The sequence below is a fragment of the Tachyglossus aculeatus genome, chromosome 17 (genome assembly GCF_015852505.1).
Source record: "Tachyglossus aculeatus isolate mTacAcu1 chromosome 17, mTacAcu1.pri, whole genome shotgun sequence".
Classification (NCBI taxonomy): domain Eukaryota; kingdom Metazoa; phylum Chordata; class Mammalia; order Monotremata; family Tachyglossidae; genus Tachyglossus; species Tachyglossus aculeatus.
In genome coordinates this window covers 34,289,986-34,362,074 of record NC_052082.1, presented here as the reverse complement: position 1 = coordinate 34,362,074, position 72,089 = coordinate 34,289,986, and the positions used below count along the sequence as shown (strand labels likewise).

Here is a 72,089-nt window from a genome sequence, read left to right as displayed (position 1 = left end):
ACTAAGGTTCGCTTTGCCGACCAGATCCCTCCATCCCTGCCTCGCCGGGTCTTTTTGTTTTATAACGCTGCTTTAATAAAGTCACACAGTGATCGGAATTAACATAAATCATTATTAGTTATTAGGATTTGCTCTAAATTACTCCGTGAATATAACACCAAACCCCATCTGCCACTCCTGCTCTAGCAGCAATAGATTGCAGATAAAATAAATGTCCTTACCCCATTAGAACGTTCCTGTCTCTGTAGCCAAAAGCCAAACAAAAGCAATAAATACAGAGCTTTTTTTCTCTCCACTATTCAGCTGTGACTCTTTTCATCGGCTCTTCCTCTAGAAAAAGCTCGATAGCTGCCTGAAAATATTGCGTTTTATATCACCAAAGGGCGATTAATATTGCATTAACTGTATTTAACATTTTTAAGCGCGAGTAATCTGAAATGAGTAAGTTTTTGTAACTAAATGCAAGGGATGTCAGAGACCGTGCAAAGCATTTAAAATATGTGTATGAACAGATTATTTGTTTCAAATTTTGTATTTTTCTAGTGTTATGGCATAGTGTGCTGTGTTTGAAGTCGAAGAAGCCATGCTAATGGTCTGTTTAAAGTATTCTTGACACTGTCTGGAGACACCCAAGTCTCTGCCTTCATTAAATGTTTATTGTCAACACTTCAGTGAAAAGAAAAAAAAAGCCTGGTGTAAGTGAATTTCCATGGCTGGATACTGTCAACACTTTGCTTTATTCTGATCCATGTGTACGAAAGTTTGTATACATTATGCTGTACTGAAGACAGGCCGGAGATTTAGCGTCACAATTAGAGTTACAAAACAAACTTTTGTTTGTAATCCAGCTTACATAATGACCATAATGAAGGAAGAAGTTACAGATAAGAAAATGAATCAATCTCTCTCTCTCTCTCTTTCTCTCTTCCCTCTCTTTCTTTCTCTCTCTTCCCTCTTTTTCTTTTTTCTGGCCCTACTTGACTCTCTCAGTGGTCGGCTTCTCCGGCCTGAAGTCTGTCTGGATTTCCCATTATGAATGATTTGGATGAGAAGAGGGAATCGTAATTGCTTCTGAAATCAAAGGAGGGGTTCGCAGGAATCCGAGGATCCGAGGTGGCATCACAGGGGAGCAGGGGAACAGAGCCTGATCGTAAAGTCTGCAGTCAGAGGTGGGGTGGCAATGGATACTGAGAAAAGAGGTGAGAATCTTGGGTGAGGATAGGACCTGCTTTTATGCCCCCGTTACTCCTCCGGCCGCCCCCTCTACAGTTGAGGAACTTCACTACGAAACTCAAACTCACGGCACAAGTTCCACTGTGGCTTCCATCTGCGTCGTGATTCGATAACAAAACAGACGGACTTCTTGGGTTTGGGGCCTCGCATACTTCTGCAATCCCAAGTCAACTCAAAAAGTGGGAAATAAGAAGGAGCTTTATAGCCCAGGCTGATGGTAGTCGGCTGGGGCCGCCGAGAGTTCCTGGAGGTGGATCGTTCGGCACGGAGAAGCCAGGTAGAGCCAGAAAAAAAGATAGGGAAATAAGAGAGAGAAGGAGGGAAAGGGAGGGGGAGAGGGCGGGGGAGAGGGAGGGGGAGAGAGAAGGAGGGAGAGGGAAAGAGAGAGAGAGAGGGAAAGGGAGAGGGAGAGGGAGAGGGAGAGGGAGAGGGAGAGGGAGAGGGAGAGGGAGAGGGAGAGGGAGAGGGAGAGGGAGAGGGAGAGGGAGAGGGAGAGGGAGAGGGAGAGGGAGAGGGAGAGGGAGAGGGAGAGGGAGAGGGAGAGGGAGAGGGAGAGGGAGAGGGAGAGGGAGAGGGAGAGATTGATTCATTTTCTTATATATAACTTCTTCCTTCATTATGGTCATTATTTAAACTGGATTACAAACAAAAGTTTGCTTTGTAACTCTAATTATGACGCTAAATCTCCGGCCTGTCTTCAGTACAGCATAATGTATACAAAATTTTGAACACGTGGATCCGAATAAAGCAAAGTGCATGTCTCCTCCCAGAGCCGACTTCTGTGCACGCTGATGGAACTGTTGGCATCGCTCACAGAGGTGCCCGGGGAAGCCACGGCCTGGGCATCGCCCAAGCAGGGGGTCCCGGGCTCCATCCTCCTCGCCAGCCGGGAACAGGGGCCTGCGGAGCGGCTGCCGGGGGATCCCCGAATTGGGTCCTGTGGACAGAAATAGGGCCCTTGGCAGCGCCCAGGCCTAGGGGGGCCTTTGCCTTATTCCTGGGCGGAGCAAAAGACGGGAGACTTTTCTTTCTCTTTCCTTTTCTTTCTCTTTCTCTTCTCTTTCCCCTCCACTTAAACACGCCGCACTCAAACAGTCCCTCTAGGTTCTGGACACGGAGTGTGCAAGGCTCGAGGGCCAGGGAGAGGAGATGGATGAGCCTGGAATTGGGGAGGGGGAAGGGCAGTCTTCTAGACTGTGAGTTCGTTGTTGGGTAGGGATTGTCTCTCTTTGTTGCCGAATTATACTTTCCAAGCACTTAGTACAGTGCTATGGACACAGTAAGCGCTCAATAAATACGACCGGATGAAATGAACGAATGAGAGGGGAGAGCGGAGGGGAGAGCAAATCCTTTATTCGAGGTGAAGATTTGTTAGTTGGAGTCCCCAGTTTACCTGCGTCGGTTTCAGGTGTGTGTGTGCGCGTGTGGGTGTGGTTATAATAATAATTATGGTATTTGTTAAGCGCTTACTAAGTGCCAAGCACTGCTCCGAGCGCTGGAGTAGATATAAAATAATCAGGTTGACCCACGTGGGGCTCACAGTCTTCATCCCCATTTACCAGATGAGGTAACTGAGGCCCAGAGAAGTGAAGTGGCCTGTCCGAGATCACCCAGCAGACAAGCGACGGAGCCGGGATTAGAACCCACGTCCTCTGACTTTCAAGCCCGGGTTCTTTCCATGAAACCACGCTGCTTGGTTGTGTGTAAATGTGAGTGTGAACTTGCGCGCAATGAGCGTGAATGCTTGTGGGTGAAAGACTGGGGTGTGTGTGTGTGTGTGTGTGTGTGTGTGTGTGTGTGTGTGTGTTTTCGGGTTCAGGGCGGAATTCCCCTATGCGTTAAGGGAAAAAACAGCAGCCAAGTGAAGTTTCTATTGAACCACTCAAAACTCGGGGAGAGACTGGGTTACAGGCACTAAGGATGTTGGTTTGGAACTTTCTTCAACACGCCCTCTCTCGAGCTCTTCTAGGGATTGTCTGTTGCCTAATTGTACTTTCCAAGCGCGTAGTACAGTGCTCTGCACACAGCAAGCGCTCAATAAATACTAAGGAATGAATGAATGACTCGAAGGCCAGACCTAAAGGTGTCCATTTCCACGGGCTCTCAAAGAGAATGCTCCCCCACACCCCATCCTACTCTCCCCCTACCGCTGCCCCCCTCTTCCCCCAAATAATAATGGCATTTATTAAGCGCATACTGTGTGCAAAGCACTGTTCTAAGCGCTGGGAAGGTTACAAGGTGATCAGATTGTCCCACGGGGTGCTCACAGTCTTAACCCCCATTTTCCAGATGAGGTAACTGAGGCACAGAGAAGCTAAGTGACTTGCCCAAAATCACACAGCTGACAATTGGAGGAGCCGGGATTTGAACCCATGATCTCTGACTCCAAAGCCCGTGCTCTGTCCACTGAGCCACGCAAACGGGATCGTACCCCCTGTACTCCCTGCGTCAGACCGACTTGACACAAATTACCAAAGTTTTTAATTAACCTCTTGTTATAATTCATTTTACGGATTTTCCAGATCTCAAACCATGAATTATTAAAGGCGGCTCTGGAGTGGCAACAGTCCCCTTCTGTAGATCATCTGACGGACAGACTCACCGGGTCTTCGGGAACCGGCTCCTTTCACGCCGGAGGAGGGGAGAGGGCTGGGACGGTGGCCAGGGCCACAATCCGATCAAATATTAGCAGCGTAATGATAGAAACTAGGCGGGTCTCGCGGGTGGAAAGGGGCCCCTTGCGAATTGGAGCTCGGCGGCTGCTATTTTAAAAATCAATTAAGCCCCCCCAAACCCCCCTCCTTTTTTGTCGCAACCGAGACAGCTGACGACCACGGTCCGGTAAGGCCCAAAGACTGGACTTGGCACTATTCAGGGTCGAATGGCGTTAACGGAATTCTCGTTTCCAGAACCTGCTCCTGGAGACATAAAGCGGGTAAGCCTTCGGAAGGGTGGACCATAGAGACCACTTCAACCTCACGATCAAGTCCATAAACCAATCAGAGTGAAAGTAAAGATTGTTCAACAAATCTGCCGGTTCGCCAAGGCGAGGGGATGGGTGGGGAGGGAGGAGCTGAGAGCAATAAAACCTCTTCGGAAGGACGCTGCCTTTCTCCTGTCGGGAAGCCTAGAGCTTGCTGAAACAGGACCGAATTAGTCTTAATATCACAGGAGAGTAAAAATCAATACTGCCATGGCAGTGGGTGTCTATTATTCATTTTTGACGGTCTAATCTAAGGCGAAAGCAGTTTGGGGAACAAGTGTTAAACAGGAATTCCAGAAGTGAGTAAGCCTGAGGCCTTAGCAGAAGCTTTTCGTTTGGGCGTCTTCTCCTAGAAAGGGATTTAAAAACGCCCTTAGCAAAAACGGGGCGCCGAGGGAGAGGGGGAAAGTTGTATGTATGTGGAGTGTGTGTGTGTATGTGTGTGTTGTGTATGTGGAATGTGTGAATGTGTATGTGGAATGTGTGTGCTGTCTATGTGGAATGTGTGCGTGTGTTGTGTATGTGGAAAGTGTGTGTTATGTGTGTGTGTCATATATGTGGAATGCGTGTGTGTTGTGTGTGTGTGTGTGTGTGTGTGAGCGCACGCGCTCACTCGTGGGTGTGGAGGGCCAAGGTGGGAAGAAAGAAATGGAAATCAAGAGACACAAAATATGCGATCACTTCTCTTCTTTTCCCTGGGTCACTAATTTCTAAAACTAAGCCGCTTCTCTCCTCGGCAAAGACGACTTCCACTGTTACCAAGAGAGGGGCTCTAGGCTCCATCCTGGCAATGCACTGGATGAATTTCCTCTCAATCAATCAATCAATCGTATTTATTGAGCGCTTACTGTGTGCAAGCTCTGTACTAAGCGCTTGGGAAGTACAAGTTGGCAACATGTAGAGACAGTCCCTACCCAACAGTGGGCTCTCAGTACCGCAAATTCTAAGAGACAGGGCTGCCCTTGGGTGATGGGCACAATTTCCTGCGGTATTTTTTTTTTCCAACGGCCGGCCTTGGAAAAGTCGCCTCAGTGCCGGCCGTGGCATTCTGCCATGCCTTATTCAGGTTCCCTGTTTTGCACAGTTTCCTACTCCGTATAATAGGGAACTCTGCAAAGCGTGTATTTTCAACGTCTGTTTTTATTAAGATGGTGTTTTCTTTTCTTTGTACTCGGTAAGGATTGTACCTGATACAAAACAAATTTCTTCAGTTTTCCATGCATACGTTGGCCATTATCGTCTGCTACGAATGAATTTGCCTGCAACATTTCCGTCTGGGACCGATAAAAAAAACCCCACTTTTGTCATTCTTCTTTATTTGTTCATTCCTGGCTGTCCAAAAATGAAATCCGTTAACAGTCTTCTATAAAATAATATTTTCTTACAAATGCATTTTATTAAAAACTCTGATGACATTTCAAGTCAATAACAACAGAAATAAATCAATTTCCGATGGACGAGATCTATTTTAAAAATACCTTTAGTGCTTTTTCTTCACATCGACAATTGTTTTAAATCACAGCTTTTTCTGTATTATTCTTTTCTGAACATCAAGTGCCTCGGTTCACAGATTTGCCGGCGAAATGAAAAAGATTTAGCTAAAATAGGATGTCTTCAGGAGAAATAAAATCCCAGCTCTGAAGCAACTTTGTACATTTGGTATCTGATCTAGTTAGAGGACATCAGCAAATAGAAGAGGGTCTTAGATCATCTGAAGCAGTAGGTGGCATCCTATACGTTCTAAATGAGCCGCTGCGCTTTACCAGGACCCGATCCGTTGATGATTTTTCGAAAAAATACTTATTAACTTCAAAATAAAATATAAAGCATCTTGTTACATTATCAGAAGAAGTGCAATTAGGCCAGTCAGAACGACAAAGATAAACCTCCAACCGCCGAAGCTCGGCTTCTTAGCCCAGGTTTGTTGATTTGGGGGGGGGGGGGTGTTGTTTTGTTTTGTTATGTTTTCTTCCCCACTCCCTTAGGCGCATTTATCCCCTTCTGATACCCCGAAAAGAACTTCAAGAGTCCTAGGGATTGATTAGTCCGATTGACCTAGAGTTTCTGCAGTTAAAATAAACTTCAAGAAACACACGCAGCTAATATAGAGTCCATTTTATTCAGAGCACCGCTTTTCACAACAGAGCTCTCAAAAGCAATGAATTTTGATTCAGCAGAAAAATACATCTTTCTCACCTTTTTTTTCCTTTTTCCTCCGTTCTTTTTTTCCCCTTTTCCTTTTCCTCCCTTCCTCTTTTTGGTAGAATATCTCATTTGTTGAACGGCTCTACCTGGACTTTTCCAGCCGTGAGTCAGAAACAAAAACGCACCCGATCACAGGAAAACTCTTCCGTTTCCAGTTTTGTTTTATTCGTAAGTGTGCTGGCTGGGACACATCTCCCTGTTGTATTTTGGCATACAGAAATATTTCTGAGAGAAATCAAAGGTAACAGAGCAAAGACACAACCCTGGAGAACGCTCAGCAAACATCCATGGACAGTGGGATAAATCAGGGAGACATTTGAGAATCTACACGTGGCTGCAGTTTGTAACTTTTTTTTATGCATGAAAGAAAATATTTACAACAACCTTCCTTTTTTTCCCCTCTAAATACAAGAATGAGACGAGAATGTGGTGTTTTCGGTGAAAACAGGCAGTAAACTGTGAGATCACACCATCCTCGAAAGGTCTACCAGAAGCTACGTCTACCGAGTGCTCCGTTTCAAATGCATAGAATGTTTGCGCCGCCAACAGCGATACCTTAAAATAAATAAATAATAAGTGCTACTAGTGAGATCTCATCACGGCCCTTTCTGTGCCTCTCGGGGTCATGCGTGATTTCAGTCTTATGAAATGACGGGTTTTTTTTTGTGTGTGTGGTGGGGGGGTTTCTTGTTTGTCCTCTTTTCAGAAATGTCTTGTTCCTGAAGGGTGGCAAACAATAATAATAATAATAAATAATCAACAAAACTCGAGACCCAGTAAGTATCTCGGGCGCCAAGCTGGCCTCTTACCTAAAGACCTCTAATCGTCTCTGACTTCTTTTTTTGTTTCCCCTTCCTCGGTTCACCACGTACCTCGGTTATTTTGAGAAAAGGTCGGACGTGGTCCCCCCCCGCCCCCAACCCCTTCAGTTCAGGAGACTGATAGTGCAAACAATCATCATCATCATCATGGGGGTGAGGGGGGACCGTCTCCTCTACCCAGTTTTCATTACCGACAATTACAATGAAAAAGAAACTCGATTGTTTTTTTTCCCAACCACGCAGACACCGGCCGCCCCTTGGAAGATGGCCTGCCTGGGACGGGTTATTTCGTTAGCTCTCTCGGTGCCAACTGGAAATGGGCTAACTGGGAATGGAGACGGGAACTTTGAACACGACAACACGCTCTGAAACCTCGGGGACAAATAGGGAAGGACGCGGGGGAAGGGACAGAAGGCCCTGGGTGCCAACTGGTGAACGAACGAAGGGGTCAGCGCCTCTGCCCTGTCCTCCCTCTAACCGCGAACGGTTGCAGCGGGGATCTTCCACCAGCTAGAGAAAATCGATATTTCTTAGCAAACCCCACCCACGAAAGAAAACGAGGGGGCGAAGATGAGGTATAACTTTCGCTTCGAGAGAACTCCTGGGGCGAGGGTCTCTTTTCCTTGGCGGGAGGGCGTGAGAGGGCCGGCTCGAGGGGGAGATGTGTTGGGATAGAGTCGAATCCCGCGGAGGGCAAACTTCCATCCCGTCTCCTCCTGAAGCCCGCCCCCCTGCCTCCCCCCGACTCAGAGAAAAGATCCTTCGCAAAGTCTCATTGAAAAAAAAAAGGAAAAAGGAGGAATCGATCCACACCGAGGAAAATGGGGGAGGGGGGGCGCAGGGGAAGTCAAATCCACACTCAATTAGCTCGGCCACCGTGAATTCACCTTCCGGGCTCGTCTCCCTTTGGGAATCGGTGACAGGGATGCTTTGGGCGTGGGATGGGGGTGGGATTGGAGAGCAAGGGGGTGGAGGCGTAGTAGGAGGAGAGGAGCTGAAGGGGGGTGGGGAGGTGGAACTGCAGAGGGCGGATCCCCAGGGTGAAAGGTCCCCAAACCCGTTCGTGACTTTATGTGTTGGCGTTTCTCTTTATTCGACAGTGGGGTTTATTTTTTGTTTGTTTGTTTGTTTGTTTTCCCGGTGGGGCGGCTGGCTGGGTTGGGTTTGGGTTTTTTTTGTCCACGGCTCCTGGGTGCCCGGGATGTTTGGCCAAATGTCCAGGGCGAGTCCTTTTCGGCCCGTCTCCCCCAACTCCCCCCTCTCCGTCCCCACTTGCGGATGATCTGCGCACCCCCAGAATCCCGCCCGCTCCAACCCCGGTGGGGAAGAGGGGGGAGAAGACAAGGGGGTGGGGGGCGTCTAGAGAATGAGAAAAAACGAGGAACCCCAAGGGACGGAGGTGTCCCAACGGATGGAGGAGACCCAACGGATGGAGGGACCCCAACGGATGGAGGGACCCCAACGGATGGAGGGACCGCAATGGATGGAGGAGCCCCAACGGATGGAGGGACCCCAAAGGATGGAGGAGCCTCAAAGGATGGAGGAGTCCCAACGGATGGAGGGACCGCAATGGATGGAGGAGCCCCAAAGGATGGAGGAGTCCCAAGGGAAGGAGGAGCCCCAACATATGGAGGAGCCCCAACAGGTGGAGGAGCCCCAACGGATGGAGCAGCCTCAAAGGGCGGAGGAGTCCCAAGGGACGGAGGAACCCCAACGGATGGAGGAACCCCAACGGATGGAGGGACCCCAAAGGATGGAAGAGTCCCAAGGGACGGAGGAGCCCCAAGGGACGGAGGAGCCCCAACGGATGGAGGAACCCCAACGGATGGAGGGACCCCTAAGGATGGAGGAGCCCCAAGGGACGGAGGAGCCCCAACTGATGGAGGAACCTCAACGGATGGAGGGACCCCAAAGGATGGAGGAGCCCCAAGGGACGGAGGAGCCCCAACGTATGGAGGAACCCCAACGGATGGAGGGACTCCAAAGGATGGAGGAGCCCCAAGGGACGGAGGAGCCCCAACGGATGGAGGGACCCCAAAGGATGGAGGAGTCCCAAGGGACGGAGGAGCTCCAACGGATGGAGGAGCCCCGAGCACAGTCCAGGGGAGCGACGGACCCTCTCCCACCCCCCTCCCACGGGGATCCCCTCCCCCTCCCCCTGCCCCTCCCCCGCCCCCCGGCCGGATCCCCCTCCCCCCCCCGATCTCCCCGTCCCGGCCCCCCGGTGCCATCCCCCGCCCCCCCCCCCCCGGGGCTCAGTAGGTGGCGGAGAACTTCATCCGTTTCTGCTTCTGTCTCTGGTTGCAAAACCACACCCGCACCACGTTCTTTTTGAGGTCCAGTTTCTCGGCGATGGCGGCGATCTTCTCGGAGGAGGGCCGCGGCTGGACGGCGAAGTAGGCCTCGAGGGAGCGCTTCTCGGGCGCCGCGATGGAAGTCCGCTTGCGCTTCTTCTCGGCGCCGCTGAACAGGTCGGGCTTGGCCAGCTTGTCGCGCTGGGCGCCCTCGGCCTCCTCCAGCCAGGCCTGCAGGATGGGCTTGAGGGCGATCATGTTGTTGTGGCTGAGGGTGAGCGACTCGAAGCGGCAGATGGTGCTCTGGCTGAGCGAGCCCACGCCCGGGATCTTCAGGCTGGCCAGGGCCGAGCCCACGTCGGCCTGGGTGACCCCCAGCTTGATGCGCCGCTGCTTGAACCGCTCGGCGAAGGCCTCCAGCTCCCGGGGGTCCGTGTCGGCGTCGCCTAGCGACGACGAGCCCAGGCCGGCCGCCTGCCCGGCGACGGCCGCCGCCGCGGACACGGCCGCGGACACGGCCGCCGACACCACGGCCCCGTGGTGAGCCGCCGCCGCCACCAGCCCCGGGTGCGGGAGCCCCGACGGCAGGTTCATCGCCGCCGCCGCCGCCGCCGCCGCGTGGGCCAGCGGGCCCAGCCCGTGCCCGTGAGGATGCCCTGGACCGCCGCCGCCCCCGGGGCCGGCTCCTCCTCCTCCGCCGGGTCCCCCGCCGGGCCCCCCGCCGTCGTGCCCGCCGTCGTCGTGCCCCAGCGCCAGCGGAGGGGAGCCCAGGTGGTCCAGCAGGTCGGCCGGCTCCAGCGGCTGAGGAGGGGGAGGAGGAGGGGGAGGAGGGGGAGGAGGAGGGGGCGGCGGCTGGTGGTGGTGGTGGTGGTGGTGGTGGTGGTGGTGGTGCCCCAGGGGCACCGTGGGCGCCGACGAGCAGGGCACGCTGTTCATCGTGTGGTAGGTGGCGTCCGGCTTGAACGGGTGGCTCTTGCCCTGGGACACCGCCATGTCCACGGCCGCCAGCGCCTCGGCCCGCGCCAGCAGGGTCTCGTCCAGGCTGGCGAAGATGTTGCTCTGCAGCTGCAAGCCACACAAAACCGAACCGGCCGGGACCGGGGGCACACACGGTGGGGACACACACGCGGGGCGGTGGGGGGGACAGGCCCAACCGGGGGTGGGGGGGGGGGAGAAGGAAAAAAAACCCGTGGTGGTGGTGGTGGTGGTGGTGGTGGTGATGGGGACAGGCCCAACGGGGTTGGGGGGGAGGGAAGAAGGAAAAGAAAACCCCAAAGAAACCAACCCACCGACGAAGGAGACATCCCCCGGGTGGGAGCCGGACCCAGAGGACCGGACCCGAGCAGAGGGCGGGAAACGAGAGGGGCAGAGGGATCGGGGGCCGGCATCGCAGAAAAGCAGAGGCCGACAGAGGGAAGGAGAGGCGTGGGGGGGGGGGGGAAACGAAGTCAAACGCCCCAAAAGGAAGCAGAGGAAAAGGAGGCGGGAGGGCGGAGGGACCGGGCCGGGGTTCCGACGGAAAGGAAGAGGGGCCGGGGGGAGGACGGCACGGAAAACAACAGGTAAAGGGACACAGAGGAGATGGGGAGGGGGGCGGGAGGGAAGGAAACGGGGGAGGAGAAGAAGAAGAAGAAGAAGAGATGGACGTGAGCCCGTTGTTGGGGAGGGAGCGTCTCTAGCCGCTGCCGCCGGGTGCTTCCCGAGCGCTCAGTCCAGCGCTCTGCGCACAGGAAGCGCTCAGTACGTACGACCAGGCAAGTCTCAGCCGGGGCACTGTCCAACCCGGGGGCACCGACGGAAAAATCCCTGGCCGAGGCAGCCAGATCAGCACAGAGGGCGGCTGGAGTCGGGGAGGGGAGGGCGGAGCGGGGACCGGTGGTGAACGCCGCTTTCAGAAAAGATCACAGGCGCGCAGATGATTGCGCGGGGGGAGACATGAAAAAAACATTGAGCCGCTTGTCGAAATGTGCCTCGCAGCGGTTTTTTTTTTTTATTAATGCGCTCACACGCACACACACACGCACACACTCATCCGCACATGCACCATCCGGGACGGCGCGCGCGAGACACAAGAGACGCAAAAGAGAGAGCCGGAAAAGGGGGCGCCGCGGCGGGAGCGAGGAGGGGCCCTTACCGGCGGAGTCGGCAGGCAGGCTCTCCTGATGGCTTCCGAGCTGGAGTGCAGGGAGGGGTATTTGTGCTCAGGTAGGGTGGGATGCATGGCAAAATGAGGCTGCTTGCTGTTCATGGACATCATCTTGAAGGCTTTGCATGTAAATCCAAACGCGGCTCCTGGAGGAAGGAAGGTCCCGGCGGTGCTCTCTCTCCTCGGGGTGGGACGGCAAGCTGCTCCTGCAGGGCTGGCTGTGGCGGCGGCTGCTGCTGCTGCTGCTGGTTGGAGCTCCCTCTGACCCCACCGGGCGCCTGCCTCCCTCCAGCCTCTCCGTCCCACTTATCTGTCTGCTCTATCCTAGGGCTGGGAGGAGATGCGCTCTTCTTACACCTGAGCCCCACATCTCGTTGCTGGAGCCGGGGAATCTCTCGCGAGAGCTTGTGGCTCCACCGCTTTTGATAGACATCAGCTGTCACACACACACACACACCCCACACACACACACTCACTCACACTCCCTCCCTCTCCCTGTGCCTTGTTGCATCTCCTTGCGCGCTCGCTCGTCTAACGGGCGCCGAAGCGCGGCTGCTGCTCTTATAATGACCACCAGGCAGGGCAGTGCAGGTGTTACACCTGTAGCTGCAAGGCATGCGCACTACACACCTCACCTTTCCCTCCAAAGACCCCCCTCCACCCCCCCACGAAACTCCAACACGTCGGGGGGAGGCAAGAGAGATGCCACAATCAATGTAGGTATCGCCTCCCACCATCGGCACCGCAGATGCACGCTTATATTTCCGCGTATCATGAATATAGATACACACATCTGGGCCCTGGAGGAGATCTGCGGGGGCTACTATGTCGAGAGCCTGCCTTTCCGTGATAAAATATGCCCGCGCCTTTCCCCGTGTATAAATAACAGCGCCTAAGCGCGGACGAGCGAGGTCTCCTCCGTGCGAACTTGTTACTTTTAAGAATTATAAATAGGCTCCTGGAGAATAATCATAGTGACGGGCGTTTGTTTGAAGCAGTCAGGCGCTATTGATTTCCATATAATTTAATTTCCTCCGCATACTTTGGTTGAGAACATTATGGTGTCAGGCACCGCTAGTGACAGCCACTTAGGAGCCACAACGACCGTGTGCCTTCGGACTCGGGAGAAAAGCTCTTGAGAGGAAATTGGACGTTTTCCTCATCATCTGCTTCCTTTCCCCGTATACAGACCCACGTTTCCAGCGAGCTCGGTGTGATCCGAAGCGGACAGTAAAGCAAAAGGAAAGAACTTTAACAGGGTTCATTTTCGAGGCCCCTTCTCCCTCCACTTTCTTCTTCTTCTTTGCTTTTTGAAGAGGAAATTCCAAAAAGTTGGGGTCAGCCCTGGAAAAACGGAGCGCCAGGTGGCGGTGACCTTTCACCTCCACTCCAGATGTTGGCCCTGACCGTCTATTCTCCATATGCTTCACTTTGGTTTTGTTTTGTTTTTGGTGGGGGTTTTATCTTTTGCCTTTTCAAAGAAAGCCGGCAACGCTCACGCTACTGCTTGAGAACCGATTGGAAACGAGCAGGGCAGGCCCCGGCCTGGTCCTTTTTGTTTTCCTTCTGTTTTTACGAGAAGACCAAAGACGGCGGGGAAAAAAAAAGGCTTTCGAAGAGTCAGTCTAGCATTTATAGGTTGCGTGATAGGCGGATCAACTGCGTCCCCGGGGAACAGATCCGGAAACTAAAGTCCCTGGGGACGCAAACGCTTTCCCGGGTGATAATAACTCAGATAGTATCACATCTGCGTCCGCAAGGCTAAAGAAAGCACCAGATCAGGAGCCAGGATGTTTATGAGAGGTAGTGATCTGATAATGAATCTCCTGATGTCCCTTCTAAAATAAGAGTGAAATTGCATTCTCTCTCTCTCTCTCTCTCTCTCTCTGTCTCTCTCTCTCTCTCTCTTTCTCTGCCATGTGCCTTCCTATTCCCCTCCAAATACATGTGATCGGAGTGAGCTTTCTCGATCATCTTTGCACACCCACGCACCTGTTCTCGGCGACACGCATTCACTCACACGCGCAAATCTCAAGAAATGCCCACATTTGTCATCCTATGGCTCTGCTTCTCTGCTCTCTTTCCAGCCCGCGCGGGAAGCGAGAAGAATCTTCAATTACTCGTGCGAGAGGGAGCCCGGTCTCCATCCATTACGGTTCTCCCCCCCGGGATCGATGAATGCAACTTTATCTCGGCGGGGCATGCACTAGAGGGGAACATTTGTGGCTTGGAGTCAGCCTGTGGGAAACGAGGGCATGGAATTCACCAAAGCTTCCCTGACACGGTGACTCCGGAGCTGCCGGATTCACCCTATTCTGGCATCCCTTGAAATCTCACGTCTGGAGCAAGGTGACCCTTGAAGGGGGCGGGCGAAGGAGAAATTAGCAAAACGTTTGGCAAGCGGCAGATTAGGACCTCCGTTCCTCCGTCGACGGAAGCAAATCAGCGTGGCAGGCCAAGGGGGGTATCGAGCCTAGGAAAAGGTTTGGCGACCGATACCCTAGGAAAACGTTTGGCGACCGAAGGCAGAGCTCCCGAGCAACAGAAACTTCTGGGAGAGGAGGAGAATTAAGACCCAGAGAAGTATTTAGGTTTGGAGCTGGAGAAAAAAGAGTTCGGCCAGCCATCACGGGCCCTGCAAAAATACATCCCTTCACTCTTTGGGGGCCAACTCTGTGACACAAGTCAGGAGAAAGATGGGAGAAAGGGAGGCGAAGTTGTTGGGAGTGAAAAGGACACGACATGGCTTACCATTCGTGCCCTTTCCCTCCTCTCCCTTCCTCCCTTTGGTTTAGGCAACCGCACAAACGGAATGCTCCTACGAGTCTCGAGCAAGCTGGTCACCCCATCTGGCTCTGGCTCTGTCGAATGCTAAACAGGTTATCTGGAGAGGAGAGGGGGGGAAGGAAGAGGAAGACGGGTTCAGGAGCCTCCTTTCCCTTCTCGGCCCTCGGTCTGGGAGGTCATGAATTGCCCCCCTGGGCAGTTGAGGCAGGCCTTCGGCGTGACCAGACGGGCCCAGGGGCTAATTCCTGACGTCCCTTTCTCAGGAGCCTATCTGGAGGGGAAGGAAACGGACGAGGGGTGCGTGTGGTGGTGGTGGTGGTGGGGGGGCTGCAAAGGATATTAGGCCCGAGGATGGTTAAGGACCTGTTCTTTCCCCCGTGAAACAGCCACGGACCAGTGGTCTAGGGGCCACTGGCCACGGCTGTTATGCGCAAGGTCCTGGCTCGCCAGTAAATCCAGGTTCATAGCCCTGGCTCTATCAAGAAGGGGAACCGAAGTTCACCAGCTATGGGTTTCTGAGGAATTTCTGCCTCAAATAGGCGGTGAGTTTATCAGATGGATCAGAGACGCGCTCCATGAATTCATTTTTCTCCCGTCTCGGAGGGTCAAGCTTCACGTTTCCTCTCTCTCAGCTTCTCACCCGCTGAGAAAAAAATGATCGGTTTAGGGTGGGAAGGAGAGATGGAAAGTTTTGAGGCGTCATCTGTCCTGACTCTCCCATCTCATCCCCATCAGGCGCCTATCTATCCATTCTCTCTCCCTGTCTCTCTGTCTCACCCTCTCATACTTCTTCTCTAACTTACTACCCCCTTTCCGCTAATCTCTCTCTCTCCCTTTCCTTCCTCCATCTCTCCCTTTCTCCCTTCGTCTTGGCCCCATCCAGGAGAAGCGTTAGGATCTCTGATGTCAAAAATATCCTAGAATCCGCGAGTGGGAAAGGACCTCCAGAGGTCATCTGGTCCATTCTCCTGCCTCCCTCCAGGTAAAAGCTGAAACCGATGTCCGTCTTTGTCACCTAAAGCTCTCCAGGAAATGGAAACTTTAGAAAATCTTTCGGATCCCGCGGCCACGGGTCTTCAGAACCCATTTTCCTGGACAGCTCCCCAGTGCTGCGGATCGCGACGGGGCGTTCAGATCATTTTCTTTGGAGCAGAAACGGCAAGAAAAAAAATAAAATACAAAAAAAAAAACCCAACAAAAAACCCTGCCACTCCCCTGCTGTCCTGCACTGGCGGCAGAGTCGCCTCCCCCTCTCTTTTCCGAAAGTATTTCCTCCTTGGGTCTTTCCCATGCTTTTTAGTCAAAACCACCTCGCGAATTCCCGCACCCTGCCAGACGTCGGCCAGAAGGAAAAGAGGCAACCGGAAAATGAAGTTAAGAGGCTGGTTGTCTAGTGAAGTTATTTTTTTGGCTTTCCTAGAGCTTTGTGCCAGGTGTAACCGTAGCTAATAGTCCCTGCCTTCGTGTCGTTTAGAACAGGGTGGAGGTGCTTTTGTCTTAAATCAGCTTCTTAGATGATTAGACACTTTCCTGTTTTGTGGAAAAGAGGGCCGGGGAGAGATGTTGGGGTGGTGGTGGGGGACTGAGGAGATTGCTTTCCTGCCTCCTGTAGTGGATTATTCCGTGGCTTTTCTTCCCCAAACTTCACCCGGGCTGACTCTCCCCTCTGGCGCATTTTTTAACGCCATTTCAAAACTCGCCCGTCATCTCTTTCTGCCGGGCCACATTTCAGTACCTGGAGGAGTCAATCTGCCAAGCAGGAAATCCAACGCTCTGAGGGTCTTGTTCATTAGGGAAGCTCCTGGACTCTAACTCTCTTCTAATGTCTCCACGACTCCAGAAAGAGAAGGGCGAGGCAGGCTACAGTAAGACGCCCACTTTCCCACTAGTTTGGTTCTGTTTCAGATTTCAGCAGCCTAGTTCCCTATTGGACTTTACCTGCCTGTCACCAGCTCTAATCCCAAAGCATAAGGATTTATTTGTTGTTGTAACCCATTGCATTTGATTTCCCTTTTTAAGGTTCCCCAAAGACGAATATATTACAGATTAGAATATTAAATACTAACATCTCTTACCAGACTTTGCCACACGCAGGCAAAAAAAGGAGCGATTTGAGGATTCGCCAGGAACCTACAGGAATAAACCGCTCTTGTTTTCTTCTCCAGTTGCCATTTTATTCAAAAACAACTTTTACCCTACCCCAATCACTCTAAATATTAATAAAAGTTCTGCCACAAGAAATGTACAGCATATGCATTACCCGGTAAAGTTTACTAACAGCCAATATCATCTACATGGGGGTGGAAGGCGGGCGGGGGGGGGATGGCGGAGAGAAAGAGAGACAGAGAGAGACGGAGAGAGGCAGAGAGTATATTTTCATGTGTATCTTTAATACACACAAATATCTCTCGATATCTATTCTGCCTGCAGATAACAAAACCAACTTACCTCCTGAAAGCCCTATGGGTGAATGAGCAAAAACTATTTCCATGTCTTAATGAGGACTTTCCTGACATCAGCAAAGGCCTGCTCATTACCGATGAACACGCTGCTATAATTGCTTTTGCAGCCAAAGTGTAGGATGCTGTCATATTAAAAATTGAAATGCTTGATTGTGATTTAGGTCCCACGATTTTCCAGCCACTCTCCTCCTCCTCCCCCCTCAAACACACTTTTTCCAGCTCCCATCCCCCCCCCCCCCCCATCCCAGCCTCCACCTTTGAAGAAGGAGGAGCAAAGAGGCTGGAAGAGTGACTTCCAAAGCCCGAGGGAAAGGGAAAAGCCTTTTGCAATCCCGGAGATCTATCTATCTAATCTATCTATCTATCTATCTATCTATCTATCTATCTATCTATCTATCTATCTATCATCTAATCTATCTTTCTCTCTTCCTTCCTTCCTTTCTTCCTTTTTCTTTCTTTCTTTTTCTTTCTTTCTTTCTTTCTTTCTTTCTTTCTTTCTTTTCTTTTCCTTCTTTTCTTTCTTTTCTTTCTTTCTTTTTCTTTCTTTCTTTCTCCTCTTTCCCAAGTGTCCATGGGTCCCGGAGAGATTCCAACCGGCTGGGTCAGGGTGTAAACTCATTGCACCCAGCTCAACATCCAGGCCAAGCCTGGGGGTCGGGGTTCCTTTTGGGATTAACCCCCCGTCCCACTGTGCTCGGCCAAGCCCTCTCCCCAAGAAAGCAGCAAGCCAGAGGCGGGGCAGGAGATGCCCCCGAGAGAGCTTGGCGACCAGCGAGCCAAGTGGGCTATCTTCCTTCTCCAGCGAGCGCCTATCCGCCCTCCCCCACCCCCAACCTCCCGCACAAATCAAAGCGCGTTCCGAGGGGCTGGGAAATAGTCGTCTTGTCATGTAACACATTGCCCTGATTTATTATAAAATTTTAACGAAATCATGCATATTTTAACAGCCTTTAATCACTGCATGAAAATTTAATTCACGGACTGTAGCGCGTTTAAATAAATGAAGTGTTAATTCATTAGGATTAATTAATTTGTTAAAGGATTGTGTGCAAGGTTAAGGTGGAAGGAAAACTCGGTGAGTTTCGCGTCTTAATCACCAGGTTGGGTTAGCAGTTAAAAGCGTTAAAATAAAACACCGCAGAGGGGGGTTTCCGCGTCCTCCAGGAGGGGACTGGGGAGAGGATCGTTCCTGGGATGGGGCAAAAACTCAGCTGGGAGGAGAACGACAAAGTTTTCTTTCCCCGGTGGAGATGGAGATTGCAGGTCTGGGGTCCAGTGCAGGGAGAGGGGAGGTAGAGGCAAAGCCAGGGGGAGAGACAATTTGGGGGGTGTGGAGGGGGAAGGAAGAAGAAGGGGAGATGGGCAACGTGAAAAGAGGGGAAGGAGTAGGAGAAGGAGGCTGCAGAGGGGGAAAAAAGGGGGGGAGGGAGGAGGAAACGAGTCAGTGGCTTCAGGGATAGGCCAAGCTGCCCATTACGGAGAGTATCTCCACCCTCTCGAATAAGTGACCCTCTCAGTCTAGGGTGGATCCAACAGGGTTCATTACATCCTTTTGTTCATTCCCCCTCCCCGCCCCACAGCACTTATGTACCTATCTGTAATTTATTTATTGATATGCATGTCTGTCACCCGCTCTGGACTGCGAGGTCCTTGTGTGCAGGGAATGTGTCTGTTTAATGTTATACTGTCCTCTCCCAAGAGTCTAGTACAATATTCTGACTGTAAAGTTGGCTGACTGACCACCTGACATCCTCCACGAAACAACACTCGCCTACTGCTTGCGGGTGAAAGTGATCTCTAAGCCCGAGGACTTGGCCAGGCCCATCCAGAGCTCTGAGAAGCCCCAGGCTGCACCACGGTTTGGCGACAAGGCCTTCACCCTGGAGGACAGGGGAGATTTTCAGCCAAACCCCTCCCTGAACTTTACCCTTCCACCCCAAAGGATCCCTTTTGCTCCAGAACTGGCTTCTCGTCCTCCGGGTAAGTATCCATCCCAGCAGGGACTGCCAGACAGGACGGGCCATGACCGTGGGTGAGCAGGAGGAAAAGAGCTCTGTCCAGGCTGGGAAAGAGGCACTTTGGTTGCCAGGGCTGGGAGATGGGCAGGAGCTTTCTCTGTCTGCATTTTCCCCAACCTAAAGCTCGAGTCTCCTACCACGTGGCTAGGGCTTCCAGAGGGAACACTGAGGATGGGGAACAGGAAGCTTGTGAGCTGCCAGATGCAGTTGTGACATGTTCTGAGGAGGAGGAAGAAGCAGGAGAGAGAGGGAGTGTGTGTGTGGAGAGAGAGAGAGAAGGAAGAGGAGGGAGGAAGAAGGAAGAGAGAGGAGGGAGGAAGGAAGAGGAGGGAGGGAGGAAGAGGAGGGAGGGAGGAAGAGAAGGAGAGAGAGGAGGCAGAAAGAGGAGGAGGACGAGGGAAGGGAGAGGAGGAGAAGAAGGAGGGAAGGAGGGGAAGGACAGAGAAAGAGGAGGGAGGGAAGGAGAGAGGGAGGGAGGGAAAGAGAGAGAGGAGCAAGCACAAAAAGGAGAGCGATCCTGCAAGGTCCAGATAATTCAAGTCTCCTGGATCACAGCAGGATTCCGAGAATGAGGCATCAAGGCTTCCAGTGTCTTTGAGATCACGGACTAAATGGCACTCTATCTGCCAAGAATTATTAAACGATAGAGTTTCAGCATAACGGGAGAAGGATGAGTTGCAGAATTCACAGGAGAGATAGAGAGTCCAGCCCTTCAGGTGAGGGTCTGAGATCCCTTGGAGTCTGAATAGCAGAGGTATATATCCCTAGAGCTACCCCAACAATAAATTCATTCAGACCTAGGAGAGCCTGGGTGTTTCAAAAGCCTCGAAAGAAGAGTTAAATGTTTTCTGGTGCTATAGACATCAGCTACCAAAACAGTAGCTGCCAAATTACCTCAGTAGCTATTTAAGCGTCTTAGGGTAGTGACTACTTTTATCAACTGTAAAACTCTATTACATCTCTAGACTATAAGCTAGTTGTGGGCAGAGAATGTGTCTACCAACTCTCTTATGCTGTATTCTCCCAAGCACTTAGAACAGTGCTCTACAAACAGTAAGCACTCAATAAATACCATTGATGAATTGAAATCTTTGGAGTTTTTTTCCTTCACTGCAAAGGTAACCAGCTACTAAATGCTAATATACTTTAAACCTAAAGCCAAGTTATTTCCCAGTCACCTTTTCTCGTGTTCACTTCTGTGTTGCAGACTCCCTTAATCCCTCTAAAACATCCACTTTCTTTGAGGTATGCTCTCCCAGAATCATGCAAATGGCAGACAGTATACTGGTATGCTTGCTAAAAAACAGCTGAAGTTACAGTTTCAACCATTAAATTAGTTTTCATTAAGGGATGTGGCATTCAGAAATGTTTCTGGCCAAAAGTTAGACTGTGCCCCACCTGATTAACTTGCCTCTACCCCAGCACTTAGAACAGTGCTTGACAAATAGTAAGCGCTTAACAAATACCATAATAGTAGTGTGCAATTTGTGGAAGACCCAAGAATAAAAGCGCGGTGCTAAATCTGTGAAGTTTTGAAAGAATGAGGTGGTGTTGGCTTCAGTGAATCGCTGTGACTGGAAAAAGCTCTAGTGTCTTCTGTGACACACTTATGAGTGTGAATATGATTGGACAAGTTTGGTCTTTGAAAGGGAGAAATTCACATAACATGGGGTTTAATCAGAGTAGACCAAGACAACAAGTTCAAAGGACTTCCCTGGCCCCTAGTTGAAGTGCCCTCATTTCCTCTTCTCCCATTCATTCCCTTCTGTTCAACTCTTTCATTTGGATTTATACCCTTTATTCACCCCCTCGGCACTTATGTACATATCCATAATTCATTTATATTGATGCCTCTCTCCCCTTCTAGACTCTAAGCTCCCTGTGGGCAGGGAAAGTGTTTACCGACTCTGTTCCTTTGTACTCTACCAAGCGCTTAATACAGTGCTTTGCACAAAGTAAGCATTCAATAACTAGGATTGATCGATTCTTTTTAATCAAAAGGAGCTGCTGGCTGTGGTAAAAATTAGCACTAACAACTCCTCTGGTGACAACTTCCTTTATCTGATGGATAGTTGCTTTTTTTTCAAGCAGTCTGCAAAATTATCCATCATTTTATTGAACTCTTGTTGCCAAGTACCTGGTCCAAATCTCTGGTTCTAAAGAAGATTGTGTTTCTTTTCAAATTCAAATCAAATGCTTTGTTTTAGAGTTTCAGGAGGAAAGCAGCAGTGGCAGACATCTATATTGAAAACAAAAACACCCAGCGATTTCAAAATGTAATAATGGCATTTAATCAGCATCTATGAGCCAAGATTTGGGGTGGATAGCTAAGTTATCTGGATGGAATGACTTATTCATATTATGTTAATGTCTGTCTCTCCCTCTAGACCGTAAGCTTGTTGTGGGCTGGGAATATGTCTACCAAACACTTAGCTCAGGGCTCTGCACACAGTGAGTGCTCGACAGATACCACTGATGATGATAAAGATGATGATCAGATACAAAGTTTAGTCTCCCATGGAGCTCATGACAAAGAATTTTCATTTCTAAAGCTAAAGTTCAATGAAGCATTTAGTGTACCAAAATTACATGGCAGCTGCTGAAGGGGAAAGTAGGAAAGTTTGATGAAACCAAATCCCTAGTTATTACGACAAATATTTATTGATGTTAGAAAATGGCCTTCAGAAAAGTCTAGTACTTCGCTTATGCCTTACCTAATACATGTGGTTTAAAAATATTTTCTTTTAAAAGTCTTCTATGTCTGAAAAGGCATTGTAAACCTGACCTGCTTAAGAAAAATGCTCAAATAAAATCAATGTTGCTTTAAAAATAGATCTTGGGAAATATCCTGTCTATCCACTTTATCCATTATACAATCGTTTAAACATTTGCCTATTTCAGAAGCCTACAAAAAAGCCAAATCCTAGTCTGGAGATCTCTCCTTGATTTAAGGAAGCCATCGGTAAAAATGAGAAGTAGGATATTAAATCATGCTCGGAGTAGATTGTTCGCCTGCATTGTGAATTACGCTGTTTTAATTAAACTAATATTTGTAAGAGAGCGCGTTTCAGAGGATGAAAGTGGTTTCAAAAGACATAAAAACCTGAGATGATGGAGAGAGGTGAGAGGAAGTTGTCCAGCCGATTTAACGGCTCTCAGGCCCCCATTTCTGGCTAGGCATTGAGAGAACCCTCCACTTTTGGCTCTTGAGGAGGAGAAGCGGCGTGGTCTAATAGATAGAACATCGGCCTGGGGGTCAGAAGGACCTGAGTTCTAATCTTGGCTCCGCTACCTGTCTGCTTTGTGATCTTGGGCTAGTCACTTCACTTCTCTGTGCCTCAGTACCCTCAAATGAAAAATGGGGATTAAGGCTGTGAGCCCCAAGTTGGTCATGGCCTGTGCCCAACCTGATTAGCTTGCATCTACGGGAGTGCCTGGCACATGGCAAGTGCTTAGCAAATACCATAAAAAAAAATCGTAGTGTACAGTGGTAGTCCAGCTCGTGTGAAATTGGGGCTTCCAATCAGGCCCTGATCCTGGGGTTGACGAATTAAGTTGGTAAATCAGGATCAGTATAAAGCCTTCTCAACCTTTAGAACATGGGCCCGGGAGTTAGAAGGACCTGGGTTCTAACCTCAGTTCTACCGCTTGTCTGCTGTGTCACCTTGGGCAAATCACTTAACTTCTCAGTGCCTCAGTTCCGTCATCTGTAAAATGGGGTTTAAGACTGTGAGCCCCCTGTGGGATAGGGACTGTGTCCAACCTGATTGGCTTGTATCTAGCCCAGCGCTTAGTACAGTGCCTGGCATATAGTAAGCACTTATCAGATACCATAAAAAAATAGAATTGCTGCAAAGGTTGTGGTAGCAGTGATGGCTATAGGGTCTGAGGCTGCAGGCTTCAGTCACATTATTCTGTTCCCACTGTATTAGAAAATCCCGGCTCTGCCAATCGCTTGCTGTATGACCTTAACTTCTCAATAGCTCACTTCTCCTGTTCTCCTTCCTATTTAGATGGGAAGCTCGATGCGGGCTGTGCCCAACCTGATTAGTTTGTATCTACCGCAGTGCCTGGCACATAGTCAGTGCTTAACAACTACCACTAAAAAAAAAAATTAGGGACTGTGTCCAATCTAATTCCCTTGTAACTACCCCAGTGCTTAGAACAGTGTTTGAGAGATAGTAGCGCTTAACAAATACCATTAAAAATAAAAGTGAGCTCCTTGGGGACCAGTGATGCTAATTCTCATTTTGCATTTTTTCCCCAGTGTCCTGCACACAGTGGGCTCTTAATAGATAACAATAATGATGGCATTTATTAAGCGCTTACTATGTGAAAAGCACTGTTCTAAGCGCTGGGGAGGTTACAAGGTGATCAGGTTGTCCCACAGGGGACTCACAGTCTTAATCCACATTTTACAGATGAGGTAACTGAGGCCCAGAGAAGTGAAGTGACTTGCCCAAAGTCACACAGCTGACAACTGGCGGAGCCAGGATTTGAACCCATGACCCCTGACTCCAAAGCCCGTGTTCTTTCCACTGAGCCATGCTGCTTCTCATAAGCAGATGCTGCTGCTTCTACTAATACTATCAATCAATCAATCGTATTTATTGAGCACTTACTGTGTGCAGAGCACTGTACTAAGTGCTTGGGAAGTACAAGTTGGCAACATATAGAGACAGTCCCTACCCAACAGTGGGCTCAATACTATTATTAGTATCACTACTACTGCTACTACTCAGCATTTACACAGTAAAATCTTATTTTTGGCCAAGAATCAAAAGTTACTTCATTTATACACTAACAGAATTAGATTAATAACCTCAAAATTTACTCTGGGACAATTTCAGAACATTCCAATAAGTTTCCACAACTGAAAAGATAATTATACTTCTCCTCCTGGGCCTAGTACTCATTTGTTTTGAGACTCAACATAACAGTCATCGATAAGAGCTGTGGGAAAGGGGGTCTTAAAATGAATTTTTTAAAATTTTATGCCAACATCTTGTTTTGAGGAATCAAAAAAACCCTATCGTACTGCTAGGACTGCAAGATTTTCCAAAGCAGGAGAGAAATTGAAACACATTTCTTTGGTCTTTCCGATCCATTTGAAAATTCTAAAAATCCAAGCTTCGCCGGTATCACTGTGCCGATTTAATCTTTGTGACAGCATCAAGGACTACCGTACTTATGACATCCTTTATTCAATTCACATAGAAAAAACATGCTGAATTAATGTAAAACAGTACAGTATTAATGTAAAATGTTCAGTGCACATTAGGTAAACAAGTCATTAGCATACAAACCCATTTTTAAAGGCCTGCACAGGCCCACTGAACATGTTAGGAATAACAACGCTTTTCGGAGCTTAAATTAAAAATTGTGCTTAGCTCTTCCCCAACCCTCCCTCAAAAAAAGAAAGCATCTGCCCTAAATAAGAGACATTCTATCATCTAACTGAAACTTAACTTCTGTTAATCACAGAACACAGCATGATCTAAAATGTCACCATGCACATGAACTATGGCCTCGGGAAAGAACAGTGTCATGCAGAATTCTGGGAACTAGACTTAAGTGTGGAGAATGTATGGGGCCCTCTGCCCCAGATGGATGAAACTATCATTTATTCCTCTTAACAGATGCTGAATTCTAGGCTCTGCACGACCAGAAGGGGTAGTGGGCCTGACACAAAATACCTTTATTCAAACCAAACACGAGGCGGTTTCTTCCCCGTATCTGGGCTGTGCCCACTCTGGCTAAAAGGAAAAGACAACGTAAAGAAAACTACACAGCAACACAGACTTCAGTTCGGTGCTACTTCACCAGTTTGGGATCCCGCCAAGGGCATGGAGGGAGTAATCCATTCTCCTCAAGTCTGAAAACCACCAGGAAAACGAAGTGCTATATAGCCAGTGGAGACCCGGCCATTTTAAAGACGCTCTCTGATGACAAAAGACCAGGAATTGACAGTGTCCAAGTCAAACTATCGCTGCTCCCAAATGCCAGCAGCCCCTCAAACGTTCCAAACGAAGAACTGAAGCATTTAGTTACTCATCTTCCCAGACACACAGAATTAAAAAAAAATTCCTTGTAAAACCCCACAACTCACAGAGGTCCGGTTTACAGGCGGGTAAGAAAGGTGTGGGAGAAAAGACTCAGCTGAATCCTTTTCCCTTCTTAATCGGTCAATGGGAACCAAATCTAAGGAAAAAAAACCAAACACCGCTTGGAAACCGCCATTTTCATCTTATGGGACGAGGGCAAACCCCCTCAGTTAAAGGGAACAGAGTCAGTTTTTAGTAGCTTTTGATGGGCTGGCACTGGAAAGGCTGTTCTGGATTTTTCTTTTGGCTGACTGATTCACACTCTTACTCCTCTTCTCAGGGATAAAGGAAGCAGCCCAAGGAGACTGAAGGGGATTATGAAGATTATGCAACTCCGAGGACACCTTTAAAAAGGATGACCCCAACTTCTGATCTTCAAATAACCGTGGCGAGTTGCTGAGCAAAAAGCCCTGGGAGAACTCCCGCTGAAACAAACAGTTCTGGGGCTTGAATTCACTCGTTCCCGAATTGGGAGTCCCAAACAGGGGGAAGTTCTCATTCACCTCCTGGTCGGTTGGAGACAGGATGAAAAAAGAGGCCGGTTTCCACTCATTCTTACTTCCTGACTGATCACTCAACAGGGAACATCGGACGACGCCCGGTTTGGTTCTCTCTTCCAGCTTCTTGTCCACTTCCTCCAGGAATTCACTACACGGAGCCGCTTTGGACGGCGTATCCAAGTCCACGGACTTAAAGCTGTTGTTGTAGGGGCTCTTGCTGTTGTCAGACTCGGACATCATGGAGTCCAGCTCGGAGATCTTATCCAGGTAAGCGGCATCCATCGACGCTTCACTGGATGTTCTCGTGCGATTCATCTCAAAAGAACGGATGGAATGTAACCTTTTCGAGAGGCAAGAGCTTGTCTTCTCGTTGGCTTTCATAGCTAGTTCCCCCGAGGGATTCGCTCCTGGATCCGGCTCTGAACTTTCAAAACCTAAGCTTGGGGAGTAGTCGGTCGGGCAACAATCCCAAAACACCGCCTTTTCCGGATTGAAGCACTCTGACTTCCTCCTGTTTTCCCCGCTGCTTGACCCCAGTTCGGGGGGATCTTTGACACAGTCACCGGGGGCTCCACAGAAATCATCGAACACCAGCTTCCTCAGATGGTTTGCGTGTTTCCTGATGCCCTTGGCTTTCACCAGGGAACCTTCCTGGTTGTCTGGGGTGTTCAGCTGAAGGCAGCTGAGGGACAGAGAGGGAGTAGAAGGAGCCGGAAGATCATAGAGTTCTTCATCTTTGTAGGATGCCCCATCATCGGACTTGTTGCTCCACCGTCTTTCCAAGCAAGCCCCGATACTGGGGTCGGCGATACCTGCTGGTTGAACTTCACGGCCCGGGAAGAGTTCTTTGCCTTTATCGCAGCTCGGCTCGGCCTCGTTTGAGCTCTCCGGGCTCGTCATGCTGGTGCAAACTCCGCTGCCCTCCGACTGGCTGCTCCCCGCTGCTTGGGCTGGGGGTGGGGGACTCTGGCTAGAAGGCACAGGTAGCTCCCCCAGGGTCTCTCCCGGGCTTTCCAGGGCCGCGGCGGCTTCCTTACCGCCCTCGTCGCCGGCGCCGCCCTCAGGAGGTGCGCTTTGGCCAATGGAGCTGGAGCTTTCCATCTCCTCACTGTGGTTTTTCAGATGGGAGATTTGAGATTCTAGTTCCTCGATATACTTATCGCTGCGCTCCAGAGCTTTCTTGAGGCGACTCGTTTCGCGTTCATACTGTTCCACTTTAGACTGAAGGGCGGCGACCGTAAACCTGCCAAACCTGCAACAAATGTAAGGACGGTTAATTCTCCCAAACGGGGTCTCTCATTCACTTTTTTTTGTTCTCTTGGTGATTAAAAGCATGAATAATTCTACTCTTTCAGTTCTGCATGGGCAGTTCTAGAGTCTGGAACACAAGCACCCAGCAAAATGATCAGAATATAGCCAACAGATGATCACTCTCCCTACCTTCAAAGCCTCACTGAAGGCACATCTTCTCCAAGGGGCCTTCCCTGATTAGGCCTTCAATTCCTCTTCTTCCACTCCCTCCTGTCTTGCCCTTGCAGTTGGATTTGCAATCTTTAGTCACCCCTCCCTCAGCCCCACAGCACTTATGTACGTATCTGTAATTGATTTACATTCATGTCTGTCTCCCCCTCTAGACTGTAAGCTCATTGTGGGCAGGGAACATGTCTATCAACTCTGTTATAGCGTACTCTCCCAAGTATTTAGTACAATGGTCTGTACACAGTAAACACTCAAGAAATATGACCGATTGATTGATAGGACTTTTCCCTTATAATCATTTTGCCTCTTTTCAGTAATGGTGGTGAACTGATAACCATATAGTTTGCCAATCAAAATCAGGTCGCTGATTTCTCAATACGCAGAAATTTTCTGAAGATCACCCATGCAAGCTCTAACGATTCATCTCACTCACGCATCCTCTAAAACAATGGCAGAGATTTATGATAACATTTGAACAGTGGTCCACATGTTGAAATATTTACATTCAATCATTTTCCTTCTGCACAGCAGTGTTTTACAAGGCATTTCTTCCGCAATGTCACCTTGTCAGATATAAAATGCCGAACTGAAATTCAGAAATCTCTACCGGTTAGTCCTTGGAAGAGTGGTTTTAAATACTTACCCCTTTCAATAACAGCCATCTTCGATCTACAGCTTTTACCTGGTGTCGATAAGGACCGTGCTGTAACACATCTCAGAGCTGCTTATTTTGGGCATTTTACTACGGTGAGAGATGTCAATCTTTTTTTCCTCCCAACTTTTGAAATGTGGCTTCTGGGTTTATGGTTCAGAGACATTACCCATAAACACATTTTCACACTATTCCTGGGAATGCGCTGAGAGTTCCTAGCTAAGTGAGCTATTCCCCTCCCTGCTCCGACTTTGATCACTCTTCTACCCTTCCCTCAGGGCAGGTAACGGAGTCAACTGTCTGCTCTAATTCCAACTGTCCATGGACAAGGAGGAATAAACAAACCCCAAATCTTCTTGGCAGGTGATCGTTCTTGGGCTCAAACAGACCAGATTCTTGAATTCTTACAAAATCGTTGCTCCTTTTTGCTCTTTATCAGTCACTCATATTCACTGAGCGCTTACTGTGTGCAGAGCAATGTACTAAGAACTTGGGAGAGTACAATATAACAATAAACAGACACATGCACTGCCCACAATGAGCTTACAGTCTAGAAGGGGAGACAGACATTAGTATGAGTAAGTACATTACAGACACGTATATAAGTGCTGTGGGGCTGGAAGGGGGGATGAATAAAGGGAGCTAGTCAGGGAGATGCAGAGGGGAGTGGGCAAGTTGAAAGGAAGGCTTAGTTAGGGAAGGCTTCTTGGAAGAGATAATTCTTTGAAGAATACATATGACCTCACTTAATCAATCAACCAACCAAAGGTAGCAGTGTCATTAGACCTTCGGAGAGGACGACAGAGTGAGTAATCATGATTATTGCCCTTAAGAAGCTTTCAATCTAGCAGCAGAAGGCACTTGCAATCCAGTCGATAGTTGACTCTCTCTGCAGGAGTGATGCTTGCCCTCCTTAGGAGGGATTCAAAGCCACCGTTTTGGGGGGTCAGGCTCCCGGGCGTCTTTGATACTAAGTCCACCTCCCCCCCTTCATATTAATTCAAGTGGTGTCAGATCACAAGAGATGAATTCCTCTCTCCAGATATCTCTGGTCTCGCTGAGCTGATTGACTATGTTCTTCTGCACACGGTAAGCATTGATTGATTGATTCTTTTTCAATAATAATTATGGTATTTGTTAAGCATTTACTATGTGCCAGCCCTGTACTAAGTGCTGGAAAAAAAATGAAACTTCCCTGACCAGGAATCGAACCCGGGCCGTGGTGGTGAGAGTGCTGAATCTTAACAACTTTTGTACTTCCTCCCGCTTCTGCGGTACTTGAAAACCTGAAATACTGTCACTCCCAAAGATATAAACTGTAAGCCCATTGTAGGCAGGAAACATGACTGTTTATTGCTATATTGCACTCTCCCAAGAGTTTAGTACAGTGCTCTGCAAACTGTAAGCGCTCAATAAATACAACCAAATGAATGAATCTGCATCTTCTTCCTCTGATGAAGCCTGTTTTAGCAATCAATCCATCAATCAATTATTGAGTTCTTACTATGTGCAGTTCACTATACTAATGAGCTTACAGTCTGGAGAAGGAGAAGAAGACAGGCATTATTATGAATAAGTTACAGATATGTACTGTGGGGCTGAAGGAGGGGGTGAATATCAAGGGCTTAAAGGATTCAGTTCCGAATGCCCAGATGAATCAGAAGGGAGAGGGAATTGGGGAAAGGAAAGCTTAGTTGGCGAAGGACTCTTGGAGGAGATGTGACCTTAATCAGGCTTTGAAGGTGAGGAGAGTGGTGAGCTAGTGTATATGAAGGGGTGGGGAACCCCGGGCTTCTCTCCAGATCTCAGACCAGTCGCTGTGTACAGACATTTTTCTGTACACAGTAAGCCAAAAAGGGCATGGGAAAGGGGGTTGGAGGTGAGATAGAGGCTGCAAACTGGTGTTGAAGGAGCAAAGCTTGTGGGCTGGGCTGTAGTAGGAGATAAGTGAGGTAAGGTAGGAGGGGGCAAGGTGATTGAGTGCTTTAAAGCCAATGGCAAGAAGTTAGCAGTGAACAAAATTACTCCATCCCTTCCACTGGGAAAGGTACCGAGGCCTTGTACAGTGCTCTGCACACAGTAAGTGCTCAGTAAATAACACCGATTGATTGATTGATTGTATAGGGCTCTTCCAGGAGCAATTAATAAGGATCTATGAATCAATCAATCAATCAATCAATTGTATTTATTGAGTGCTTACTCTGTGCAGAGCACTGTATTAAGTGCTTGGGAAGTACAAGTTGGCAACATATAGAGACAGTCCCTACCCAACAGTGGGCTCACAGTCTAGAAGGGGGAGACAGAACAAAACCAAGCATATTAACAAAATAAAATAGAATAGATATGTACAAGTAAAATAAATAAATAAATAGAGTAATAAATATGTACAAACATATATACATATATACAGGTGCTGTGGGGAAGGAAAGGAGGTAAGACGGTGGGGATGGAGAGGGGGGCGAGGGGGAGAGGAAGGAGGGGGCTCAGTCTGGGAAGGCCTGCTGGAGGAGGTGAGCTCTCAGTAGGGCCTTGAAGGGAAGACACACATCTAGGTTACTTTCCCATGAAAGGAAGTGAACTACACAAAAGTCTTTTCAGTAAGTGACAAGAGAGTAGTGTTGGACTTCGGGTCAAAAAGAGATAAAATTTGTTAGATGGCATGTTTAAATGAACTCAGTATGTGTTACAGTTTATTTTTTCCCATTTTAAAACTAGTTAATTTTGAAAAGCCAGGTCTGAATCATTGAGCAAAATAAGCTCCTTTTGAACATGGAACAAATGGAAAAAAATTCCCCAACAGATATTTGAACTCAGACTTCACAGTTACAAAACACACACACACACACACACACACACACAAACACACACCTGAGCAAGTTTGAAACGGAGGAACTACGTAATATGTTTATTTAATGCAACAACATTAGTGACAATTTCAAATTTGCTCACCAAGAGAAAGCTATGTATTCTCCAGTGAAGTTATTATAGCAAGTGTCCTCAGGTGAAAAATAAAACTGCTCAAAACCAAGTGGTACTAATACAGAATATGTCAACTGCAGTAGAGGGATGCATTTGGGACCAGCAGAGTTAGGAAATATCACACCAACTACAAGTAAGTGTGTTATTCTCAATGGAAAATCTTAACAGTTCTCACCTGCTTCTCAGTCAGTCAGCAGAGATGCTTAGGCAATTTTAGGGTCTGCAGAAACTTGACTGTTTCAAATAATGTCCAAAAGGCTTTTTAACAAATAATTATCGTGAGAAGCAGCGTGGCTCAGTGGAAAGAGCACGGGCTTGGGAGTCCAAGGTCATGAGTTCTAATCCCAGCTCCGCCACTTGTTAGCTGTGTGACTTTGGGCAAGTCACTTAACTTCTCTGTGCCTCAGTTACCTCATCTGTAAAATGGGGATTAAGACTGTGAGCCTCACATGGGACAACCTGATCACCTTGTATCCCCCCCAGCGCTTAGAACAGTGCTTCACACAAAGTAAGTGTTTAACAAATATCATCACCATTATTGTAATTTATTGCCTTATTGTTATTCTGCATGTTACGTGCTTATTGTGTGGTCTAAGCACTGGGATGGATATAAATTAATCAGATTGGACACAGTCCATGTCCCACATGGGGCTCAGAGTCTAAATTGGAGAAGGAACAGATATTGAATCCCCACTTTACAGATGAGGAAACTGAAGCACAGAGAAGTTAGGAGACTTGTCCCAGGTCACACAGCAAGCAAGTGGCATAGCTGGATTAGAACCCAGATCCTCTCACTACCAGATCCGTGTTCCCTCCAGGAGGCCGTGCTTGCCAGGAGAGGCTGTATTCCTAATTTGATTGATTTCATTTTGGCCGGAGCAAATATTGATTCAAACAACAGAATTTAAGTATCTACAAAATCAAATTCAGGGACCCTGATGGGCTTTGACGGTATAAGCAACAACCCTTTTTGCCAATTCGGCTAAATTACTTGCAAAGGCATCACTTTCAGGTTCACTGAGATCAAAGAAGCAGTGTGGCCGAGTGGAAAGAGCCCGGGCCTGGCAGTCAGAGGACCTGGGTTCTAATCCCGACTCGCCTATTTGTCTGCTGTATCATCTTGGGCACGTCACTTAACCTCTCTGTGCCCCAGTTACCTCATCTGGAAAATGGGGATTAAGCCTGTGAGCCCCATTTGGACATGGATTGTGTCCAACCTGATTATCTTGAAACTACCCCAACACATGGAACATGGTAAGTGCTTAACAAATTCCTTTTTTTAAAAAAGGAAATTATTTCAAAAGGAACTAAAATCCTAATGAGCAGGCATGTACCATTTCTGAGATATTAAAAGCTAATTTCTGTCAGGGAGGTTGGTTTTATTAGTAATCCTCCACTTGCCTGCTGTATGACCAAGCAGTGTGAACTTGTGGTAAGAGTGGGGGTCTGGGGTCAGAGGACCTGGATTCTAACCCTGCCTTTGCCACTTGCCTACTGCGTAGCGTTGGACAAGTGATTTCACTTCTACGTGCCTGTGTTTCCTCATCTGTAAAACAGAGATTGAATACTTGTTCTCTCTCCTACTTAGACTGTGAACCCCAAGTGGGTAAGCAGCGTGGCTCAGTGGAAACAGCATGGGCTCTGGAGTCAGAGGTCAGGGGTTCAAATCCCGGCTCCGCCAATTATCAGCTGTGTGACTCTGGGAAAGTCACTTAACTTCTCTGGGCCTCAGTTACCTCATCTGTAAAATGGGGATTGACTGTGAGCCCCTCGTGGGACAACCTGATCACCTTGTAACCTCCCCAGTACTGAACAAATGCCATCATTATTATTATTAAGGACTGTGTTTAACCCGATTATCTTGTACCTACCACTGCACCTTACTACACTGCTTCTTTTTATGATATTTGTTAAGTGCTACGTGCCAAGCACTGGATTAAGCACTGGGGTAGCTAAACGCTAATCACATTGGACATAGTCCATGTCCCACATGGGGCTCACAGTCCTAATCCCCAATTTACAGAGGAGGTAACTGAGGTACAGAGATATTAACTTGCCCAAGGTCACACAGCAGATAAAAGGCTAAGCTGGGATTAGAACCCAAGTCCTTCTGACTCTCAGGCCCACGCTCTATCCACTAGGCCACACGGCTTCTCACTGCTTAGTACAGTGTTCTGCACATAGAAAGTGATTCACACATACATAATTATTGCTAAACACAGGTTTGTGCAAAATTTAATAAATCTAGTTGCTTCTGCCTTTCAACCCATTCTTGTACCTTTTAAAAAGAGAATTCTTCCCATACCCAAAATGTGAGTGAAGAGAGACACAGAGTAAGACAGTAAATGTTTAGACACATCACTGAATGTAAGATCCTTTTCCTATAAGGGACCACTGTTATAAGAAGTAAAACACTCAGGAATGTTTTCACCTTGTTTTTCTATTCCCCTCTTTGAATTTCATCATCATCATTATCATCATCATGAAGGTATTTATAGAGCCCCTATTGAGTACAAAGCCCTTTTCTAGATGATTGGAGGCCATACATCACTTAGCACTCAACCCTGAAGACACAGTCCTTGTCTTTAAGACATGGTCCCTGTCCTTGAAGAACTTACAATTTAATGAGGCAAGGAAACCCTTTACAAGAGGAACACAAGCCCAAATGTCAGAGGGAGACAGAGGCCTGGACAGATCTGCAAAGTTTGCAAATGACAGAAGGTCTCCCTTAGGCACTTAGTGAAATGTCTCTACTAGGTCACATGCTCTGATCTGGTCCCAAAATGCTTTAATGAAGATTCCTTAACAGGCAAAAAGAGCTGCCTTTATTTTAAAATATCGCCAGGGATGAAAGTAGGAATCCTTTCTTACTGAAATGCCCAAACCCTGAGCTTTTTATATTGTGATCATCCCAAGGAAGAGGGACCTGCATCTAATTCCCACCTGTGTATTCCGAGTGCTTAGTACAGTGCTCTGCACACAATAAGGGCTTAAAAAATACTATTCATCCTACTACTGTGGCTCATAGGCTCATATTAGGGGACTGCTGGGTGCAAAGCACTGATTGTACTGGACACCTCTGGGAAACAATACATATCATCCGGCACTGCGGTGTAGTAGAGAGATCATGGGCCTGGGAGTGGAGGGAATATGTACCAGCTTTGGGGGGAGGCGGGAGAAAGGAGAAAGAGAGAGGGAGGGGGAGAGGAAAAGGGGGGCTTAGTCCGGGAAAGGGGAGCTTAACGTGCAGATCTAGGAGGCGGGAGGCAGTGGCAGAGGAAGCTCAAATGTTTCCAAATCATTCACCCCTTAATGCAGATCTGGGAGGCAACATGGCCTAGTGGATGGAGCACAGGCCTGGGAGCCAGAAGGAACTGGGTTCTAATCCTGGCTCTGCCACTTGTCTGCTGTGTCACCTTGGGCAAGAATCACTTCTGTGTGCCTCAGTTCCCTCATTTGGAAAATGGGGATTAAGACCGCCAGCCCCATGTGGGACAGAGGACTGTATCCAACTGACTAGCTTGCATCTATTACAGCATCTAAAACAGTAAGTGACACATAGTAAGCACTTAACAAATACCATCATTATTATCTGGTGCTTGTTTTACCGAAGCCACGGTTTAGCTTGTCCTGACTTACTTTCCCCTGTGATCTTTCCCTCTCCCCCTCCCTCCAAATTTCTCCCTTCTCCCCCCCCCCCCGCCCCCCTGCAAAGCTAGTGCATATTCCCTCCACCTACTTTATCCGCTATCTTCTCTTCGCCTGGGACTGACAAGATATTTCTCACTGCATGGGACGTAAATAATCCCCTCACAGAAAGAAATGCCCCTCGAACCCACCACAATAATAATAATAATGATGGCATTTGTTAAGCGCTTACTATGTGCCAAGCACTGTTCTAAGCGCTGGGGGGATACAAGGTAATCAGGTTGTCCCACATGGGGCTCACAGTCTTAATCCCCATTTTACAGATGAGGGAACTGAGGCACAGAGAAGTTAAGTGACTTGCCCAAAGTCACACAGCTGACAAGTGGCGGAGCTGGGATTAGAACCCGTGACCTCTGACTCCCAAGGCCGTGCTCTTTCCTCTGAGCCACGCTGCTTCACATATGCCTGACCCTTGGAGCCTGGTGGATAGTACTGGCAATGTTCCATAGTTCCAGGGCAACCGCTGATCGGATAAGGGGCCGGAATAGGATTCCCTCAGTCCCAAATTAACCTGGGCTCCTCTCTGGAACTCAAGAGTTTGGTGACATGGCACTTTCTGCATCCCCATAAAACTACGCTGTGAAGCAGTGTGGTCTAGTGGAAAGAGCTCAGGCCTGCATGTCAGAGGACCTGGGTTCTAATCCCAGCTCTGCCATTTGACTGTTGTGTGATCTTCTCAGTGCCTCAGTTTCTTATCTGAAAAATGGGGAGTCGACAGGGACCTGTTCTCTGTCCCCCTTAGACTGTGAACCCCATGTGAAATGGGGACTGCACCCAGCCTAATTATCTTGTCTATCCCCACACTTGGTGTTGTTCTCAGCCCAAAGCAAGCACTTAACAAGTACCTGTCAGTCAACTGTATTTATTGAGCACTTCTTGTATGCACTGCACTGTACTAAGCACTTGGAATAGTACAATATCACAGACATATTCCCTGTCCATAACAAGCTTTCAGCTTTGATGGGGAGACAGACATTAATATAAAATATAAATTACAAATAGGTACCTAAGTGCTGCGGGGCTGGAAGGGGGATGAATGAAAGGCAACAAGTCAGGGTGACACAGAAGGGAGTGGGAGAATGGGAAAGGAGGGCTTAGTGAGGGAAGATTTCTTGGAGGCGACGTGCTTTCGATAAGGCTTTGAAGTGGGGGGAGAGCAATTGTCTGTTGGATATGAGGGAGAGAGGGTGTACCAGACCAGAGGCAGGACGTGGGTGAGAGGTTGGGGGCCATATAGATGAGATGGAGGTACAGTGAGAATGTTATTCATTCATTCGCATTTATTGAGCACTTACTGTGTGCAGACCACTGTACTAAGTGCTTGGGAAGTACAAGTTGGCAACATATAGAGACGGTCCCTACCCAACAGTGGGCTCACAGTCTAGAAGGGGGAGACAGAGAACAAAAGCATTAGCACCACAGTTCTTATTACTGCTCTGCTCCAAAACCACATGACATCTTTGGAAACTTGCACCCTGGAAGAATAAAAGGATCATGTAGAATTTTTTGTTAAGCAATTGCTGGCAGTATAATCAATTTCCCCTCTCCCTCTCAGTGAATCCCTGCAAAAAAGACTTTGCCCTCTGCATCCCTTTCATCTTCTGCCTCTATGCCACTCTTCCGGCAGGTCCTCTACACTCCCCGATGTTGTAATGCTGTTATTTTATGCTCCACAGACTGCAATCTACTTTAGAGAGCAGCGGGTGTGAGCATTTTCGGGGCTTGCCACGCAGTGGATATCCTGGTGGATATCCAGGAGATGCTGCAGCAAGATGACCATCTGAAGTGGATGTGAGGCTGGGAAGGGAAGAGAGGAGACAAAGGGCAAAGAGGTGCAGATGCGGATCTGAAGGGAAAGCGGCTGGGTGAGGAGAGCAGGAAGGAAGAGGGTGTTCACACACTGAGGATCTGTGAATGTTCTGAGATTTATTCTCCTTCTCCTCCTCCCCATTTCTCCCAACAAAAGAGGAGGATGAGGACCAAAGCAGTGAAGCGGGGAAGGTCAGCCACGGAAGGAGTGATGGAGATTTCTACTCAGGGATTGACTGCACAAAATTTTTGACCTGTCCCATTTATATTAATGTCTGTCTCCCCCTTTAGACTGTAAATTCAGGCAGGGAACAGGTCTACGAACTTTGTTGCACTCTTCCAAGCACTTAGTTCAGTGCTCTGCACATTGTAAGCGCTGAATGACTGATTGATATTACCCATTTATAAAAATAACTATAATGATCTGGTACCTCAAGATTCAGCAGAATTTAGTTCCTTAAGAATGCAGCTGTATCATGGGGTAGGTTTTACCCCATAGTTTTACATGGTATAAACATTGGGACCCATTACACAACCTCTCAAAAGATATGAAATTTCTGAATGTGCTTCTTTATTACTTTAACAAAAATTAACAGTACTCTGCTTCAATACTGCTGTGAGCCCCTTTTAGACTGTGAGCCCACTGTTGGGTAGGGACTGTCTCTATATGTTGCCAACTCGTACTTCCCAAGCGCTTAGTACAGTGCTCTGCACACAGTAAGTGCTCAATAAATACGATTGATGATGATGGTGATGATGCTACATTAGGTAGCAGTAGACTAATTTTTGTTAAAGTAATTTAGAGAACAAAATCACAATATTAACTAAATTAGGAACTGAAGTATGATTATGAATCTCTGCCAAGCACATACATCAAATGTCTGAACCTGCGGTTCCACTCATACTGAGCAGGATTACTGTGCTGCAAAAGTGGAACCTTGTTCTGCTGTGATGGGGGCGTTTTCAACTTTAGTGAAAAATTCTGTCCAATTTAGGTTGAACAGTAGCCATCTTATTGTCATAAAATATCTTCGAGGTGCTCAGGGCCGCGCTCTGCATGGATTAAGTGATCAAAAAATGCCACTGATTGACTGATGCACAGCAGCAGCAGGATGGAATATAGGTGAGTGTCAGTGTCCTCTCACCCCTTCTGACACTGCACAGGCGTGGCAGCCATTTCAGTAGGGTCTAGTTCTGAAAACGTCCCAAGTGGCGGCAACCTTGGTAGGGTCAGGATGCAAGGGATTACCATCTGAGGGGCAGGGGCAGGCCTCAACAGCCCCTGCACTAATTCTGCCCTGCCTGTAGAAGACTCAAGATCCCAGCAACATGTACACGCTTCTACCTCTTCAAGGCAAATTCCCCACCCCTCTCCCTTCCCCTGGTGACAGTCAGGGAGTAGGCGTGTGCTTGTAGAGTGGGTCAAAGAATGCTCACCAAATCTTGACATTTCGCTTTCTTCAGCCCAACTTCTTCGAAGAGACAGCCTCGGCCTGTGGTCTCAGGGAGGCAAAGGCCTCTTGAACTCCAGACCTCCAACTTTAGGAGCTCAGACTAAATTCGACCTCTTTCACCATTCCCTCTCAAAATTCTATTTGGAGTTTCTGAAGCTCTTCCGTAAGGAAGTTTCTGAAGCTCTTCCATTAGGAAGAAAAACCACCCTAGAGAGGTAGCAATAATCTGATTGCGTATGACAGAAACTCTCATCAGATGACCCACACCTGGATATTTTTAGTCATGGTCAGCTACTTCTCTGCACCACTTCTCTCCCGAGTCCTGCTCGGATTTTCTGTTGCAATGTAAACAAGATCATAAATCAAACACAAGGCACCTGATAACTCAATGCACTGCACACCGATGGGGAACTTCTATGGGATGAAACTCTGTTTCCAAAGAAAATGCTACTTTAGCACAGAGATAGGAGAAAATACACTGGTATTGAGCTCGTTCTGTGGGCAAAGCATTGGACAGAGACTAGAACAGAGTTGGCAGACACATTCCCTGCCCACAACATTCTAATGATACACTTGTTTCAAATGTATGGATGTTGGAGTCAACTGAGAAAACTAGATTTATTCCACAAAAGGCTGCCATTCGGTAATTTGGCAAGCTGTAGACAGAGATATTTGAAGAACGGCAAAAGCAAAAATTCAACTGGCTGATAATAACCTGAACTATCTGCTGGGCAACTTTCAAGACATGAAAGCTATAGAATAGCTTTGGTTCCAGTTAGTGCCTGGTGGGAAGAGGCTAATGGATAGTGATATTGTGACAGGACGAGGGAAGCTTCCCCAAGACTGAGTTGGACAAAAATTCAAACCAGCCCACATTTAGCCATATAAAAAGTACACCTCCTCCAAGAGGTCTTCGCCACCCGAAACCCTTATTCTCTCTTTTCCTGCTCCCTCTTGTGTGGCCTTTGCACTAGGATGTGGCATCCTTCAGTCACCCCTCCCTCGGCCCCAAAGCATTTATGTATGTATCCATAATTTATTAATTTATATTAATGTCTGTCTCACCCTCTAGACTGTAAGCTCCTTGTGAGCAAAGAACATGTCAACCAACTCTGTTTTACTGTATTCTCCTAAGCACTCAGTACAGTAGCCCGCCTGCAGTAAGATCTCAATAAATACAACTGATTGATTTAGTCAAGGAAGGTTCTTACGTAGAAACAGTTGAAGGCTTAGCTTTACTGGATGTAGCATTATCTCGGCTAGAATATGTTTCCCTTATCTCACCATCTCCTGTCTTAGATTTCCTGATGTTGGGAAGGGAATTGAAACTTGAGGGTTAAAGATTAAAGTCTGGAGCTTTGACTTGATGTTTTATCTTGGAAAAGGCATTCAGTCTCTGCGTCTCTTTGGTAACTAGGATGGGACATCCCAGTCAGCAGGCCAGCAGGTGAAAACCTCCAGGACCTACTGGGGAATTACCTGACACAACCAGGTGAGAGGGGCCCCTACTCTACTTCTGGAAAAAGTGGGATAAATGCTGTCGGCCCTACACACCACCAGGCAAATATCCAAATACCCCTTAAGAAGTCCAACCCTCCTTTTAATGTTTCTCAGAAGAATTATGAAGACCAGAGGAGAGTAGGGTCCTTACTTACTTAATCAGTCATATTTATTGAGCACTAAAGTGTGCAGAGTACTGTACTAAGTGCTTGGGAGAGTACAACATAATATAACTTCACTCAACTTCTCTGTGCCTCAGTTACCTCATCTGTAAAATGGGGACTAAGACTGTGAGCCACCCCGTGGGACAACCTGATCACCTTGTAACCTCCCCAGAGCTTAGAACAGTGCTTTGCACATAGTAAGCACTTAATAAATGCCATTATTATTATAACAGACGCAATTCCTGCCCACACAAGCTTACAGTCTAGAGGACAGACATTAATATAAATAAATGGATTACAGATCTGAGCATAAGTGCTGTGGGGCTGAGGTTGTGGGGGGCGGGCGGTGAATAAAGGGAGCAAATCTGGGAGACACAGAAGGGAGTGGGAGAAAAGGAAATGAGGGTTTAATCAGGGAAGGCCTCTTGGAAGAGATGTGCCTTCGATAAGGCTTTGAAGGTGGGGAGAGAAACTTTCTGTCGGATATAAAGAGAGATGGCGTTTCAGTGAGTAGGCCAGCATTAATGCTTAAGCATTCTGCGTTCTTGTTTTCTTCTTATCAATGAGTATAGAGCACAAAGAGCAGGGGAAACAGAACACAGCTCTAAGATGACCAGCAATTAAGGGAGGAGAAATAAAAGAGGAGGCAGGAAGGCTGATATACATTTGCCACACTTCATGCCACCTTGTAGAGTTGGTCGGTTGGTCAATCAATCAGTAGTATTTACTGAGCGCTTTCCATGAGCAGAGCACTATACTAAGCACTGGAAGAGTAAGATATAATGTTCTCAGCCTCCAGTGAGCTTACTTACAATCTAAAGGGGGATTTTCACATACTAAGAAACTCTTCAAATTTACTTTCTTAAAGTCCTTTTTCTTTGCAAGACCTGATTATCTTGTCTCTTCCACAGCACACAGTACAATGCCTGGCACATAATAAGCTCTAACCAAATATCATGGGGAAAAAAAAACAAGACCTTCCTCTTACTGATTATTTCCTGAACTACAAAACTGTCTGTGCTATCCAGATTTATGGGGACAAATCTGGAACGTATTCATCATCAATGGCATTTACTCAGCACTTACTGTATGCACAGCACTGTACTAAGTGCTTGAGACAGTACAATACAACAGAGTTGGTAGACACCTATGAAAGTGCTTTTCCAGCAGATCAACGGAATTTACTGAGCACTTACTGAGTGAGGAGAACTGAAATAATAATAATGGTAGTAATGATCAATCAATCAATTGTATTTATTGAGCGCTTACTGTGTGCAGAGCACTGTACTAAGCACTTGGGAAGTACAAGTTGGCAATATATAGAGACAGTCCCTACCCAACAGTGGGCTCACAGTCTAGAGTATTTGTTAAGTGCTTGCCAGACATTATTCTAAGTTCTGGGGAAGATTCATTCATTCATTCATTCATTCAATCGTATTTATTGAGCGCTTACTGTGTGCAGAGCACTGTACTAAGCGCTTGGGAAGTACAAGTTGGCAACATATAGAGACGGTCCCTACCCACGAGACAATCAGGTTGGACACAGTCCCTGTCCCACATAGGGCTCATAGTCTTAATCCTCATTTTACAGGTGAATGGACTGAGGCACAGAGAAGTTAAGTGATTTGCCCAAAGTCACACAGCAGACTAGTGGCAGAGCTGGGGTTAGAACCCATGACATTCTGACTCCGAGGTCCATGTTCTACTAGGCCATGCAGGAGAATATACTAGAATATAGTTGGTACACACAATCCCTGCCCACACCCAGCTTATAGTCTAGAAGGGGAGACAGACATTAATAGGAATAAATAATTTATAGATATGCATAGAAGTGCTGGGGGCTGAGGGTGGGGCAAATGCCAAATGCCCAAGATGACACAGAAGGGAGAGGGATTTGGCAAAAGGAGGGCTTAATTGGGGAAGGTCACTTGAAGGAGATGTCACCTTAATAAGGCTTTGAAGTTATAGTAAAAAGTATAGTAATAAGAGAAGCAGCGTGGCTCAGTGGAAAGAGCACGGGCTTTGGAGTCAGAGGTCACGGGTTCGAATCCCGGCTCCACCACAAGTCTGCTGTGTGACCTTGGGCAAGTCACTTAACTTCTCTGAGCCTCAGTGACCTCATCTGTAAAAACGGGTATTAAGACTGTGAGCCCCACGTGGGACAACTTGATCACATTGTATCCCCCCCAGCGCTTAGAACAGTGCTTTGCACATAGCAAGCGCTTAACAAATGCCATCATTATTATTATTATTATTACTATTGAAGTTTGGGAGAAAAGTGATCTGGGAAAAATGGAGAGAAGGAAGTTCCAGGTCAGAGGAAGGACACGGGAAAAGGGTCGGCGGTGGGATAGATGATATTGAGGCACAGTGAGTAAGTTTGGGCTAGAGGAGCAAAGTGTGAGGGCTGAGCTGCAGCGGGAGATTACTGAGGTAAGGTAGGAGGGGGTAAGCTGATTGAGTGCTTTCAAGTCGACGGTAAGAAGTTTCTGTTTGATATGGAGGTGGATGGGAAACCACTGGAGGTTCATGAGGAGTGGGAGGACATGGACTGAACAGTTTTTAGAAAAATGATCTGGGCAGTAGAGCGAAGTATGGACCAGAGTGGTGCGAGACAGGAGGCAGATGTGTAGTCAAGGCGGGATAGGATAAGTGTTTGGGTCAGCTTAGTAGCAGTTTGGATATAACTTCCAATCCAACTTCCTCAAGGAATTTACGCCTTATGTGGGATGTTCACATAATCTCCCCAACCTTTTGAGCCCTTTTGGGGAGATGACTAAAGAAGGTCTTATTGTTTGGAAGAGAACTTCCTGATCTGGGGTCTTTAACAGACTCCTATCTTGTTGTCAACGTCATTCTTTTTACCTGTCACTTTATCTTGGACGCTTTTCTTCTCAAAGCATCACTGATTGGCCTGTGGCACTGAATATGCATACTGATACAAGCTACACATTTACTAATTTATTTTTAAAATGGTATTTGTTAAGCACAGGCATTCCAGGCACTGTACTAAGTGCTGGGGTAGATACAAGATAATCAGGTTAGACACAGTCCATGTCCTTCATATTAATCCTCATTTTGCAGATAAGAAAACTGAGGCACAGAGAACTTAAGAGACTTGCCCACGGTCCTACAGTCAGTCATTCAATCATATTTATTGAGCACTTACTGTGTGCAGAGCACTGTACTAAGAGCTTGGGAGAGTACAATATAACAGGCACATTCCCTGCCCACAGTGAGCTTACAGTCTAGAGCAGTCAAGTGGCAGAACCCAGATGAAAAACCCAAGTCCTCTTACTTAAGGCTCATACTCTTTCCATGAGGCCACACTGCTTCTCTACACATACTACTATCATGCCTGTTTTTCACGAAGATACATACTCAGGCAAACATAGGTGCAACTAATTGATCGTTTCAGGTAACAACTGTTTAATTCATTGAACTCTCTACTGAATTAACTAACGTGAATGTTCACATTAGATAGTAGACACTATTCAGAGACATATTACGCTAGACCAGTAGGTCTGTTCAACAAGAAAAACGTCTACGAAGCAGGTCCCAACACTTGTGGCAATGCTAATTAAGCATCTAAATTAGTTTTAAAATATTCTATACAGAAAGAAATTTGCTTGTAAAAATATTAACTTACTTTTGGGGAGATCTATTATCAACTTCAGCCTTAAGTCGCAAATTCTCCCTCACCAGGCTGCCATTTTCCAATTTCAGTTTCTTATTTGCCTAAAACAATGAGGGAAAAATAATTATGTGAGGTAAAAGTAAATAGATCGGTAATATTTATAAACACGAATCATTTGTGCTTTCTTGAAGGGGTAGTTTCAGAAAACTATAAACTGGGATATATTCTTCACATACGTGGGCCATCATTATAAAAAGTACCATTGGGAATGGCTTACAAAACTGTGAATAAAGAATAAACATTTTTTATTCATATTCCCCAAATCCATCGCAAGTCTCCTACCTAGGGAAATAAACAGAGAAATGTTAGTTAGCAGAGAAAGTCATTAAGGGAGTGTTCTAATGGCAAACCCATGTTTTTTCCACACGACTAAGTCTTTTAAGCAATGGAACATTACCATATGCAGGTTTCAGCAAAGGATGGTAAGATGGCTTATTTTCTGAATCAGTTGTCTGATGACAGTAAATATGTTTGGTTGAACTTTATGTACTGTTTCCTTCACAAATTCAGTCCCAATACACCATCCTGACTCTTACTACATAACTTTTATTTTCTTCTGAATTAGGTCAAATGGTATTCTCAGCTGAATTTGGCCTGAGCCTACGGAAGCGAATTATCACATAACTGAGGTTTAAAATTATTCTTATCAGAATTACCCAGGCTTTTTAGGTATTTTTTTTTGGTTTTGACCTGATATATACTGAAATATGTTTTTAAGGCCTGAATTATTCCTTCATTCATTCAATCGTATTTACTGAGCGCTTACTGTGTGCAGAGCGCTGTACTCAGCGCTTGGAAAGTACAATTCAGTAACAAATAGAGACAATCCCTACCCAACAACGGGCTCACAGTCTAGAATGATCTCAATAGCACCATGGCCTAGTGGAAAGAGGGAAGGCCTGGGGGTCAGAAGACCTGGGTTCTAATCCCAGCTCCGCCATTTGCTGCTGTGTGACTCGGGCAATTCACTTCACTTCTCTGTGCCTCAGTCCCCTCATCCGCAAAATGGGGATTTGATACTTGTTCTCCCTCCCAATTTGACTATAAGTCCCATGTGGGACCTGATTATCTTGTATCTACTCCAGCGCTTGGTACAGTGCTTGGCATATAATCAGTGCTTAACAAATACCGCATGAAGAGTTACCCTTAGATTTAAAGATAGAATTTTGCACATGGTCAAGCTAGTCCAACCTGATCTGGAGTACAGGCTCCTGGTACTGAACACAGCTGTGGGGCTCTAGGAACATGCCAAACCATTTCCTGCTGTGCGACCTAGGGCAAGTCACTTAACCTCTCTGGGCCTTAGATCTGTAAAATGGGCCTTAAGACTGTGAGCCCCATGTAGGGCAGGGATTGTTTCCAACTTGATTCACTTGTACTTATCCCAGTGCTTAGTACAGTGCCTGGCACATAGTAAACATTAAACAAATACCACAACCCCCCACCCCCAAAGAACAAAAAAAACCCACAGTGGAAGGTAACAATGCAGCTCAAGTCAAGACGATCATGAGACAAAGAGCCAGAAACAGGAAACAAACTACCTGATCATCCTCCTACTTACCCTCTGAGCCCCATGTGGGACAGGGACTGTGACCCATCTGCTTATCTTGTAACTACCCCAGTGCCTGACACATTGTAAATGCTTAATAAATACCATAATTATTATCATTATATTAGCACAAGGGGCAGTCTGTGTATGAAGCATGTAGGGCCAGCATGGGAAAAAACACATCACACCCAGTGGTCAACTTCACCATCAATGAAATCATCTTCCAACATGAAAGTCAATTTTCTATATAGCTACGATAATCAGGATTTATGGCATATCTAACAGGTCTGTGTATCCCATACTGGAGTTCTAAGAAAAGCAAAATGGATTGATAAACCACACTTTAGTCTTGAGAAGTTGGCCTATTGCGTGTAAATACATCCAGCTGATTTCTTGGGTAAAATGTGAAATTTTACAATATGCCATTCTGACTTCATGACAATCTAGAATCATCCTGTACTCTCATCGGTAAAGGGGAGAATGACAATGCTTTTTGCCATGACGATCTTTCAGCGTACTTGCTACTGCTTCTTTCCCATTTATTTCTCCTCACCCGAAACCAAACATACAATCGTGGCTTTACTCGGAACATGATGTGCACCTAAATGGGCTAAGATTCTTGCTTTAGAGCAAGGACATTGAAAAAGTGATAGTTTTGCCTGTACAAAAGCTCATTTGAGGTCCTATTAGCCTATGGCTGTTTCAACCAATGGCATGAGCTGCATGGGTGTTGATTGAGTGAGATGCTATCAACCTGGAAAGGGAAAAAAGGAAAATGCTAAGATTATGGGCTTGTGACATGGAGTGGGGTGGGGGCGGTTTAGTAGACAGTGAAGGAAAAATAATGGGGAGGAGAGAGTTTGGGTGTGAAGATGAGGAATTCTGTTTTGGACATATTAAATTTGAGGTGCTGGCTGGACATCCAAATAGAGAGGTCCTGAAGGCAGGAAGAAATGTGAGACTGCAGAGAGGGAGAGAGATCAGGGCTGGAGAGGTCAATGCGGGAATCATTTGCTTAGAGGTGATTCCCAGGCCCATGCTCTTTCCACTAGACCACACTGCTTCCCTGGAGAGGGATTAATCTCCCAGCACTTAAGACCTTACCTATCCTGGGCAATTCTTTATATAAATTTGTATTCCATTTATTAAAGTGAACAGTCAATACTTATTCTGGCTACACTAGTTATAAACATTATAAAGCTTCTTGTGGCTAGGTTTTGAGTCTGTACTTCCCAAGTTCCTAGTATACTGCATTGCACCAAGTGACTGTTCCATAAATACTACTACTGCTAATAAACTGAAAGCAATCTATCCAGTATGCAAAGGATCCTTATGGCCATTAAAAAAACCAAAAACAAAACCTCTCCTTGGAGTAAGAATAGGCTAAAAGGTCGAACATACGCTAGTCAAGATCCTGGTATAGTGCTCTGCACACAGTTAGTGCTCAACGAATACCATTGATAATGACTGACAAGGTAAATCCTTGGGTAAACAATGGTTAGGAAAGTGTTGTTCTGAGTGGGCAAATCACAGGGCGATTTAACTACTGTAATTTTTTTTTTCATTTTAATCTCTCCCACTGAGGTATGAAAAAACACTGCTCAGCAATCAAGACCACACCTCAGGGGCACCAAGCTTTGAGTTCTGCCATTGATTTCCCACTTGACCTTGAATTTACTTAGACTTAAGCTTTCTTATCTGAAAATTGGAACAAGAGTACTTCCCATCAAGGCTGTCTTAAGTAAGAACCATTAAGCAATGGCAACGCAATAATAACAGTATCTCCCCCCGCCCTACCCCGTCCTGGACTTATTTCCAAATAGATATTAGTCTCTCATTACAAATGTTTCTAGCAGTTCATTCATTCAGTCATATATATTGAGCACTTACGGTGTGCAGAGCACTGTACTAGGTGCTTGGGAAAGTACACTATAACAATAAACGGATACATTCCCTGCCCACAACGACCTTACGTTCTAGGGGGAAGGGAGACGTTGATATAAATAAATTATAGATATGTACATAAGTGCTGTTTGCTGTCCCCACAACTCTGTGAAATAGACTAGTAAGGTACACTCAACTCTCCTAAAATATGGAGATTATGTTCCTGCAAAAAATGGTGTTATGGAAAACTGAGACTGCAATAATTTACCATTCAATCATATTTATTGAGCGCTTACTGTGTGCAGAGCACTGTACTAAGCATTTGGGAGAGTATAATAACAATAAACAGATAAGCTCCTTGCCCATAATGAGCTTATAGTCTAAAGACGAGCTTACCTTTCAACACACACACACGAGCACAAAGATTTCATCCAGCATGGTGAACCTCTGTATCCAAACAGGCTCAAGTTGCCAGATGGACACTTGCTAATTTCTTAACAACATTCCAACCAAGACCTATATTCAAAACAGAGTCAGCCCTACCTGACACGTATCTCCCCATGTTACAGAGCCGGGAACTAAAGTAGACAGTGAATTCTTTATGGAACCACATAATGCTAATGGTTGATTGGAAATTAGAACTCATGAACTCCCCATTTCACTGCTGCTCCACAATTTTCCATCCCCTCAAGGACAACTGTTTGGCTAATCAAATTCCTTTCTTGCACTTAAATGTTTTATGGGACGTTTCTCAGCCTATCAAATAGCCTGATCATGATTCAGGATGATTTGATTATGCTATCATTAAAGGTGCCTATACTAATAAGGAATTAGGTAGACAGTCAATCAATTGATGGTATTAATTGAGCACTTACAGTGAGCAGGGCACTGTACTAAGCCCTTGGCACAGTACAATACAATACAGTTACAAAACACTATCCCTGCCCTGAAGAAGCTTACAATACATGCTTAGCTTACCTCCTTCAGCTTTTCCACATCATCTTTCACTTTTTCGTATATGTCATTAGCAGTTCTGAGTTCTTTTTTCCATTCCGCCACCGTTTCTGGGTTAACTTTACTCTTTTCCTCTGAAATCTGGTCCCTTTCTTCATTCTGGTTGCCTGGGGTCAAGGGAAAATTACTGAGAACAGTTTTCAGATGTGACTCCAAACTGAGGTTTTGACCTCTGAGCTCTTCGACTTCTTTCTGCAGACACTCAATTTCATCCTGAAAGAGGATTGAACGTCCATTATGCAGAAGTACATTAAAACAGTGATGGGTACAGTGATTTATCTTTGGACTCTAATCTCAAACAAGAGGCTTTTGGGCATCGGAATTGTTCCATTACTTAGAAGCCCCAAAGTGGGCTGAACTCTTCAGTGTGCGGCCACAGACTAGCATTTGGGGTAGCTCTGGCCATACACTTATCCAATTACAGATTAAGATTTCTAAAGGGAATTTCTAAACTTTGATTTCACTTAAGGTGGCATTTAAGACCTGAGGGTTACATGATCTGCAACAGTTTTGTGCCTTCCACTACCTTCCCACAGTCCTTATTTTCACATACAAAGCAATATAAACTAATTTTTCTAAGGAGCTAAAAAATTTTCCATATGTGAATTTTGGCCGTGGCAATGAAGGACTAGAGAATTCAGGGGGGGATAAGCTGTCACTGAAGATTAATTTATGCATTCTTTGGCCATGATATCTTTGATTTTAAGATGTAATTAACATTAAATTGAAGGAGTACATTATTCACTTTGTCTCAACTGAGGATTGAGGACATCAGTAACAAAAGGAGAAGCAGCGTGGCTCAGTGGAAAGAGCAAGGGCTGGGGAGCCAGAGGTCGTGGGTTCTAAAACCGGCTCCGCCGCTTGTCAGCTGTGTGACCTTGGGCAAGTCACTTAACTTCTCTGGGCCTCGGTTCCCTCATCTGTAAAATGGGGATGAAGACTGTGAGCCCCATGTGGGACAACCTGATTACCTTGCATCTGCCCCAATGCTTGGTGCTTGGCACATAGTAAGCGCTTAACAAATACCAACATTATTATTATTAAAAACTGTATCAAGTGTGCACCAGTACTATCACAAAACTTCATATAAAGGGAAAAGCCTTCATGAAATACTCGCTGTGCCCTGCTCCCTCAAAGGGTTAACTGGATAACCAGCATTTGAAATCTGAAGGATAGGCATATGATGGAATGAATGAACAAATCTAACCAGGTATAGAACAGAAGATTTTTCCACCAAATCACAATTCATCTCAAGAGACTAGGGTTCTAATCCCAGCCCCGCCACTTGCTCCCTGTAGAATACTGGGGCAAGTTACTTAAGTTTTCTGTGCCTCACTTTCCTTATCTGTAAAATGGGAATTAAATACCTGATCTCCTTCTGCAACAGATGGTGAGATGGGGATTGAGTTGAACTAGTATTGTATCTACCCCAGAGTTTAGAACACAGCGTGGCACATACAAAGCACTTAACAAAGACCATAATTATTATTATTACTGTTATTATTATTCTTAATTAGAGGTACTGAAGAGTGTTATAGCACAGTGGAGCTAATTTATACAGTTTAGAATATGCAGAGTAAACCAAAAATAATTCAGTGACCAGAAACTACATTTAAAAATGACTATCTTGAAAAAAATCAATCTATCGTGTTTATTGAGTATGTACTATGTGCAGAGCACTGTACTAAGTGCTTAAGAAGAGTCCAACACAATAGAGTTAGTAGTGACCACAAGGCAAAGTGTAGATGGGGAGACAGACATTGATATAAATAAATTACGGATACATACTTCAGTGCTGTGGGGCTGAGGGTGGGGGGATTATCAAGCACTTCACGGATACAAATCCAAGGCCAAGGATGGGGCAGAAGCGAGAAGGAGTAGGGGAAATGAGGGCTTATTCGGGGAAGGCCTCTTGGAGGTGATGCAATTTTAATAAAGCTGTGAGGGTGGGGGACAGTGGTGAGAAAAACTATAAATTGTGATTTTTCTAGATCTACTCGGAAAAGCATATCTATGGAATCATCTGAAACAGTCTCATTTTCAATCAGACTTCTACTACTTACTTGTCACATTTTATTAATGAATCACTAGCCTATGCACATTAACTGCACTGCAGTAAGCCTTAGTGATATTGGCGATATAGTAATAATAATAATAATGATGATAGTAATAGTGGTATTTATTCAGTGCTTAATCAGGTCCCACATGGGGCTCGCAGTTTAAGTAGGAGGGAAAACAGGTATTGAATCCCCATTTTACAGATGAGGGAACTAAGGCAGAGAAGTTAAGTAACTTGCCCAAGGTCACACAGCAGCAGGTCTGGGATAATAATAATAATGGCATTTATTAAGTGCTTACTATGTGCAAAGCACTGTTCTAAGCACTGTGGAGGTTACAAGGAAATCAGGTTGTCCCACGGGGGGCTCACAGTCTTAGTCCCCATTTTACAGATGAGGGAACTGAGGCACAGAGAAGTTAAGTGACTTGCCCAAAGTCACACAGCTGACAATTGGGGAGCCGGGATTCGAACCTATGGCCCCTGACTCCAAAGCCCGTGCTCTTTCCACTGAGCCACGCTGCTTCTCTGGGATCACAACCCAGGTGGTTCTGACTCCCAAGCCTGTGCTTTTTCCACTAGGCCACTCTGCTTCCCTGATCCCTTAATCATCAGTGGAGACCACAGACATTCCATAGGTAAGAAACATATTACCGCACAAGAATATGTTCTGGAGGAGATGCATCCTGTGACAATAGTAATAATTCTGGTATTTGTTATGAGCTTACGTGCAAAGCACTGTTCTAAGTGCTGGGGAGGATACAAGGTGATCAGGTTGTCCCATGTGGGGCTCACAATCTTCATCCCCATTTTACAGATGAGGTAACTGAGGCACAGAGAAGTTAAGTGACTTGCCCAAAGTCACACAGCTGACAAGCGGCGGAGCCGGGATTTGAGCCAAAGGGGATTTGATGGCTGGAAATGGATCACCCTCCTCAACTTAGAACTGGCAAGGTAGACTTTTGGAGGGAGTATGGGCCCGAGAGTCAAGGGACCTGGGTTCTAAACCCGGCCTTGACACTGACTGCTGTATGACCTTGGACCAACCACTTCACTTCTCTGGGCCTCAGTTTCCTCATCTGTAAAATGAGGATTCAATTCCTGCTCTCCTTCTTTCCAACTGTGAGCCTCATTTGGGACAGCTGCTTTGTCTAACCTACCTTGTATCTCCAGAGCTTAGAACAGTGCTTTGCACACAGTAAGCGCTTAATGAATGCCATCATCATTATTATTATTACCAAAGTGCTTGGCTTAACACAAACCACAGTTATTATTATTATTATCTCACTGGCAAAGAACAAATGGCTAGGTGAGTAAGGGATTTCAGAAGCAGCAGCGTGGCTCAGTGGAAAGAGCATGGGCTTGGGAGTCCGAGGTCATGGGTTCTAATCCCGGCTCTGCCACATGTCTGCTGTGTGACCTTGGGTAAGTCACTTCTCTGAGCTTCAGTTACCTCATCTGTAAAATGGGGATTAAGACTGTGAGCCCCACGTGGGACAACCTGATCACCTTGTATCCCCCCCAGTGCTTAGAACAGTGCTTCGCACATAGTAAGCACTTAAATGCCATCATTACGATTATTGTTATTTCATTTGCGAGGGAGATAGGAGGTGATGGAAAGGGTAGCAATCTCATTGACTATGTAGAGAGAGGAGGGGGTGGAAAACACTTGCATCCACTCTCCTCACTCTCTGACCTCCGTCTTCAACCCCTCTCTTTCTGATGGTTCCTTTCCCTCTGCCTTCACTAATAATAAATAATTGCGGCATCTGTTAGGCATACCAACTGCTGGGGTAGATAATCAGATACAAGATAATCAGGCCCCACACGGGGGTCACAATCTCAGTAGGATGGAGAACAGCTAGCCCCATTTTTCAGATGAGGAAACAGAGACTCGGAAAATTTAAGTGGCTTGCCCAAGGTCACACAGCAGGGAAGTGGTGGAGCCAGGATGAGAACCCAGGTCCTCTGAACCCCAGGCCCACGGTCTTTCCACTAGGCCATGCTGCTTCTCGCAGATTAGATTAGTTAGGTAGATTATTATTAACAAATACCGCAATTGTTATTACTTCCTTTTATCAGTAATTTATTTTAGGCATCATCATCAGCAATGGTATTTATTGTATGCTTACTGTGTGCAGAGCTTGGAAAGGTACAACACAGTTGGCAGATACATTCCCTGCCTACAACAGAGGGGAAGATGGGCATCAATATAAGTGATTTATAAAATGTACTTTATAGATATGTACATAATTGTCACGGGGCTGAGGTGATCATCAAATGCCCAAAGGTCAAAGATCCAGAGTGTCTAGCCCCACAAGATTGTAAGTTCCTCAAGGGCGGGGATCATGTCTTCTTAACTGTGTCGTAGTCTCCAGAGGAATCTACACAGAGGGAGTGTAGATAAATAGAAATGAATGATTGCCTGGCAAGAGTGATGGAGGGGAGAGGAAAGGATCCCATTGGTTTGAGACAAGGAGGGGAAAGAATGTGACCGGCAACATACAAAGGGCCGGTCTTGTTCGGTCTCTCTCACTGGCTGGGGCAGATCCCTCACACCCGTCTTTTCACCTTACGACGAATGAGTTGAAAGGGGCAAAGGGAAATAATCAGAAAGGCCCCACTTGAAGAAAATTGGCTTTAATTTGCACTTCAAGTGAGAAGCTATTTTTTAAAAAAATCAAGGAGTCATCTAGAGCAATCAGGGAGGAAAGAAGTCATTCATCGTGTGAGACGGGCGTTACCACATTAGGCCTACTCTACCGTAAGTTGTCAGCTCTATGGTGTCCTAAACAGAACTTGTGCGAACAATTTATTCACCCGGAGAGTTCACTGAGCATCGATTTTGCATAGAGAACTATACTGTAGCTGGGGAAGAGTACAGTAGAAGAAGACTTGATTCTGGCCCTCGAGCTGCTTACACTTTAACAGGGGAGAAAGATGCACAATTATTTGCAGCTAGAAGGAAAAATTGGTAAATGGCTGATTATGCCTCAGCCCATCACACCAGGCTCAGCATCCATTGGTTCAGCTAAGAAAATAAGACCACCACTCCGGAAGTTTGCTTTTGTTTGGATCAACTTGTACTTCCAAAGTGCTTAGTACACTGCTCTGCACACAGTAAACACTCAATAAATATGATTGAATGAATGAATGATCATATGTTTGTTCCACTACTGGATGAGCTAGTTATCCATCTCAATATGGGACCAGTCTGGCCATCAACCTCGATGTTTTTATTCATCACCAAGGAGCACTTCGGTTGAGTCCTGCTCGTGGTCTCGTTTACCTCATATTCTTTGTGGAGCAGTTCAAGTCTAGTTTTCCGAAGGTGTTTCCTGACTGTGTGGTTAAGCATGGGTTCGCTTTCACTTGTTCCTCCTGCAACAGAGACAAAGAAGATGTCAAGGTATGCCACATAAGAAGTTGGGCTCCCATGTCCCCCGTGATTGCTTTGAATGACCATGCTGCCAAAAGCCATTAGATCTGGCTCTCATGCCAATCAATCAATCAATTGCATTTACTGAGAGCTTACTGAGTGCAGAGCACTGTAGTAAGCGCTTGGGAGAGTACAATATAACAATAAACAGACACGGTCCCTGCCCACAACGAGCATACATTTGAGAGGACGATCTTAACAGTCTCGAGGACTTTCTCCACAATCTTGGGATCATCCACCCAAATTTCGGAATCCTTATCCTGAAGTCTTGGCCATCCTGGGTGTTTGCGGGGTGGGGAGGGGAGGAGTGTACCTGCTGAGTCCTTCCTGTCCTCACTCCCATCCATTATGAAACTCTCAATTACCTCTGGCAAGTGGGGGCAAAGGAAAGCCCAAAGCAGCCCTTGGGTAGAGGCAAGGGGGTCGAGGTGGGGAAGACATGGCAAGTTCAGATGCCCAACCCTAGTCAGGACTGAGTCCACTTTGGTAGCCACAGGGACTGCTGGAACAGGCAAGAGACGAGTACATCTTCGCTGTCACTCAAGGCCAAGGCTGGATAGATAGATGATCTATAGATAGATAGAGCTCTAGGGACAACTACCCTCTTCCCAATTCTTTTTACCTCAATAGAAACAGCTGGCATGTATTCACAAAGAAAACAAAGAACCAGTTAGTCTTGGTTTCCTCTTTTCTATGTTTCCCTAACTCCTGGAACGCTCTCATCCTTCCCCATCACGCCCCTCCTCTCGTTACTATATTCGGGTGGAGGCATAAGAAAGGCAAATGACAGAAATCAGCAGTGAAAATACCCAGCAAAACACCTTCACATGCGTCCTTTATTTAGAACTTAACCGAGCCTTCATTAAAAATAGAGTGTATGACCCATTGTGGGCTTTTATTAAATATAATACTACTAATCAAAGTCACCGCTTAACCTTACTTGGCTATTTGCAAGCCAGCTGATGAGCTCTCTTTTCCATTCAGGTTGTTATCCAACCAATAGCAATGGATTGAAAGTCAGAGCATTGACTGACAGATCAACTTTGATTTTTACTATAAATATAACTGTGCATGGACAAGGAATGTGCCTGTTTATTGTTGTAGTGTACTCTCCCCAGCACTTAGTACAGTGAGTCTAGCATTCATTGAGTAAATGAATAAATATAACAGAGTTGGCACATACGTGCTCTGCGAATGAGTTTACAAAGACAGGATCCCTGTCCTCAAGGAGTTTACAGTCTAAGTGGGGACTCTCAAAGATCTCCCAATCAATCAATCACTGGTGTTTACTGAGTGCTTACGGTGTGCACAGCACTGAACTAAGTGCTCAGGAGAGTACAATATAACAGAGTTGTAGACACGCTATCTGTCCACAGCGAGCTTACAATCTAAAGGGGGAGACAGACATTAATATAATATATAGATATGTACACAAGTGTTGTAACCCCTTTGGATAGAATCTAAAACCTAGGAGGGGAGACAGGCATTAAGAGAAATAACAAAGAGATATGTATATAAGCGTTGTGGCCCCTTTGGATAGAATCTAAGCCCTAGCTATGATAGCACCATAGTCTCACTAGAATGGTACTGTTTCTCCAGTAGGATGGTCCTCAAAGAACTTTCTGTCATGCCGGTGATGAAGAGAAAAACACACCCTTACCGATAATCTCTTTGCAGGGATTTTCAGGGGTGATGGCCACGCGGCAAGCTGGACATTGGTTGTTGTTCTTCAACCACACATCAATGCACACGGAGCAGAACACGTGGTTGTTGATGCAGATGACAGGCTGACGAACCTGGTGAAAATCAGAAACGCTCCTTTACTTTCTTCGTGAACACTTCCTACGACCTTCATTAAGCGCTAACTCTGTGTCAAACGTTGCACCAGGGACGATTCAAGAGAGCCGGCTCTCAAGACACGGGCCCTGCCCACACGGGGCTCACGGTCTATAAAGTTGAAAGAGCAGGTAGGAAAACACTGAGGAACAGAAAAGTTAAGAGATTTGCCCAAGATCACACAATAGACTGGAAGAAGAGCTGGGATTAAAACGGGTTTTCTGACTTCTGGATCTCCAGATTCTCTCTCCTAGTACCCAATAGAGTTCTTGAATCATTATTTGGGTATGATATGATAATAATGAGTCTACTCATTTTTCATATGTAGATTGTATATCCCCCTCTCAGGGTCACACATGGAGAGTTTTCAGTAATCTACCAGTCTTGGCTATGGAGGGAGAGTCAAGCAGAGGCCTACCCATTCCATTAATAGCTTGGCCAGTGGCTAGCGAGTGGAAGGCAATCTGCTACAAGTCAAAACTCACCCACGCTGGGCAGCAGCAGCATGGGAGAGAGTCAAGAGTGGAGAATTGAGTTAATTGCGCGGAAGGCGGCAACGGTAAACCGCTTCCATATTTTTTACCAAAGAAACTCTATATATACGCTACCAGAACGATTGCAGATGGAGAGCGGGACGTTCTGGGAGAGATGTGTCCGAGGTGTCGCTATGGGTTGGAAACGACTCGGCGGCATAAGACAAGACACAAGGACACAAGGGTCTTTATGAAAACACTAGTTTAGCCTAGCTTTACGGCTTACAAATGAAAAGAAAAGAGGACACATTTAGCATTTTAAATAGCAGTAAAGGTATCTGTTGGGAAGCAGCGTGGCTTAGTGGAAAGAGCACGGGCTTGGGAGTCAGAGGTCGTGAGTTCTGATCCCGGCTCCACCACTTGTCTATTGTGTGACCTTGGGCAAGTCACTTAACTTCTCTGTGCCTCAGTTCCCTCATCTGTAAAACGGGGAATAAGAATGTGAGCCCCACGTGGGACAACCTCATTGCCTTGTATCCACCCAGGGCTTAGAACAGTGCTTGGCACATAGTAAGCATTTAAATACCATCATAATTATTATTATTATTATTATTATCTGTGGAGCATTCCTAGGGCGCAATGTGAACTGTACGCAGCACTTCAGAAAGTACAGCAGTAGAATGAGCCACATTCCTGGCCCACAAAGATCATATAGGAATTTAAACCCTCATCACACAACCTGCAGTTTACTGTGTTCTGAGAGACAATGGAGTCCAGTGAAAAACACAGCATGGGCAGGGAACATGTCTGCTAATTCTGCTGCGTTGTACTCCCCAAAGCGCTTAATACAATGCTCTGCACATAGCAAGCACTCAATAAATAGCCCTGATACTTACACTGTGCGGGTCTTGGAGCAATTCACATACCCAGTCATTCATTAGCTATTCATCCACTCATCATATTTACTATTATGCGCAGAGCACTGTACTAAACACTTGAGAGAATACGATATGTCAACACCCACACTGCCTGCCCACAAGCAGCATACAGTCTATAGGGGTAGGCAGACGTTAATATGAAGAAATAAATGTATATCCATCTCATGCCTCTCTCACTCCTCAGTGAGTGAGGAACATAGCATCATAGCACACAGAACATAGCATCAGTGAGATGCTTCGGGGAGGGACTTGCAGAAAATAAAATGCAAATTCATTATTAGGCTCAATCATGCATATGGAAAGGCTGGGCCTAATTAACAGAGCTGACCTTCTTTTGTTCACTTTTTTGGGTAGTCTTTCAAGACAGCCTCTATTTGAGGGAGACTGAATTTGTGTAACATTGACAGACACATGGAAACAGACACATGTCTGGAAGCTCAGGACTGGATGGGAGAGTCTTTGATTTCCCAAGTGTGGAACAAGGTTGCTATGCCCTACAACCCAGCCCTCACATTTCGCTCCTCCAATGCTAATCTTCTCACTGTTCCTCGATCTCGTCTATCTCGCCGTCGACCTCTCGCCCACGTCCCACCTCTGGCTTGGTACGCCCTCCCTCCTCAAATCTGACAGACAATCATTCTCCCCCCCTTCAAAGCCTTATTGAAGGCACATCTGCTCCAAGAGGCCATCCCTAAACCCTCTTTTCCTCTTCTTCCACTCCCAACTGTGCCTCTCTGACTTGCTCCCTTTATTCATCCCCGCTCCCAGCCCCACAGCACTTACATACATCTGTGATTTTATTTATTTATATTAATATCTGTCTCCCCCTCTAGACTGTAAGCTCGTTGTGTGTCTATTATACTGTTATATTGTACTCTCCCCAGCACTAGTACAGTGCTCTGCACATAATAAGCACTTAATAAATATGCCCAACTATGTTGGCACTCTACATCATCATCATCAATCGTATTTATTGAGCGCTTACTGTGTGCAGAGCACTGTACTAAGCGCTTGGGAAGTACAAGTTGGCAACATATAGAGACAGTCCCTACCCAACAGTGGGCTCACAGTCTAAAAGGGGGAGACAGAGAACAAAACCAAACATACTAACAAAATAAAATAAATAGAATAGATATGTACAAGTAAAATAAATAAATAAATAAATAGAGTAACAAATATGTACAAACATATATACATATATACAGGTGCAGTGGCGAAGGGAACGAGGTGAGATGGGGGGATGGAGAGTGGCTTTTTCGTCATTTTTTTTTTAAGTGGCTTTTGTTAAGGGCTTGCTACGTGCCAGGCACTGTACTAAGCACTGGGGTAGATACAAGTGAGTCAGGTTGGACACAGTCCCTGTCCCACATGGGGCTCCCCATTTTTAATCCCCATTTTACAGATGAAGTAACCGAGGCCCAGGGAAGTGGAGTGATTCACCCAAGCTCACACAGCAGACAAGTGGCGGAGGTGGGATTAGAACCCAGGCCCGTGACTTTCTCCGCTAGGCCATGCTACTTTTCCAGGCCACAGCTCTCAGCTGGGATGGGTCGATATGGCCACGGTGGCTAATATCAGGGATTTTATAATCATCACCATTCATTTTGAATGCAAAAATGAAAACGGGGTGGGATTTTAGGGGAGAGGAGGCTTCAAGGAGCTAACAGGGTTGAAAGCCTCCATGTGGGGACTTTGCAAGCCCTGGTGGGAAACTCTCAGGACTTGTCAAGCTGTGAGCTCGTTGTGGGCAGGGAATATGCCCTACCAATTCAATCAATTAATTACTTGTATTTATCCAACACTTACTATGTGCAGAGCAATGTACTACGCACTTGGGAGAGTACAAATTCATAGACACGTTCCCTTCCAGTAACGAGCTTTTAATCTTTATCTTGCATTATTCAATCGTATTTGTTGAGCGCTTACTGTGTGCAGAGCACTGTACTAAGCACTTGGGAGAGTACAAATTAGTAGACACGTTCCCTTCCAGTAACAAGCTTATAATCTTAATCTTGCATTATTCAGTCAATCGTATTTGTTGAGTGCTTACTGTGTGCAGAGCACTGTACTAAGCACTTGGGAGAGTACAAATTAGTAGACACGTTCCCTTCCAATAATGAACTTATATTCTTACTCTTGCATTATTCAGTCAATCGTATTTGTTGAGCGCTTATTGTGTGCAGAGCACTGTACAAAGCACTTGGGAGAGTACATTATAACAATATAAGAGATACATTCCCTGCCCACAGCGAGCATACAGACTAGAGGGGAGTTTACAGTCATTTTCTCCCAGGCATTTAGTACGGTGTCCAAATAATTTGAAAATTTTGATAATTTTCAAAATTATCAAATTTGATAAATTTGATATCATTTATCCAATGATAAATGATGGCATTTATCAAGCGCTGTTTAAATGCCATTGATTGACTGGCAGAGGCTTGGGATTGGCAAGGGTAGTGATTTAGTTCCAAACTCTGAGTGGGGGCACTGCCCCAAGGGAACCATCTGTTCATCACAGTCACAAAGCCGGGAATAAGAATAATTACTATTGCATAACTGTGATACTTATTAAGCATTTAGCATGCACCAAGCAATGCATTAAGCACCGGGATAGAGACAAGATATAGTTTGGACCCCTTTTCCTCTTCTCCCACTCCCTTCTAAGCAGCTCTGACTTTGTTCTTCTCCCCTTCCAGCCCCACAGCACTTATGTACAGATTTATTTATTTATATTATTTATTTATATTATTTATTTATATTATATTATATTATTTATTTATTATTTTATCTATCTATTTATTTATTTATTTATTCATTTATTTATATTAATGTCCATCTCCCTCCCTCTACACTGTAAGCTCATTGTGGGCATGGTATGTATCTACCAACTCTGTTATATTGCACTCTCCCAAGTGCTTAGTACAATGCTCTGCACACAGTACGTGCTCAATAAATATGACTGATTTCCCCGCGTACCCATAGGACTGGAATACATTTACAGTTTACAGAACAGCAGGAAGGTATGTCACTTCCATGGAAGAGAGGGCATGGAAGAGAGGGAAGGAGGAAAGAGAGGAGGGAGGGCAGAAGGAGAGAAAGGGAGAGAAAAGTTCTACTCTTGATTGATCAAGATTGAGCGATTACCATGTGGAGAGCATTGTACTAAGTGCTCGGGAGAGTACGATTTAACGGACACATTTCCTGCCCACAGAGAGCGTCATGAAAAACATTTTCCCAGCATTGTAGCAAAGCGTCCCAAAGGCCACAAACTCATATACCCAATCAATCATAGTTACCATGTAATTTATCATATAATCAGACCATATTGATTGAGCACTTACTGCACAGAGGAAGGAAAGGTGGCAAAGCCTAGAGGAAAGATCGAAGGCTTGGGAGTCAGAGGATCGGGCTTTAAATCCCAGCTCCGCCATGTCCCTCTTGTGTGACCTTCGGCAAACCACGACACTTCTCCGAGCCTCAGTTACCTCATCTGTAAAATGGGGATCCAATACCTGTTTTCCTTCCTACTCAGTCTGTGAACCCTGTGGGGGACAGCGACTGTATGTGTCTGACCTGATTACCTTCTATCTGCCCCAGCGCTTAAAACAGTGCTTGACGCATAGTAAGTGCATAAAAAATACCATGATCATCACTATTCGTAATAGTAGTAAGCACTCAAATACCATCAATTGATAGAGAAAACACAACACTCTCAATTTTAATTAAGTCAAACTGGATTAATAAATCACCTTTATTAAGCACACACTGCTTTGCTGAGCACTGTACGAAGCACGTGGAAAAGTACAGTGTGACAGAGTCACACTACAGAGCATGCTCCATTAATATAAATGTTTAAGGATTTGTCTTCATCTGTAAAATGGGGATCAATCAATCAATCACATTTATTGAGCGCTTACTGTGTGCAGAGCACTGTACTAAGCGCTTGGGAAGTACAAGTTGGCAACATATAGAGACAGTCCCTACCCAACAGTGGGCTCACAGTCTAAAAGGGGGAGACAGAGAACAAAACCAAACATACTAACAAAATAAAATAAATAGAATAGATATGTACAAGTAAAATAAATAAATAGAGTAATAAATATGTACAATTTGAAGAAGACGTGATGAAGACTAAGGCGCCACGGTTCCCTACCCAACATTGGGCTCACAGTCTGTGAGCCCAATGTTGGGTAGGGACCATCTCTATATGTTGCCAACTTGTACTTCCCAAGCGCTTAGTACAGTGCTCTGCACACAGTAAGTGCTCAATAAATACAACTGAAGGAATGAATTGGGACCTGGACTATGTCTAACCTGATTACCTTGTAATAATAGTAATAATGGTGGCATTGTTAAGCGCTTACTATCTTCATCATCATCATCATCGTATTTATTGAGCGCTTACTGTGTGCAGAGCACTGTACTAAGTGCTTGGGAAGTACAAGTTGGCAACATATAGAGACAATCCCTACCCAGCAGTGGGCTCACAGTCTAAAAGGGGGAGACAGAGAACAAAACCAAACATACTAACAAAGTAAAATAAAATAAATAGAATAGATTAAACATACTAACAAAATAAAATTAATAAAATAAATAGAATAGATGTGCCAAGCACTGTTCTGAGTGCTGGGGGAGATACAAGGTAATCAGGTTGTCCCATGTGGGGCTCACAGTCTTCATTCCCATTTTACAGATAAGGTCACTGAGGCACAGAGAAGTCAGGTGACTTTCCTAAAGTCACACAGCTGATCGGTGGCGAAAACAGGATTAGAACCCACGACCTCTGACTCCCAAGCCTGGGCTCTTTCCACTAAGCCACGTTGCTAACCTTGTACCTTGTACCTACCCCAGTGCTCAGAACAGTGCCTGGCACATAGTAAGCGCTTAAATACTACTACTGCTACACCTTACTTTCACAGGGCTAAAGCAGAAGGGGTGAAGACATCAATCAATCATCAATCCTATTTATTGAGCGCTTACTGTGTGCAGAGCACTGTACTAAGCGCTTGGGAAGTACAAGTTGGCAATACATAGAGACAGTCCCTACCCAACAGTGGGCTCACAGTCTAAAAGACATCTAAATTCCTCCCTATTTGCCTCCTCCTTTCTTAGTCCGGTGCTTCAACCACAGTGAGCGCTCAATAAATGTGATTGAAGGAATGAATTGAGCGGAATATGGTGCAAAAAAGACGCAACCCACTGACGACAATCCCAAACACCTCTTGAGGGGCAGGTACTATCCCTTCTCCCTGAGAATCAGCGTGGCTCAGTGGAAAGAGCCGGGCCTTTGGAGTCAGAGGTCATGGGTTCAAATTCCGGCTCCGCTGCTTGTCATCATCATCATCATCAATCATATTTATTGAGCGCTTACTATGTGCAGAGCACTGTACTAAGTGCTTGGGAAGTACAAATTGGCAACATATAGAGACAGTCCCTACCCAACAGTGGGCTCACAGTCTAAAAGGGGGAGACAGAGAACAAAACCAAACATACTAACAAAATAAAATAAATAGAATAGATATGTACAAGTAAAATAAGCTGTGTGACCCTGGGCAAGTCACTTCACTTCTCTATGCCTCAGGTCCCTCATCTGTAAAATGGGGATTAAGACTGAGAGCCCCACGTGGGACAACCTGATCACCTTGTAACCTCCCCAATCAATCAATCAATCAATCGTATTTATTGAGCGCTTACTGTGTGCAGAGCACTGTACTAAGCGCTTGGGGAGTACAAGTTGGCAACATATAGAGACAGTTCCTACTCAACAGTGGGCTCACAGTCTAGAAGGGGTAGACAAAGCTTAGAACAGTGCTTTGAAACATAGTAAGTGCCTAATAAATGTCATTATTATTATTATTATTATTATTATTATTATTATTATTATTATTATTATTATCCCTTCGTGATTTGGACCAAAGTCCTCAGCCAAAGCCTTCTTTGAAGAAGTCCCCCCACATTAAGGGGCGCATGGCGGGCCAGGGTCAGCCATCACCACCCCTAGACTTGGCATACGAACAACTCTGTTAACCCACCAAGAATATGCAGTAGCACACCAAGAGGGCCAGGGTTTAAGTAATAATAATAATAATAATAATAATAATAATAATAATAATAATAATAATAATGGTACTTGTTAAGTGCTTACTATGTGCCAAGCAATGTTCTAAGCGCTTGGGGAGGTTACAAGGTGATCAGGTTGTCCCACCGGGGGCTCACAGTTTTCATCCCCATTTTACAGATGAGGTAACTGAAGACCCGAGAAGTGAAGTGACTTGCCCAAAGTCCCACAGCTGACAGTTGGCGGAGCCGGGATTTGAACCCATGACCTCTGACTCCAAAGCCTGGGCTCTTTCCACTGAGCCACGCTGCTTCTCAGAGGGCCAGAGCCAACCACCACTACCCCTAGACTTGGCATATGAACAATTCTGTTAACTCACCAAGAATATGCAGTAGCACACCAAGAGGGCCAGGGTTTAAATAATAATAATAATAATGATAATAATAATAATAATAATAATAATGGTATTTGTTAAGTGCTTACTATGTGCCAAGCACTATTCTAAGCACCTTAAAACTTTCCCATACCGAAGGAGAGAGTCTACAATCTTGGCTCCCCTGCCCTCTGCACATGTCTGGTCTAGTAATAATAATAATGATGGCATTTATTAAGCGCTTACTATGTGCAAAGCACTGTTCTAAGCGCCGGCGGGGGCGAGGGGGGCTACAAAATGATCAGGTTGTCCCACGGGGGGCTCACAGTCTTCATCCCCATTTTACAGATGAGGGAACTGAGGCCCAGAGAAGTGACTTGCCCACGGTCACACAGCTGACAAGCAGCGGAGTCGGAATTCGAACCCATGACCTCTGACTCTCAAGCCCGGGCTCTTTCCACTGAGCCACGCTGCTTCTCATTCACTGAGCGCTCACTGTGTGCAGAGCACTGGACTAAGGAGGGTAAACTATTAACAATTCAATCGATCATTTATTGAGCGCTCTCTGGCTGCAGAGCACTGTACTAAGGAGAGTAAACTATCAACAATTCATTCAATCATTTATTGAGCACTCACCGGGTGCAGAGCACTGTACTGAACGCTTGGTAGAGTACATTATTAACAAGTCATTCAATCATATTTACTGAGCACTTACTGTGTGCAGAGCACTGTATTGAGCACTTGGGAGAGAGCACTATTAACAAATCAATCATTTATTGAGCGCTTACTGGGTGCAGAGCACTGTACTGAGTGCTTGGGAGGGTAAACTATTAACAATTCATTCAATCATTTATTGAGTGCCCACTGGGCGCAGACCACTGTATTAATAATAATAATAATAATAATAATGGTATTTATTAAGCGCTTACTATGGGCAAAGCACTGTTCTAAGCACTGGGGAGGTTACAAGGTGATCAGGTTGTCCCACGGGGGGGCTCATAGTCTTCATCCCCATTTTACAGATGAGGGAACTGAGGCCCAGAGAAGTGAAGTGACTTGCCCAAAGTCACACAGCTGACAATTGGCGGAGCCGGGATTTGAACCCATGACCTCTGACTCCAAAGCCCGGGCTCTTTCCACTGAGCCACGCTGCTGTACTGAGCGCTTGGGAGAGGACGCTATCAACAATTCATTCAATCGTATTTATTGAGCGCTTACTGTGTGCAGAGCAATATACTGAGAACTTGGGAGAGGACACAACAAATCAATCATTTATTGAGCGCTTACGGGGTGCAGAGTACTGTAATAATAATAATGGCATTTATTAAGCACTTACTATGTGCAAAGCACTGTTCTAAGCGCTGGGGAGGTTACAAGGTGATCAGGTTGTCCCACAGGGGGCTCACACTCTAAATCCCCATTTTACAGATGAGGGAACTGAGGCTCAGAGAAGTTACGTAACTTGCCCAAAGTCACACAGCTGACAAGTGGCGGAGTCAGAATTTGAACCCATGACCTCTGACTCCAAAGCCCGGGCTCTTTCCACTGAGCCACGCTGCTTCACTGTACTGTGCGCTTGGGAGAGGACGCTTCATTCATTCATTCAGTCGTATTTATTGAGCGCTTACTGTGTGCAGAGCACTGTACTACGCGCTTGGGAAGTACAAGTTGGCAACATATAGAGACTGACCCTACCCAACAATCAATCAATCAATCAATCATATTTATTGAGCGCTTACTATGTGCAGAGCACTGTACTAAGCGCTTGGGAAGTACAAATTGGCAACATATAGAGACAGTCCCTACCCAACAGTGGGCTCACAGTCTAAAAGACAACCGGCTCACAGTCTTAACAAATCAATCATTTATTGAGTGCTTACTGGGCGTGGAGCACTGTACTGAGCGCTTTTAGACTGTGAGCCCACTGTTGGGTAGGGACTGTCTCTATATGTTGCCAACTTGTACTTCCCAAGCGCTTAGTACAGTGCTCTGCACACAGTAAACGATTGATTGAATGCCTCTATATGTTCCCAACTTGTACTTCCCAAGCGCTTAGTACAGTGCTCTGCACACAGTAAGTGCTCAATAAATAGGATTGATTGATTGATTAACAATAAAGGGAAACATTCCCTGCCCCCAACGAGTTTACAGACTACGGGAGGGCGGACATAAATAGGCATAAATCCAGCGCTTAGAATAGTGCTTTGCACATAGTAAGGGCTTAAGAAATGCCATCATTGTTATAAATAATAATAATAATGATGGTATTTGTTAAGCGCTTACTATGTATCCTCCCCTGCGCTTAGAACAGTGCTCTGCACAGAGTAAGCGCTTAACACACACCAAAATTATTATGTGCCCAGCACTGTTGCAAGCGTCCACTGTTGGGTAGGGGCCGTCTCTCTATGTTGCCAACTTGTACGTCCCAAGCGCTTAGTCCAGTGCTCTGCACACAGTAAGCGCTCAATAAATACGACTGAAAGAATGAATGAGGCGCTGGGGAGGATACAAGGTGATCAGGTTGCCCCACGTGGGGCTCCCAGGCTTCATCCCCATTTTACAGAAGAGGGAACTGAGGCCCAGAGAAGTGACTTTCCCAACATCCCACAGCTGACAAGTGGCAGTGTCAGGATTCGATCCCACGACCTCGGACTCCCAAGCCCGGACTCTTTCCACTGAGCCGCGCTGCTTCTCATTCATCAAGTGCTCACTGTGTGCAGAGCACTGTACTGAGCGCTTGGGACAGGACACTATTAACAAATCAATCATTTACTGAGCGCTTACTGTTGTGCAGAGCACTGTACTGAGCGCTTAACAATTACGGGAAACATTCCCTGCCCCCAATGAGCTTACAGACTATGGTGGGGCGGACATAAATAGGCATAAATAATATGATGATCATGATGGTATTTGTTAAGCGCTTACTATGTGTCTTCCCCAGCGCTTAGAACAGTGTCCTGCACATAGTAAGCGCTTAACAAACACCAAAATGATTATGTGCCCAGCACTGTTGTAAGCGCTGGGGAGGCTACAAGGTGATCAGGTTGCTCCACGTGGGGCTCCCAGGCTTCATCCCCATTTGACAGATGAGGGGACTGAGGCCGGGAGAAGTGACTTTCCCAAGGTCCCACAGCTGTTAGGATTCGAACCCACGACCTCGGACTCCCAAGCCCGGGCTCTTTCCACTGAGCCGCGCTGCTTCTCATTCATTGAGCGCTCACTGTGTGCAGAGCACTGTACTAAGGAGGGTACACTCTTAACAAATCATTCAATCATTTATTGAGCACTCACTGTGTGCAGACCACTGTACTGAGCGCTTGGAAGAGGACACTATTAACAAATCAATCATTTATTGAGCGCTTACTGGGTGCAGAGCACTGTACTGAGCACTTAACAATTAAGGGAAACATTCCCTGCTCCCAACGAGCTTACAGACTATGGGGGGGGCGGACATAAATAGGCATAAATAATAATAATCATGATGGTATTTGTTAAGCACTTACTACATGTCTTCCCCAGCGCTTAGAACAGTGTCCTGCACATAGTAAGCGCTTAACAAACGCCAAAATGATTATGTGCCCAGCACTGTTGTAAGCGCTGGGGGGCTACAAGGTGATCGGGTTGCCCCACGTGGGGCTCCCAGGCTTCATCCCCATTTGACAGATGAGGGGACTGAGGCCCGGAGAAGTGACTTGCCCAAGGTCCCACAGCTGACACGCGGCAGTGGTGGGATTCGAACGCACGACCTCTGACTCCCAAGCCACTGAGCCGCACTGCTTCTCATTCATTGAGCGCTCACTGTGTGCAGAGCACTGGACCAAGGAAGGGTACACGCTTAACAAATCATTCAATCATTTATTGAGCGCTCACTGTGTGCAGAGCACTGTACTAAGGAGGATACATCAATCAATCAATCGTATTTATTGAGCGCTTACTGTGTGCAGAGCACTGTACTAAGCGCTTGGGAAGTACGAGTTGGCAACATATACAGTCCCTACCCAACAGTGGGCTCACAGTCTAGAAGGACACATGCTTAACAAATTGCTAGCTTGTACTCCCCAAGCGCTTAGTACAGTGCTCTGCACATAGTAAGCGCTCAATAAATATGATTGATTGATTCAATCGTTTATTGAGCGCTCACCTTGTGCAGAGCACTGTACTAGGAGGGTACACAACAAATCATTCACTCCTTTATTGAGCGCTCACTGTGTGCAGAGCACTGTACTAAGGAGGGTACACTCTTAACAAATCATTCAATCATTTATTGAGTGCTCACTATGTGCAGACCACTGTACTGAGCGCTTGGGAGAGGACACTATTAACAAATCAATCATTTATTGAGCGCTTACTGGGTGCAGAGCACTGTACTGAGCGCTTAACAATAAAGGGAAACATTCCCTGCCCCCAACGGGCTTACAGACTACAGGGGGGCGGACATAAATAGGCATAAATAATCATAATAATAATGATAGTATTTGTTAAGCGCTTATTATGTGTCCTCCCCAGCGCTTAGAACAGTGTTCTGCACAAAGTAAGCGCTTAACAAACACCAAAATGATTATGTGCCCAGCACTGTTGTAAGCGCTGGGGGGGCTACAAGGTGATCAGTTTGCCCCACAGGCTTCATCCCCATTTGACAGATGAGGGGACTGAGGCCCGGAGAAGTGACTTGCCCAAGGTTCCACAGCTGTCGGAATTCGAACCCACGACCTCTGACTCCCAAGCCCGGGCTCTTTCCACCGAGCCACGCTGCTTCTCATTCATTGAGCGCTCACTGTGTGCAGAGCACCGTACTGAGCGCTTGGGAGAGGACACTATTAACAAATCAGTCATTTATTGAGCACTTACAGGGTGCACAGCACTGTACTGAGCGCTTGGGAGAGGACACTATTAGCAAATCAGTCGTTTATTGAGCACTTACAGGGTGCAGAGCACTGTACTGAGCGCTTGGGAGAGGACACTATTACCAAATCAGTCATTTATTGAGCACTTACAGGGTGCAGAGCACTGTACTGAGCGCTTAACAATTAAGGGAAACGTTCCCTGCCCCCAACAAGCTTACAGACTATGGGGGGCGGACATAAATAGGCATAAATAATCATAATGATGATGGTATTTGTTAAGCGCTTACTACGTGTCCCCCCAGCGCTTAGAACAGTGTCCTGCACATAGTAAGCGCTTAAACACCCAAAAGATTACGTGCCCAGCACTGTTGTAAGCGCTGGGGAGGGGCTACAAGGTGATCGGGTTGCCCCACAATCTTCATCCCCATTTGACAGATGAGGGGACTGAGGCCGGGAGAAGTGACCTACCCAAGGTCCCACCGCTGGCGGGATTCGAACCCACGACCTCGGACTCCCAAGCCCGGGCTCTTTCCACCGAGCCGTGCTGCTTCTCATTCAATAAGCGCTCACTGTGTGCAGAGCACTGTACTGAGCGCTTGGGAGAGGACACTATTAACAAATCAATCATTTATTGAGCGCTTAAAAGGTGCAGAGCACTGTACTGAGCGCTTGGGAGAGGACACTATTACCAAATCAGTCGTTTATTGAGCACTTACAGGGTGCAGAGCACTGTACTGAGCGCTTGGGAAAGGACACTATTAACAAATCAGTCGTTTATTGAGCACCTACAGGGTGCAGAGCACTGTACTGAGCACTTGGGAGAGGACACTATTACCAAATCAGTCGTTTATTGAGCACTTACAGGGTGCAGAGCACTGTACTGAGCGCTTAACAATAAAGGGAAACATTCCCTGCCCCCAACGGGCTTACAGACTACGGGGGGGCGGACATAAATAGGCATAAATAATCACGATGGTATTTGTTAAGCGCTTACTACGTGTCCCCCCCAGCGCTTAGAACAGTGTCCAGCACGTAGTAAGCGCTTAATTACGTGCCCAGCACTGTTGTAAGCGCTGGGGAGGGGCTACAAGGTGATCTGGTTGCCCCACAGGCTTCATCCCCATTTGACAGATGAGGGGACTGAGGCCGGGAGAGGTGACCTGCCCAAGGTCCCACCGCTGGCGGGATTCGAACCCACGACCTCGGACCCCCAAGCCCGGGCTCTTTCCACCGAGCCGCGCTGCTTCTCATTCTTTAAGCGCTCACTGGGTACAGAGCACTGTACTGAGCGCTTGGGAGAGAACACTATTAACAAATCAATCATTTATTGAGCACTTACAGGGTGCAGAGCACTGTACTGAGCGCTTGGGAGAGGACACTATTAACAAATCAGTCGTTTATTGAGCACCTACAGGGTGCAGAGCACTGTACTGAGCGCTTGGGAGAGGACACTATTAACAAATCAGTCATTTATTGAGCACCTACAGGGTGCAGAGCACTGTACTGAGCGCTTGGGAGAGGACACAACAAATCAGTCGTTCATTGAGCACTTACAGGGTGCACAGCACTGTACTGAGCGCTTGGGAGATGACACTATTAGCAAATCAGTCGTTTATTGAGCACTTACAGGGTGCAGAGCACTGTACTGAGCGCCTAACAATAAAGGGAAACATTCCCTGCCCCCAACGGGCTTACAGACTACAGGGGGGCGGACATAAATAGGCATAAATAATCATAATAATAATGATGCCATTCGTTAAGCGCTTACTACGTGTCCTCCCCAGCGCTTAGAACAGTGTCCAGCACGTAGTAAGCGCTTAATTACGTGCCCAGCACTGTTGTAAGCGCTGGGGAGGGGCTACAAGGTGATCGGGTTGCCCCACAGGCTTCATCCCCATTTGACAGATGAGGGGACTGAGGCCGGGAGAGGTGACCTGCCCAAGGTCCCACCGCTGGCGGGATTCGAACCCACGACCTCGGACTCCCAAGCCCGGGCTCTTTCCACCGAGCGTTGAGCGCAGCATAGGGGGCGCCTAGTGCGCGCGTGCGCGCGCACCGCGCGCGCGCCCCCCAGGGCCGCCCCTCCCCGCCGGGGGCGCGCGCGCGCTCGCGCGCGCGCCCGATTCGCGAGGACGCGCCCCGGCCCGGCCCCGTTACCTTCCCCAGGCAGATGTGGCACGTGATGGGCAGAGTGAGCGACAACGTGACGTTCTGAACGTTCTGAGCCATGGTAGCGTTTTCGAATTCCACCAGCGCCGAAGTGCGCGTGCGCGGCCCGGCTCCTTTTCCCCCCCCCCCGCGGGCGGCGGCAGTGGTAGCGGCCGCCGCGGGGCCGCTCGGCCGGCCGGACCGCTCCAAAGACGGGGACGGGGGGGGGGCGACGACGGCAAGCCCGAGGGGCCGAGAAACGCCGCGGGGACGAAAACGCGCTCCGGAAACGGAGCCTTCCGCGCCGAAAGCGGCCGGCGCCCCTTGAGGACCGAACGACGGAAGAGACCGACTTGTACTTGCCAAGCGCTTAGTCCAGTGTTCTGCACACAGTAGGCGCTCAATACGTACGATTGAATGAATGAATGAATCGTGGGACCCCCCTACCGTGGGCGGGGAGACAGGGACTCTGCTGAAGTTTGATTGGCGTTCCGGCCTGCCAATCAACCCATCCGCCAATCAGCGGTAGTGGGCGGGCCTTTGAGGGGAAAACGACGAATCGCGCGCGATTGCTTAGTATTCATTCATGCAGTCGTATTTATTGAGCGCTTATTTATTTATTTACTGATTGAGTGAATAAATGTATTGAGTGAATAGATGTTCATTTATTAAACAATTTATTTAATGCATTGTTAATTAATAATTATTTAATTGTTTCATTATTTAAAAATAGGCTATTTAATGAATAAATGAATAAATGTATTGAGTGAATAGATGTTCATTTATCAAACAATTTATTTAATGCATTACTAATTAATAATTATTTAATTGTTTCATTATTTTAAAATAGGCTATTTAATGAATAAATGAATAAATGTATTGAGTGAATAGATGTTCATTTATCAAACAATTTATTTAATGCATTATTAATTGATAATTATTTAATTGTTTCATTATTTAAAAATAGGCTATTTAATGAATAAATGAATAAATGTATTGAGTGAATAGATGTTCATTTATCAAACAATTTATTTAATGCATTACTAATTAATAATTATTTAATTGTTTCATTATTTTAAAATAGGCTATTTAATGAATAAATGAATAAATGTATTGAGTGAATAGATGTTCATTTATCAAACAATTTATTTAATGCATTATTAATTGATAATTATTTAATTGTTTCATTATTTAAAAATAGGCTATTTAATGAATAAATGAATAAATGTATTGAGTGAATAGATGTTCATTTATTAAACAATTTATTTAATACATTATTAATGAATAATTATTTAATTGTTTCATTATTTAAAAATAGGCTATTTAATGGATAAATACATAAATTTATTATTAAATATTTATTGAGTGAATGAATATGTACAAAGTACAAGTAGTAGGAATAATAGGTGTAGTAGTAATAGTAATGATGGCATTTATTATTATTCATTCATTCATTAGTATTCATTCATGCACTCGTATTTATTGAGCCCTTATTTATTTATTTACTGATTGAGTGAATAAATGTATTGAGTGAATAGATGTTCATTTATTAAACAATTTATTTAATACATTATTAATTAATAATTATTTAATTGTTTCATTATTTAAAAATAGGCTATTTGATGAATAAATACATAAATTCATTATTAAATATTTATTGAGTGAATGAATATGTACAAAGTACAAGTAGTAGGAATAATAGGTGTAGTAATAATAGTAATGATGGCATTCATTATTATTCAATCAATCAATCGTATTTATTATTATTATTATTCATTCATTATTCATTCATTATTATTATTATTAATTATTAGTATTAGTATTAGTATTAGTATTAGTATTAGTATTATTATTCATTCATTCATTCATTAGTATTCATTCATGCAGTCGTATTTATTGAGCGCTTATTTATTTATTTACTGATTGAGTGAATAAATATGTACAAAGTACAAGTAGTAGGAATAATATGTGTAGTAATAGTAATGATGGCATTTATCATTATTCATTCATTCATTAGTATTCATTCATGCAGTCGTATTTATTGAGCGCTTATTTATTTATTTACTGATTGAGTGAATAAATGTATTGAGTGAATAGATGTTCATTTATTAAACAATTTATTTAATGCATTATTAATTAATAATTATTTAATTGTTTAATTATTTTAAAATAGGTTATTTAATGAATAAATACATAAATTTATTATTAAATATTTATTGAGTGAATGAATATGTACAAAGTACAAGTAGTAGGAATAATAGGTGTAGTAGTAATAGTAATGATGGCATTTATTATTATTCATTCATTCATTAGTATTCATTCATGCACTCGTATTTATTGAGCCCTTATTTATTTATTTACTGATTGAGTGAATAAATGTATTGAGTGAATAGATGTTCATTTATTAAACAATTTATTTAATACATTATTAATTAATAATTATTTAATTGTTTCATTATTTAAAAATAGGCTATTTGATGAA

The 72,089-nt window shown here is 45.9% G+C and overlaps 2 protein-coding genes across 2 annotated transcripts; both read right to left on the bottom strand.

The window, feature by feature from the left end:
• Positions 1 to 9,497: 9,497 nt before the first annotated feature.
• Positions 9,498 to 11,793, bottom strand: POU4F1 (POU class 4 homeobox 1). The gene is made up of 2 exons (XM_038759814.1): positions 11,671 to 11,793; positions 9,498 to 10,601 (listed from the first exon to the last, which is right to left on the bottom strand). Exons 1-2 carry the CDS (start codon positions 11,791 to 11,793, stop codon positions 9,498 to 9,500), a joined length of 1,227 nt encoding a protein of 408 aa, XP_038615742.1.
• Positions 11,794 to 24,129: 12,336 nt separating this feature from the next.
• Positions 24,130 to 69,708, bottom strand: OBI1 (ORC ubiquitin ligase 1). The gene is made up of 6 exons (XM_038759890.1): positions 69,617 to 69,708; positions 54,598 to 54,733; positions 52,788 to 52,879; positions 47,407 to 47,655; positions 42,948 to 43,036; positions 24,130 to 26,805 (listed from the first exon to the last, which is right to left on the bottom strand). The coding sequence occupies exons 1-6, from the start codon at positions 69,686 to 69,688 to the stop codon at positions 25,239 to 25,241; spliced, it is 2,205 nt and encodes a 734-aa protein (XP_038615818.1). The 5' UTR covers positions 69,689 to 69,708; the 3' UTR covers positions 24,130 to 25,238.
• Between the last annotated feature and the right edge of the window lie 2,381 nt (positions 69,709 to 72,089).

Excerpts from the sequence above, each read along its gene's own strand:
- OBI1 (XM_038759890.1), bottom strand. The coding sequence starts at position 69,688 with ATGGCTCAGAACGTTCAGAACGTCACGTTGTCGCTCACTCTGCCCATC. Across the intron at positions 54,734-69,616 it reads GCCACATCTGCCTGGGGAAG|GTTCGTCAGCCTGTCATCTG; the intron begins GTAACGGGGCCG and ends GATTTTCACCAG. Across the intron at positions 26,806-42,947 it reads GATAATAGATCTCCCCAAAA|GTTTGGCAGGTTTACGGTCG; the intron begins GTAAGTTAATAT and ends CATTTGTTGCAG.
- POU4F1 (XM_038759814.1), bottom strand. The coding sequence starts at position 11,793 with ATGATGTCCATGAACAGCAAGCAGCCTCATTTTGCCATGCATCCCACC. Across the intron at positions 10,602-11,670 it reads CCTGCCTGCCGACTCCGCCG|CTGCAGAGCAACATCTTCGC; the intron begins GTAAGGGCCCCT and ends TGTGGCTTGCAG.